Below are 72,089 nucleotides of genomic sequence, written 5' to 3'. Positions count from 1 at the left end.
CCTATTTTGTCTCACATGGGTACAAGTGGAAAATGTATACTATTTGTAAATATGTTGTAAGTGAAATTCGAAGTGTCATTAGTGGAATGTGAAAAGTCACTATGTAATGTAATGAGGTATTTGTAAAGCAGTTGAAGAGTCATGAGGGTAGTCAAAGAGTCACAAAGGGGAATGTCAAGGGTCACCCTACCCTTTGTTATAAATATAACCTCATAACTCATAAAACGGGCTTTTTGGGAGCCAGGATTTTGGCTAGGCTTACGCTTAGAGAAGGCTTGGGAGTATTGTGACGAGCCTTGGCTTCTCCACAGTGAGTATACTTATTTGGAGGAGTCGGTGTTCTTGACTGTAATGTTTCGCTATTGGGGCTAGTGGTTGTCAATGGTGTATGTATGGATGGAACTTTCACTTATAATAATAATAACAGAGCCAACACACTTTCATGCATATGTTGTTATTGTAGTTGGACTATTCTGGTTGCTTTAGCAATGTATGTTTTTTAACTTACATATTTTCTTATGAACTAATTTGTATGCAATTGTATGAATCTTGTCAAATGTGTTTTGTTGGATTAACACATCACTTTAGCTTGTGGACTATTCCACATCTTAGCTTGTGATGTCATTTTTCTCGTGTGTTCCTTTCAAGATGCATACTATTATAGGCTTCTAAAGGGTGCACTTCCTTTCCCCTCCATGTGTTAGAACCCCCCATACATCTCAGTTAACTTGCTGCAAGGTCACACACTTTCTTCCACCCAAGTTCATTGTACTTATCTTTGCACGCTATCTTGGTCAAGGCACTACATCACCACCCACTGCTGGGACTCCTACTCCAAATAGTCTGAGGTCTAGTTGGGACTTCTTACTGGGGAGATCACCTCGAATTTTGGCGGGTACAAAACCATCAACACATAGTCATATCTTCTTGGTCCTTCAAATGTTGACTTCCTTTACCATGGTTGCATAGCTTCATGATCTATTCCTTCCTTTCTTCACACATTTCTTTCCCAAGAGCTTTAGAGTTCCTCAATTATAATCAAACACCTTATAATTCCATATGAGGACATATTATGTTGATTTCATCTATTAAATATGTGATTCATGCATTATAGTGTCCTTTTGAGGGATGATATTCCTACTTTCATCATGCCTCTTCAGAGCAATGATGCATGTTGTCTGCAACCATATGACATGACTTATATAAAATCAAATGTGAACATTCATACCTCATTTTTTATTTTGGATCATCCAAACTTCCTGCAACAACTACTTGTTAGGTTGTGTTATATTCTTTCCACGACTAGCCGATCTAGTTAACCAGGGGGTTAGAGGGGGGACAACGCCCCCCCTTCGTTGCACCGATTGCACAACCGGGGGGTCACAGGGGGGTTTGAGGGGGGCAGTTATCCCCCCTCTACAGGGTCCGGGGCAGCGCCACAGGGAAATTTGTTTTGGACCCTATATTAGGTGGGGCGATCCTACCTATGGTTTTGTGTGTGGTTTTCGTACATGGTTTTGGGCGCGATGTTTTTCGGTCCATGGTATTGGATGCTTTAGCATGTATATATATGTATTGTAACATTCAAAGGAACATAATGAAAAATCAATCTGGTAGTCCCCGTTTTGGGAACTAGGGGAAATATTTGTGTATATTTGTTTTATGTGTTATGCTCTCACTATTGTTTATTTTCTATTTTTAGAATTTGTATGCAGTTAATTTTTGTACGGGGTTAAAACCTACATTTGGTATCGGAGCTGTTTTGGCTTCAAGGGGATGCCTTTGTTGCTGAGGGGTTTCGTTTGGGCCTGTGGTAAACTGTGTTCAATGGGAGATCTGTGGGATCAATTCTAGTGGTGAAAGAAGATGGCGAGCAGTGGAGAAATAGAGATCAAGAAATTTAATGGTCAGAGTTTTGAGTTTTGGAAACTCAAGATGGAGGATCTCTTGGTGGATAAAGATCAGTGGATCATGGTAGATCTGGGTACTAAACCAATGGGAGTGTCCAATGAAGAATGGAAGAAGTTTCAATCTACGACGAAGTCTTTGTGGGACAAGTTAGGGACTTTGTACCAATCTAAGTCTCTGGTGAATAAACTATTCCTTCGGAAAAAGTGGTATAACCTAAGGATGAAAGATGGAGACTCGGTGACAAAGCAATTGAATGCATTTAATACTATGGTAAGTCAGTTATTATCTGTTGATATTAAAATTTCAGATGAAGATAAGTGCATTAGTTTGTTGTGTTCTCTACTAGATTCATGGGATAGTCTGGTTATTACAATGGGTAACAATGCAACTTCCCTGCAGTTTGATGAAATAGTCTCACCCTTACTGACGAAGGAGATGAGACGGAAAAATATGGAGAGCCAGAACCGTGATGCCTTATATGTAAGAGGAAGGTCCCAGAATAGAAACAAAAATAATTCATTGAGGGGGAGATCTAAATCTCTAGGAAAACCTGTAAAGGTGTGATGGAAATGTGGAAAGGAAGGGCACTAGAAAAGGGACTGTAAATCTAAAGCTCCTGACAAAGGAAAGGGATCTGATGATGCTCCTTCTACAGAGGTGAAAACCACCTCAGATTAAGGTGGGAATGTGTACTTGGATTCTTCAAGTATAGATGTAGATCATGAGGCATGGTTGATTGACTTAGGTGCATCATTTCACTTCACTCCCCATAGAGAGTGGTTCTGCGAGTATGAGAAATATGATGGTGCTAATGTCTTCTTGGGGGATGACAAGAAGGCCAAAATAATTTTCCGCGGAAAAGTTAAGTTGAATTTGCAAGGTGGAAGGATTAGAACACTTCCAGGTGTTCTGCATATTCCTGCATTGGCTAGAAATGTGATTTATGTAAGCAAGCTGGATGATGCAGGTGTAAAAACAGTGTTCGAGAAGGATACCTACAAGCTAGTTCGGGGAGTGTTGGTACCATTTCATTGCCATCCTTTTCTTCTAGAAATCCATCATTTGTCTATCTTTTTCTCCCATAAACCCCTCATAGTCCATTGAAATTGATTAATCAAAGCATTATAGTTGTTAATTTACATTAAATTTAATTTGTGAATTTTTATGTTAAAAATTAGGAATTTTCAACAAAAATTACAGGATGTCATGACTTCCTGTAAATGGTTTATGATGTGACACGTGGCATGGCAGGAAAATCAAAACAAAGGATAGGAACGTGATCTGGAATGTACATATATGGTGAAATATCTATTCAACAACGAATCTAAAGCTCCTGGATACATGGTCAATGCTGGTCAAACCTAGCCTTTTTGGTCACAAAGGCAGCAAAAAGCCAGAGTTTCCCAAACTGATTTCGTTTTGCTTTGGAAATCAGTTAAGATTAGAAAAGACAAAAATCACTCTTTTGTAAAAGCAGAAACATCTGCATAATGTATGTACATTCGATTTAGAGGGAAAGTTAGTGAACATAGGATAGGAGACAAGCAGATAAAAGACTGTGTATTGTATTGTCCAGAACGATTATTATTCCTATGTATTGTTTCCAGAACATTGCTCTTGCATGTGATTTCGACTTCCATAACTTAATTACAGTCATCGTTTTACCCTTACAGTGCTTATGTGTTAACATTCTCATTGCTTGAAGTTTCTTAAGTGTTCCATTGAAGCATGGATGGGCCCTACGTGGAAATTGATATACTTTTATTTTAATTTCCATAGCGTTTTCAAATCTGAATAGTGTGAATAGCGTTTAATGTTATTTTCTTGCCTGTGAGTTTATTGATTTGATTAGAAGTTCTTGCAAATAATATTCGTGGTGATAGCTTGAGAATTCGATTGTTAGATCATTGAACAATATCTTGTAAAAGATTTGATCGATCATTAGATTTTGAAGTATCTCTGTGGACTCTGTTTTCATGCATTTAAAATTTCAGTGTGCTTAAAAGAGCTTTTGATTTTCATGAATGCTTAGTGTGTTAGCTGGAAAGAGATTTTGTGGATAATATCCTTGTAAGAGGGTTAAAAACTTAGTCTAGCAACACGTTGTTTCTTTAGAAAAATTAAATAAATTAGATGATCCGAGTGTTAATGTGTGAGAGGAAACATATTTCAATCTCTTGTAAAGGAGTGTTGTAGCCTGTCATAGTAAACACTTAGTTAGGTAGATGAGATCCTTTTAGGTCTATAGACTTTAGACACGTGCCTCTAAGTTTACCTACCTTGGTTGATATTAAATCTAGTCTAATCTAGCACCCTAGATTGGCCACTGCATTTTGGCGTCGTTGCCGGGGAGGCGCAGCTAGAGGATTTCCAAAAGCAAAATAAAAAAAAATAATAATAAAATAAACAAAAACAAAAACAAAAACAAGCAAAAACATAGATTTAATTTTAATTCATCATTTTAGAAGTCATGTTTACTTATGCCTAGATCTAGAGATAATAAAGGTAGATTCATAAAAACCCCCCATCCAAAAACTAACCTACCATCAGGAGCAGACCCTTTAGGAAAAGTTGAACACACAATACCAGCTGGGAAAGTTACCATACAAACATTAGAGGATAAATAGAAATCGGGGCAAAGACTCACACTCATCAAGAGGCAAATTATATTAGCACACGAATCACAGAAGAAACATTTCCCTGAATCCTCTATAAAAAGAGAAAGTAGCACGGTAACTCAACAATCTTTCCTTGAACTTCTATTTGAAACAAGTGACACTGAACAATAAATTAAATCAACAGAGGAACTTATCAAAATGGCTAAGGAAGGAGATGGATCAGCAAGAGGACTACCAAATCAAGGTCGAAGAGAGGAGGAAGAGTCAACCTTTAAATTTCCTATTCAAGAACCAGAAGAGGATGACGAAATGAAAATGAAAAACATACCTCCATCTGTGCTACCAAACTTTTATGGCATGGCTTCAGAAGACCCAGATTCATTCTTGCTTGAGTTTGACATAGTATGTCGAACAAATGGTTACACAGATGATGCCCATAGGCTTAGACTCTTCCCAGCAACATTAAAAGCATCAGCATTAATATGGTTCATGGGGCTTGGTGAACATGAAATAACTGATTGGGATGGCATGAGAAGAATATTCCTAAAGAAATACCAACCTTATTGTAGATCGAAAGATTCCAAAGATGATATCTTTAGGATGAACCAACAAGAGGATGAAAATTTAGAGGAGTACTTAGAGCGGTTTGTTTACAATTTACAAAAATCAAAACACAGAACCATGCCTCTTGATCTGATTCGAACAATATTTTTGAAGGGCATTCGAGAGGAATACTTAGATGATCTTAATTTGATGGGAAAAGGTGATATTTCCACTTTACCTTTTGAAGAAATTGTTGAGTTATGTGAAAAGTATTCTAGGAGCAAAGCCAAAATTGGAAAAAGAACCATATCATCCAAAGCCACAAAATTTGCTTCAGCAAGTGTCACAAGAGCTGAAATAGGAAACTTGTTAGAGGAATTCAAAACAGATCTATTGAGTACCTTAGGAACTCAAATTGACACTCTTAAAGCTAAGAAAAGACAAGAAGAGGAAGATCAAATGATGGCTATCTTTTGTCCAAAATGCCAGAAGAAACATGCCTTAAAAGACTGCCCATTAGAAAACATTCAAGTTTGTGCCTTTTGTACTGAAAATCATGATATATTTCATTGCTCTAAAGTCAAGATTTTGCAGAATTGTAATGTGGCAGCTAACACAGATATGGAAAATGTGTATTTCATGGGCACAAAGAGACCATTGCAGCCAAAACCTCCACCTCAAGGTATGTTCCCAAACCAGAATTTGCAATTTCCTGCACATGATCAAATGTATGCTCAAAATTCGTGGAATGTACCCATGCCATGGCAGCACCAAAATTATCCACAACAACAATGGAGACCATCTCAGCAATACTCTCAACAATATCAACCATATCCTCAACCATACCAACCATATTCACAGCCATATCAACAATATCATCAGCAATATTCGCCATATCCTCAACCATATTAGCAATATCCTTAGCAGCAAGTTGTTTACCCACATCAACCCCAACCCACTCAACAAGCATTACCTGCTCCTCCACCAATAAATCCACCACAATTACAACTTCCGTCTAACCAACAACCTCCTAGACCTACTCAAATCCCTGCTCAACCTCTACCAAATCCAAATAACAGCGCAGAGAGACCAGCTTATAATGTAGATGAGGGGCCATCATATCCCACAATACCCTTGCAAAATATCAATTTGAGGTCTGGTAAGATACTTCACAAAGAATCTCCAACAGCTGATAAACAAGAAGAAAACGAAGAAAATGAAAATGAAACTCCAATTCAAAGGAAACAAAATGATGACATCAAAAATAAACAAATGCAACCATTGCATCCACCACCTTTTCCAGACAAATTGGTCCAAACAAAACTTCCCATGTCTATACCACAGTTTGATGTTTTAGATGAGCTAAAGAATGTCTATATAAAAATTCCACTACTACAAGCCATAAAAGACATTCCCATATATACTAAAGCCATCAAAGAACTGTGCCTTAAAAATCCTACTAGGAAAAGAGTTGATCCACAAACTATTCATGCTATTGGACATTTAGCTGGCCTTATGACAAACACCATTTCAATGGAAAAGTATGTTGATCCTGGTATTCCCAGAGTCACTACAATCATTAACAACATACATATTCCAAACACCTTAATTGACCTTGGGGCTACAATAAATGTGATGACTCTTGAAACAATGAAAACATTGCAGCTCACAAACTTGCAGCACACTACAATTGTTCTAGAACTAGCTGATAGGTCTAAAGTGATTCCTGAAGGGATTTTGGAAGATATAATTGTTTCACTGGACTCTTGGGAGTATCCAGTGGACTTTTTAGTTCTTCAGCCAAAATCTAATTTAGGAGGACACCCCATCATCCTTGGTAGACCATGGTTAGCAACTGCTGATGCATTCATAGGATGTAGATCGGGTAATATGATTATTTCATGAGGAACTGAAAGAAAACAACTCACTCTTTACCCATCAGCACAATCACCAGCAGTAACACACAATTTATGGCTTGACGATAAATACAATGACAAGGAAGAAGTTCAATCTGTTTCCAGCATCAATAAAATCTATGATTTTCAAGAACATAATAATGATGATTTGGTAGAATCATTACTTTCTCAACCTGATGTTTCCAAAGAATTGAGAAATGACCAATACCATGCTGCAGATGAAATTTTGGCACAAAATTTTCAGGAAACATGCACCATTCATTCCTTGCAAACAACATTTCAGAACATTTTTCCTATCCAATCTATCACAAACACACAGAGCAAGACCATAGAGATTAGTCCAAGAAAAATGTTGAATATTGGTTCAATTATTGAGAAAATACCAGAAAGCATTTGCTTGGGACTACACCGATATGCACAGAATTCACCCTGAAACATGCACTCACCATATTTATGCGGATAGTAATATCAAACCAGTGAGGCAACCGCAGAGATGAATGAATCCCATGCTTCAGGATATTGTTAGAGAGGAATTACAAAAACTGTTGAAAGCCAATTTTATCTATCCTATCTCTGACAGCCAGTGGGTATCCCCATTGGTAGTAGTGCCCAAGAAAAATGGTAAGTGGAGGATTTGTGTTGATTACAGAAAATTGAACAAAGCAACCCTCAAAGATTATTTCCCACTACCATTTATTGACCAAGTGCTAGACACATTAGCTGGGAAATCATCATTCCCTTTTCTTGATGGTTTCAGTGGCTACAACCAGATCAGGATAGCCTTAGAGGACCAGGACAAAACCACTTTGACTTTTCCTTGGGGCACTTATGCCTATAATGTTTTACCATTTGGACTTTGCAATGCTCCAGCTACATTTCAAAGAGCTGTATTAGCTATTTTTGTTGATTTAGTTCATGATTGTGTTGAAGTTTACATGGATGATTTTTCAGTGTATGGTAATTCATTTGAGCATGCATTAGAGAATCTTGAAAAAATTTTGAAGAGATGTATTGAAGCTAATCTGTCCCTGAGCAATGAAAAGTGTTTTATGATGTTAAATGAAGGGATATTATTAGGCCACTATATTTCTTCTCAAGGCATTAAAGTTGATCCATCAAAAATCCAGATCATTGTCAATTTTCCAATTCCAAAGACTCAAAAAGAGGTAAGAAGTTTCCTTGGGTATGCAAGCTATTATAGAAGGTTTATTGAACATTTTAGTAAAATAGCTTCACCTCTGTTTAAACTTCTAGCAAAAGATACACCTTTCAACTGGAATGAGAATTGTCAGCAGGCATTTGAAACACTCAAAGAAAAGTCATCAACCACACCAGTCTTAAAAGGACCTAACTGGAACCTACCATTTCACATCTTTACAGATGCATCTGATACTGCAGTAGGTGCCTCATTAGGCCAAAAAGAGGAATCTTTTCATTATGCCATATATTTCACTAGTAAAAATCTAACACCTGCAAAATTAAACTACACAGTCACTGAAAACGAAATGCTTGCAATCATACATGTTGTGAATAAATTCCGACATTATATAACTGGTTATGAGGTTTTTGTACATACTGACCATTCTGCCATTAATTATTTAATGAAGAAACCAGTAACTAATGGCACAGTTACCAAATGGTTGTTATTATTACAGGAATTTAATATCACAGTGTTAGATAGACCAGGTAAGGAGAATCAGGTGGCAGATTTTCTTTCTAGACTGCAAAATCCAGGTGAGGTTGTTCCCGTTGAATATTATTTTCCAGATGAAAATTTATTTGCAATTTCAATAGTGAATCCTTGGTATGCTGACTTGGCCAACTATTTGTCCACAGGAAGAACACCTCCATATTTTACTCCAAAGGAAAAGAAGAGGCTAATCAAACAAAGTGCTCGATACTCATGGGTTAATGGAGATTTATTTTACACTGGTTATGATATTTTAAAATCTTGCCATGATGAGCCGTGTGGTGGGCATTTTGCAGCTAAAAGAATAGCATTCAAGTTTCTTAGTCTTGGATACTACTGGCCATCTATTTTTAAGGATTCCAAGAAGTATGTGAAGAGTTGTGATAGCTGTCAAAGAATGGGTAGGCCAACAGCTACAGATGAAATGCCACTTCAGCCTCAAGTACACTTAGAGCCATTTGAAAAATGGGCTCTCGATTTCATAGGACCCATCAATCCAACTTCCAAAGGTAAAAAGTACATCCTAGTATGTACTGATTACGTAACAAAATGGGCTGAAGCCAAAGCACTAGTCCTAGCAACTGAATAAACAGTGGTAAACTTCCTTTTTGAAGAAATTTTTGTAAGGTATGGAGTACCAAGGGAGATAGTGACAGATCAAGGTACTCAGTTTACTTCAAAGCTAGTTAAAGACATCACAGAAAAATATCAAATCAAGCACAGAAAAAGTACACCTTACCATCCACAGGCCAATGGCCAGGTGGAATCCACAAATAAAACATTGGAAGGAATTATCACTAAGACCGTAGCAATGAATAGAAAGAATTGGGAAGAGAAGCTCAAAGATGCACTCTGGGCTTATAGAATCACGTGGAAGAACACTACAATATTTACACCATATCAGTTGGTGTATGGAAAAGAGGTAATGCTTCCTATTGAATTTCAAATACACACTTATAAGATGGCTACAGATTTAGGAATTGATCTCAATGAAGCCCAACAAGAGAGGATTCAGCAATTGAACCAGCTAGATGAAATGAGGCAGCAAGCAGAGGAGACAACACTCCTAATGCAGAAACAAAGGAAGCAGTGGCATGATGCACACATCAAGAAGAAACAGTTCAAAGAAGGAGACTGGGCTTTACTCTTTGACTCTAAATTCAGAGATCATAAAGCCAAATTTACCACACATTGGATGGGCCCATATGAAATAGTTCAAGTTTATGAAAATGGATCAGTCAAGCTTATTACCATTGATGGAGAAGGCCACCCCTTTCTTGTCAATGGCCATCGGTTGAAACTCTACCATAAGCCCATCAGCAAGGAGGATTGTTATAGACATTTTTGTGCCTTACAGCATTGAGCATGAAATGTCCATAATCTAAGGGATCCAAAGTCCCTAAACATGTTGTTCCTACCCCTAGAGGAACAAGGCTAACAAACCACAGCAATTCACAGAAGTTCTCCACCAGAAACTGCTCAAAAACAAGTCAATTCAGGATCAATTCAGTGGCTCCACTAGCTTTCTGCGTTGAATGTCAAAGCCAACACTGGCTACCTGCACTGCAACGCAGGTAGAAGCACTACCAGGGTGCGCTGAGCGAGAGTTGACAAATGGCAAGTTCATTCCAAGAGGTGTCAAGACCCAGGAAGCTTCCAGAATCTTCCTCAATGACACTTGCCTCAGTGAATTCGACTAGTGATGAGTAAGAGGTTCCCAATCTCCAAGTGGAAGCAAGAACCTCCAAGTGGAATCAAGAACTGACAGAGGGAGAGGACACTAGTCAGATCTCAAGCTGACTCATCCTCTCTCCAAACATCTATATATGGATCTCTCCTCCATGAGATCTAGAGGCTGGAATTTTGTTATTGCAAAGAATTGTTGTTGGTTTGAGATTGGAATCATTGAAGATAGGAATTCCATTTGCTGGGAAGGAGATGCTGGATTGGAGCCCTCTGGGTTGTATCTCTTCCTGAACCTTGTTATTCATCAATAAAGCTATCTTGGTTTCTCCTATATACTGGTGTATCTTTGATGTATGATTGCATTAGTATGTTTGTTTTATTTCTAATCCTGAACTAGTTATGAATATGAATCTATGTCTTTGTGTAGTGTTCTCTTCTTGTGATCTTGCAGAAACCTCTTGAAGCTGGGCGAGCGAGAAGGCAAGTAGCTGGGAACTCTCAAAGAGAAGAGGAACTGGATTGAGGGACAAACGGAAGACACTGGTTAGTCCATCCATCTCTCTTCATTCTTAATTCATAAAGGAAGAATACTAGAATAGCTATCTCTGTTTGTTGCTAAGGCACTGTCACACCTTAGGTGGATAGGATCGTCCTGCATAGGCATTTTTCCCCACAAAAAATTGGCGACTCCACTGGGGAGTATCTGTTTAGTCATTTTATTTGTGTTTCCATCATTGTTTGTTTCATAGACTCAACAGCAACAATCGAACTGCATCTGCTATTCTCAGATGCAAAGTAGACAGTTGCTGCTTTGATCCAAACACTGGATTTGTCTATGATCTGAAAAATGGAATCACAAATGATTTGATGATCCTTTGTGATAGATCTTAGTACCCCCTCAAAGAATCCCTTTGATTGTACCTTGCTTGTTGCTTTGATTTGGCCTGAAACTGTAGATTAAATAGCAAACTGTGACCCAGAACCCAATGAGAAACTCTCGTTTCTCCTTCAGCGCAGACCCTGTGAAGAAGTTCTGCATTTCAACGCAGGTCCCGTGAAGGCTACCTGCGCTGAATGTCAAAACCCCTGTTTTGAGGTTGTGCTGATCCAGTTAGGCCTTGTGCAGCTGGGGTTCTCTGCTCTGTTTTTCCTTGTTTTGATCTCTGATTTTTGCAGCCTGTAACCAGCATAGGTACCAGTCTGATAACTCCTTTTCTCTGCTTAAATTCCGCCTCCTTTTGTGCAAAAAGACTGTGAGTGTTTTTATGTGTTTGTGGCGTCATTTGCAGTTTTCCTTTGCAAGAGTGAAATAGTCATCCTGTAGCCCTTGATTCAGATCTGTTGATTGTGATCTTAGGAGAGAGTTCATTGGCTGTTTGCAGTTGATTATACATTTACTTTTGCTTTTGGTTTGATTTTGTCTCTTTTAAGTGTCGAAACAAGTATTCATTTCAGAAATCGTTAAGTGTTGTAATCTCTTCTACCCTCTCTGATTTCGAAAAAGTAAACTTGTTTGTATTTTCATTTAAAAGCAAATTTAAAGTTGTACAAAAAGCTTTCTTTGTAGGCATCAATACTAAGAAAGCGGAAAACAAACACCTGCATTGTGCATTTGCATTTTGATAGTTTGCATGTTTGATTTAGGAAAGGTGCATTAGAGTGTGCTGATTGCTCTTTGAGAAAAGATGGTGTCTTTCTTTTCCCTTTGTAGCTAGGATTTTCATAAGTTGAAAAGATATAAAGCTTGCTTATCATCTTTAGACTGCATTTAGGAATTGTATCATACATCTCGTGGTGAACCTCAAAAGGCAAACTTCTAAAAAGATCAACTTAAAATAAATTGAATGAACTTAACAACGCTTTGCAACATAACGCACAACATAGAGGTCTAGGCTAGAGATGTCTTCCAGCGTCGTAAAGCCTAGTGACTGTCGATCTCGTTGATGGTGGGTGATTCCTCCTGAGGGACGATAGCGCCAGTACGGATTGTGCTCCCACGTACCGTCGCGTATATATTGGGAGACCCCTATAGGCATAAAACCTTTATCCTTAGGAAGCCGTGTCGGCCACCCTACTGATCGCAATGCACTGAACACAGCATTCAGGAAGATCGACCGCCCGTACCCTAAAAAGTATTCTGTGGTTTTACGAAAAGTTTGGCACACCCTCTACCTAGAACTCCAGAGCAGTTCCTTTTGGCCTTTTTCAAACTCTATAACGGAAAAAGTCCATCCGAGCATTTGTCACTTCGGGCTCGTTAAAACATCGAAGGAGACTAGAGTCATCTTTAGCTTTTTCTCGAATCTTTAAAAGTGAAAAAGCAAGTTGTGTCTAAAAGCGTCTAAAAATTCATTTAATTCGGAAACACATTTTCCCCTTTTGTATTTTGGTTGATCGAGTAATCTGCAATCGTGGAAGAAATTCAATTGAAACCCCGTCGTTCGCGGAGGCTTACAAGTCAACCGTCTTTGTCTCCAGAATCGAAAACAGTACGGACAAAGCGAACTCGTTTAACCGGTTCCAAATCTCCTCTTAAAGTTAGAACAAGTGTTCCGACGACATCGGAGGTTCCGGTTACTCCAAACATTTCTGGAAACCCTGCCTCTACAGAAGAAGTTCAACAGCCACAGAGGGACAGTAACACTGATCCTAGTCTGGGAGCAAAAACTTGCGTTACTGAACCAGTTCCATCTGTGACCGGTTCAGAGAGTCTTGCTCTTCAAACAACTGTTGCTGTCAATTCAACCCCTTCTTCAGCACCAGAAATATTTTATGGACCTGACGGTCTTCCCCTTCCACCTGGTTTTATTGCGATAGAGGAAATTGTAGAGGATCCGCAAGCAAGTACTCCAACATCTATTTCCTTCGACATCAGAAGTTAGTCTACCACCAGTGGAAGTTCCTGTAGAATCGCCAGGTAATCTATTGGATAGACTCAAAATGTCTGAACAATCGTCAACATCTAGGACTGTGTCGAACGACACAGCGACAGCAGAACTCCCTGCCGTCACTCCGACAATGTTTGCCGGCGTACCATCTGTCCCAACTAGCTCACAACCGCTAGAAGGAGTCCACCCAGGGACTATTTCGACAGTGTGGTCCGTTCCAGTTTGTTCCTCCGGAATAATATCCGGCAACTCTTATGTTGAGACTCGCCAGATTGATCCATTTGGAGGTCAATTTGGGCAATCCAGTCCCCAAGGACAAACAATCCCCTTGAGTTCCGGATTGCTACCGTATGGGGGGCAGTATGCCCTTTCATTACCCCCTCCGGGAGGGTATCCATACGGGAGTTCACAACAGTATTCAGGTTATACTGGAGTTACATCAAGTGGTTGGGTACCTATGCTACCTCAACAACCAAGGGTTGTGTATTCTATGCAATAATGTGTACCTATGTCGAACATCCCGACCACACTGGCTATTGTGACAGTGTCACAGGTTCAAACGTTGCCTGTTGTATGTCAACCTCAGATTTCTCAGGTTGTAATGCAACAACCCCTTGACCCTGTGACTCAACCACAATCACCTACTGGTGGGGCGACACAGGTCCAAACGGGTACAATTACCCCACACCTTGGTCCAACGGTTAGTATAGCGCAACAGAGCATGACTTCACAACCGTGGCTAGTGCAATACCAACAACCGCAATTCCAACAAGTATACCAAGGTTCTGAGCAACAGATCTTTGCGAACAGTGGACAACCGTACATTCAAAACGGTCAAAATCAACCACTTTACAGTGGTCAAGTCCACCAACCGTATCAGTCATACCAACATCAGTTGCATTATGCTGGTATGCAAAGGCCCACTGCTCAGGCAATTCCATCGTACCCTGGGTATGCTTCACCTAACCTGAATCAACAGTTACCATTCGTGGCAACTTTAGAGTTACCCGATTTACACCGGTTAACAAACGATCCAATTGCTTACGCCCCTTGGTGGCCAGCGATTCCTCACAAACTTCCTTCGGACATTCCTAAATTTAATGGAAATCTGGGCGAAGATCCATCGAATAACGTGATGACTTTTCATCTGTGGTGTTCATCAAACACCCTAAACGATGATTCGATAAGGCTTCGCCTTTTTCAAAGGACGTTAACGGGCCCAGCGGCAATATGGTATATTGAATTACCTAGAGCCTCGTTCGACAATTTCAGCTCCCTAGCCATGACTTTCTTAACCCATTTTCAATTACCGATAAGGTATGAAACGGGAACGGAAATCTTAACCAACTTCAAGCAGACAACGGCCACTCATATATCCGATCATATACATGAGTGGCGTCGTCGTCGTAGGATGGTGAAAACGTACGTTCCCGATCAGCTATTAGCTGAATGGTTTATCAAGTCGTTACTTCCTGCCATAACAGAAGATGTGGCCAAGGGGGGAGTCGTAACGGAGGAGCAAGTTATTGCTCGTGCGCAATATCTAGACTTGGTCTACACTCAGTCTGGCATGCTCTACGACAAAATACCTGACGCCCCTAGACCGGAATTCTCAATTCCTCCTCCTCCTAAATCAAACAATGACTCTCATGCCGGTGATGGCGTGATTGGCACGACAAACGCGAAATCGACAAAGGCCAACTCCAAGAAGGCCCGTAAGATTTCATATCAAAATGCAAAAGAAGAAATTCTTGCTTCGGAAGTAAATGCCGTATCAGCAGATAAGGGAAAAGAAACCAAACAACCAGGAAGCAAGAAAAAGCAAAACAAAGGGAAGAAGAAGAAACAGGGTGAGTCATCCCCCGAAAAAACTTCTTCAAACCCTCCTGGAAATAGGAAACCCCCTACCACAGGGTGTCAGATATGTGATGAGAATCACTGGACGAGGGAGTGTCCATACAAAGCTGAGCTGAAGAAATTCTTCAAAAGTTCGCAAACCTCAGCTGTGTTAACTGATCCGTTTCCAAATCCAGGACAAAATCTGGTTGATAGTGGAAATGCTTCCTCGTCGCAAGTGCTTATGTTGTCGGTCTCCAAGCAACAAAATGATGCTTTTATTTCGACAAGGAACAAAGATTACGGGAATCCGCAGCTGTCGAACGACAAAGGTAAAGATCAACCAAGTAGTTCGACAACAACTTCGACAGAAGTTGTACCACCCATCATTCCTGAATTAACAATAAAACCGCCAAAGGGAGTAGTACACAAGTCGACATTTAATCCTCGCGCCAGAGCGGCGCAGCATTATAACATAGTGGAAGATTTGGCCCAATCGCCATCCGCTATGTCGACTCTTGAAGTACTACAAAATTGTACATCCCAAAGGCAGGCTTTGTTATCAGCTATTGGTGGGGTTGATCCTAAGGATTCCAATCTTGTATCCTTCGACCACAAAGGATACGATCCTCAGTTACCAGCTCAACTAGCTTTCCTTATTCAAGTGAAAGCCCTCAACAAAACTGTTCACCGAACAATCATTGATGAGGGGACATCTACATGTATTATGTCGATGAGTTGCTGGAAAACTTTAGGATCTCCAACCTTGTCGTGATCTTCGACAACATTAAAAGCATTCGACGGAAGGACATATACCCCGTATGGTATCCTAAATAACTTGAAGGTTGAACTAGGGGGAAAAACGGTAGAAATAGATGTTGAAGTCATCGATGGGAATCTTGATTACAACATCCTACTAGGAAGACCGTGGATCTATGCCATGGCAGCTGTTGTGTCGACCTATTTTAGAAAGATCGCATTCCCTTTTCAAGGAGGGATTACGATCGTCGACCAACAAAACTTCCTCCCTAATGGTTCTCAAGTTACGGGAAGCATTCCAATGATCCATGGGAGCAACCATTCGCTTCAAGATATTGGAGTAGGCCTACTGAAAGACCCCACATTAATGGGAACTTTCGCACTTCCACCTCCAATCTATATAGGAGAAGTAGCATTGGTAGGAACCTGCAACATGATATCTTTCACGAAGATCTCAGAAGACGATATCAACATGGATCATGCAATGGTTTTGCCCCCAAGCCCTATAGAAATATTGTAGCAATCAATGTTCCGGGCATGGGAGGCGAACCCAAATCAACGCTCATCAAGCGTTTGGGTAGATAGGTCTAGAGAATATGGTACCCCATTAGATCCTTGGTAGAAAGTGCATGGGATTGACGAAGGAATCCTACAATCAATGTTGATTGAGGGGGCACCATGGAATGATTGCCACCATCGTTCCCTTCTTCCAGATTATGAAGAAGATACTCAACATGACCTTTATCACCCTTCAGTTTTTGAATTACTATCAAACACTGTAAATACGGTGGATTCCGAGCGAAACTTATCCAATATTGAAGAGACTATAGCCATAAATATCTCGACTAAAACAAATGTTGTAGAGAATATTTATGTCGGCAAAGGTTGTTCTCCTTCAGAACTGGAAATATATAACGCTCTTTTTCGCGAGTTCAGAGATGTCTTTGCTTGGTCATATGATGAAATGCCAGGCATTGACTCAAGTATCGTTGAACATGAAATTAAGATGTATCCTGATGTCAAACCAGTAAGACAACGGCTTCGGCAGGTGCACCCCAAGAAAGCCGCTGCCATTAAAGCAGAAGTTGAAAAGCCTCTCCATGCTAGTTTCATCTACCCGGTTCCTCTAACCGATTGGGTATCGAATATTGTCCCTGTTATGAAGAAACAAGGGACAATTAGAGTGTGTGTCGATTATAGGGATGTGAACCAAGCTTGTCTGAAAGACAACTACCCTACACCCTTCATCGACCAGATAATTGATGAATGCGCCGGATGTGAAATCTTTTCATTCATGGATGGATTCTCCGGGTATAATCAAATAAATATCCGCCCACAGGACCAGTCAAAGACTGCATTCATTTGTCCGTGGGGCACATTCGCTTATCGAAAATTACCCTTTCGTTTAAAGAACGCAGGGGCGACGTTTCAGAGGGCAATGAATTATGCCTTCCATGACATCAAGAACATCGTTCAACCATACCTCGACAACCTTCCGGCTCATTCGCGAAAGCGGACTGATCATCCGCAGCATTTAAGAGCGATATTTCTACGTTGCCGACACTACAAGATAAGACTCAATCTGCACAAATGTGTATTTTGCGTCGGTTCTGGTCATTTACTTGGCTTTGTAGTCTCTAAGGATGGGATTCGTCTCGACCCTTGCAAGGTTCAGGCAATCATTAATTTGCCTCCACCTTCAAATTTTCTTCAGATTCAGAAACTCCAAGGGAAAGCGAACTTTCTGAGGAGGTTCACTCCAAATTACGCAGAACTTGCTAAAGGTTATACTCGTCTTTTGAAAAAGGATGTACCTTTTGTCTGGGATCAGGTGGCGCAAGCTTCCTTTGATGCTCTGAAAGATTCTCTAGTAAAAGCATCATTAATGTATGCCCCGGACTATCAAAGAGATTTTAACCTGTATCTAGCTGCAGCGGATACGACCATTGCGATGGTTTTAGTTCAAGAAGTCGATGGAATTGAACATCCAATATATTATTTAAGTAAAAACTAGAATGATACAGAAAGAAAATATTCTTACTTTGAAAAGCTAGCACTCGCTGCTGTTCAAGCGATTCAAAGATTTCGACATTATGTCCTCTTTCGGAAAACTACCATTTTATCAGATTGCAACCCCATGACTTATATATTGTCGCGACAGTTGCTGGGGGGCAAATATTCAAAATGGATAGCGATCCTTCAAGAGTTTGATCTGGAATTTTTAAAATCCAAATCAAAGAAAGCTTTAGTTTTCGCAGAATTATTGTGCGATCTCCCATTGTCGTCCAACGATGAAACATCCGAAGAATCAATCGTGGACGAGAATTTGTTTCTGATATCTGCAAGCAATGAGTGGTATGGAGATATAATAATTTATCTCCAAACCCAAAAATTCAAGCCTAACACCTTTCACTCAAAACAGAAACGTATACGATACCAAGCAAAAGACTACATGATCGTCGGTGATACGCTTTACCATCGTGGTATCGATACAGTTCTGAGAAGGTGCCTCACCCATGAGGAGGCTGAAAAAGCCCTGAATGAATGTCATTCAGGCGCATGTGGGGGGCATCAATCTGGATATGCTACAGCACAGAAAATCTTACGAGCAGGATACTTCTGGCCAACCATGTTCAAAGATTGCATAACCGCAGTCAGAAGTTGCCATGCTTGTCAAATTTTTGATAGCAAAACCAGAATACCACCCGCACCTTTACAGCCAATAGTTGTTGTTGGGCCTTTCGCCAAATGGGGCATCGATTTCATGACATGTAACCCCACCTCGACCGGGGGGCATGGGTATATTATAGTCGCCGTTGACTATTTTACCAAATGGGCCGAGGCGATGCCTACATTAGATAACACTGGTGAAACAGCTGCCCTTTTCTTTTTCAATCATGTAGTCGCCAGGTTCGGCGTACCACAGGCTATAGTTACAGATCATGGATTGCATTTTCGCAATCACATGATGGTTGAATTAGCTGCCAAGCTAGGGCTATCTCACGACAGCTCTACCCCGTATTATCCACAAGCCAACAGACAAGTTGAAGCGATCAACAAGGTCCTGAAGCGTATGTTGCAAAGGATGATCGGAGTTCACAAAATAAGGTGGCACCTAATCCTGTAATCGGCCTTGTGGGCTTACCGAACATCGGTAAGGAATGCGACAGGGTTCACACCTTTCCAACTAGTGTATGGCCTGGAAGCAGTCTTACCAATCCAGTGTGAAATCTCGTCTCTTAAACTCGCAATTGATCTCCTCCCCGGCACTTCGGAAGAAGAGGCCCGTTTCTTTGAATTAATCCAATTGGATGAAACCCATCATGATGCCGCTTTGGCTAACGAAGCCCATAAGAAACGAGTCAAGGCGCAGTTCGACAAAAATGTCAAACCCCGTGTCTTCTCAGAAGGTGACTTGGTCTTGCTTTATGACCAAGAATCCGATAAATTGGGAGCAGGTAAATTTAATTCTTTATGGATGGGCCCCTATATTGTTAAACGAGTTTTAGCAAAAGGAGCCTACGAGTTAATGGATTATGACGGAATTCCACTGGCGCAACCCCGTAATGGGTTGTACCTCAAGCGTTACTATGCTTAAATAGTAACCTGTATGCTTTTGTTGTATTTTGTTTTCTCTAAAGTGTTTGTTTTGGTCGAGTAATCCACCTTTTTACATTTATTGCAGATGTCGAACCTTCTGGAGACATGTGTTGGATATGCCGACGGAGCGAGTCGTAGTTCGCGGAACCTGTCCTCCGCAACCTGGGCCATTTTTGATCCAAGCGGCGAGTTAGTAAGTTTCAGAGGTGTATGTATCGGGCAATCAACAAATAACATCGCTGAGTATAGCGCGTTGATAGAACTACTCTCTGATGCCATCACCCATGGTATACGCCGACTAATCGTCAGGCTAGACTCACAACTCGTAATACTACAACTCAATGGTATATATTCCGTCCGCAACCCAGCTATTTATCGCATGTTCCTAAGGGTTAAGATTTTGGAAAGACAATTTGATTTAATTCAATACCAACATATTTCCAGAAACTTAAACACATTAACCGACTCATTAGCAAACTATGTGTTAGATAGACATTTGCGACATTTATAAAAAGAGACACATCATCAATGTTGTACATATGGATCATATAACTCAACCAGAATAAACCCCGAAAATCAAAATATATATATAAGCTGTTTATCGTTTATACATAATGTTCTGTAACCAAGACAAAAATCGGTCGCATGACCCAAAAACTCAAAATGCTAGGGGGCACCCTAGCCTAGTGATGCTCATGATAGCACGTCACGGCCTGTGCAATCATGCGTAAGAGACGAGTCCATCATCTAGGCACACCAGTAGTATGCCGCTGCAACTGTAAAGGTAACTCGTCGATCCTCACATCGGGAATGCCAAGAGTAAGGCTCTCAACCTACTCCTGCACAGCTGTAAGGTTCTCGGCCACATCAAGGTCACGAAGAATAACCCTCCCAGCAGTCTCCCCTGCTGGGGCAGCAACTGGTGCTCTCGGGCGAACTGCTGGACGAACAGGACCAACATCTGCATGCACAAATGAGTTTGATTAAAGTCTTGATAGAATAAAGCACAAGGACATTATAAATAAAAACAGTAAATAGTGATATGGTCGAGGATTTTACCAATAGCGCCCCATTGTTCGTCATCCGGCAGTACCAAGTCCGGATCACCTCAGAAATCCATGCCAACATATGGATACTCGGAATAGACCATCTCCTGACGCTCGAACCACCTGAAGAAGGTATCAGTGAAAGAAATCTGAGATTGACCAGCATGCCTAGACATGTGATCAACCCATCTCTGCATGCGTGGCTCGGTAGGAGAAGGCAAGTCGAGTGCGATATACTGAGGCTGCATCAGTGGTATCTTCTCCAAGGCAAAGGCAGTCAAAATAGAACCAAATCCAAAGTTCTTCAGCTTCCCGTCCTTTACCTTGGTCAACTGACTTTTCATCTGAAGAAGTACACACTCCAAGGCGTGCTGCACATAGGATCTGTTGGCAACATGAAGAGATGCACTACCGGCCATCCTACCAATAGTATACAGAATGGACCTGAGAGACCTGTCAGCAATCTCACGGATAACGACCTTGCCGTCTCTACTCGGCTGAGATCCTTCCCTACAATACTGGCGGACATAATCTCTCACAGAGTCATTCCCTCGGGCCGAACCTGACAAAGAAATGGGGGCACCCCGCCTCGACAAGCCAGTCAAGAAGTAAATGTCTACCACGGTCAAGGGGATAGATTTGCCTCTAATCTGAAATACTTGGTTGATAGGATCCCAAGCATCAAGCATATACTGCAGTAGGGAGATCTGTGCTCTCATACTAGAGATACGGAAGAACTTCAGCAGACCACAGTTCCGCAGCGCGTTCACCGTGACAGGATCATGGAGGGCAATCATGTCCTCTTCTTCATGTTCTCGTTCTCGCCATGTAAGGGTCATTTTGCTCCAATAATCTCTGAAAAACAAACATGAGAGGAGTTAGAGAAACTGGCAAAATTTTCATCAAAAACTGTGCAACAAAACTATTTTTCTGTGCCCAACGCAACTAGCCAGTGTTCCACCTGCATTGAAGGTCAAACTGCCTTCATGTAGCTTGACATTCAACGCAGGTTTTGAGTGAACCAGCTGCGCTGATGGCAGAGCGCCCTAACAAAACCCCAGGGGCTCAAGGAAACAGGAAAACAGGCACAGAATGGAAAAAGGGAACCATGAAAAGAAAGAGCTAGGGTTTAGCTCCTACCTGGTCCAGACGGCGCCGAAAATCGTCCGCAGAATCTCCCGGAATCAACTGATGAAAATCAAGGGGGAAGAGGCACCTCCAAAGCTCCAACAAACCAGGCTCAAATGAAATGGTAAAATGAGAGGTAAAAACACTTTTTAATTGCTTTTTACGTAGTTCAAAGTGAAATATTAGGGTTTTAATCTCGTTTTCAAGCAAATGTTATTCATTTCTAACTAGTTTGATGCAGCAATTGAGGATACAGTACTATCTTTGAAAAAGGGCAAAGCTAGTTATGGTAAAAAATCAAAATTTTACCATATAAATCGAGCAGTTTTAGCACACAGTTCATGCTCGTTAAAAAATAAACGCGAGATCCGAGAAGTTTTATCGTATAGTTCATGCTCGTTAAAAGATAAACATAAAATCGAGCAAATGTTTCCACCCGCGTTTAAGCTCGTTAAAAAATGAACTATCCCGGTAAATAACCACAGTGAATGTAATATTATCATCCATTAAAGCCTTGGTCGTGTTTGCACCGTCACCTCCACTTTTCCATTGGCCGATCGTTCACCTCCATATGTTTGTTTACCCATTTTGAGGAACAGCTGCGAAGAGTGATTTCACTAGCCATCCTTGTGACACTGCCGTGATTGGAAAATTCCAACCTATACCTGGAATCAGCTGCTAACCCGTTTTATCACTCATTCCTCAAAAGACGAGTCTTCTTTAAGCTCTTTTCATCTGACTCGTAAAATATGAAAAGATTGCCGAGTCCTTGGCCTTCCAGCTCGTTAAAGGGACAGGAAGTGCTATCCCTCTAGATTTTAATCTTTTTGGACCTGAGGGATTATTGCACAAAAAGATCGAGCGCTTGTTTTATTCGGCTCGTTAAAACTATCGAAAACTCATCCCTTCTGTATTGTTTTATACTTTTTCGGACCTAAGGGATTAGATGACGAAAAAGGACTTTTGGAGTTAACTTTATGTATCTTTTCAGACTCTCTAAAAATGAAAAGAACCGAGTTATCTTTGTCGTTAGACTCGTTAAAATCATTAAATAGCGACAAACTTGTCTTTAGACGAGAACGAGTTTCACTATCGCTAGGCTCGTTAAAACATAGCGATGGGCTTGCCCGAAGGGCAGGTTATAGAACAAGCATATGTTATCCTCCTCAAGCTTGACAAAAACAAAGAGGTACTGGTCAGCAATGACTGGGGAAAAATTGGGAGAAACTCAAGAAAACTTTAATGGTAGCAAGTCGCTCTTGAACATGACACTTTTCCTCCGTACCACAATCGGGTTGGGTTGTTTCATTCACCGGTCACATCACCATGGTCTCGCCATACCATCCATATTTGGGGTAATGCTACCGATCCATCGCATCAGTGTCGCCATATGTTCAAGAGAAGTCGTTCAGAAAAGTCAACCGTGTCCCATCCACTGCCGTACATTATCCTTCATCCTTTCACGACCGCCACCCTGAATCATATGTCACAGATCGTTTTCACCTCCATCAAAATCATTAGCTCCGTTCCGTGTCATTGATATGGGATTCATTAAGGCCCTCCTTTGACGGATCGCTTCTTGTCGACATCAGCTCATTATCCAAGAAGTTGATCTAGGAACAACCCCTTCAGTACTTTGAAGCTTGCATGCCTCAATGGCAAGTTTCTCACTTCCGGCGATAGGTATACATCAATGACCTTCGACCGAAAGATTTTGCGTGGTGTTCAACGCCAAGTCCTTTATTCACACCACGTGAATTGTACTGCAGTACCTTGAGGGTCATTATCATTATCGTTGATTCCTCTCGCGCTTGTTAACGGTTTACCTCATTGACCGGTAATCAAGCGATGTCTTTCCATGTTCGACTTCAGAACATTTCTCACATGGATCGACTTGTACTTAGAGTGAAGATCGAACGAGTTTGAAGACCCCGGATCTAGTTTCATCCATCTGGGCTGTGATATATATTCAGAAAGATAAAGACATTGACATGTACATCATTGCAGCAGATAATCATCCTACCCAAAGGATGATAATTTCATCAAAATTATCAGTCTACCATCAGACGATTGTCTGTTCTATGTACAGAAAAATGAATTTATAAAGCTGAGCATGGGAATGCCCGCCTCAACTAGATCATGAAAGCAGTATGAAAAATAATGTATTGTATTGTATCTTATTACAGGTCTCCTCCCAGCATTGGATGAACTTCGGATCCTCCTGATAAAGCATTTCACCCGATAAACGGCCTCATACTTTAGGGGGCAACTGTTATAGACATTTTTGTGCCTTACAGCATTGAGCATGAAATGTCCATAATCTAAGGGATCCAAAGTCCCTAAACATGTTTTTCCTACCCCTAGAGGAACAAGGCTAACAAACCACAGCAATTCACAGAAGTTCTCCACCAGAAACTGCTCAAACACAAGTCAATTCAGGATCAATTCAGTGGCTCCACTAGCTGTCTGCGCTGAATGTCAAAGCCAACACTGGCTACCTGCACTGCAACGCAGGTAGAAGCACTACCAGGGTGCGTTGAGCGAGAGTTGACAAATGGCAAGTTCATTCCAAGAGGTGTCAAGACCCAGGAAGCTTCCAGAATCTTCCTCAATGACACTTGCCTCAGTGAATTCGACTAGTGATGAGTAAGAGGTTCCCAATCTCCAAGTGGAAGCAAGAACCTCCAAGTGGAATCAAGAACTGACAGAGGGAGAGGACACTAGTCAGATCTCAAGCTGACTCATCCTCTCTCCAAACATCTATATATGGATCTCTCCTCCATGAGATCTAGAGGCTGGAATTTTGTTATTGCAAAGAATTGCTGTTGGTTTGAGATTGGAATCATTGGGTGCTTAATTCTTTGAAGGGGGTGAAGATAGGAATTCCATTTGCTGGGAAGGAGATGCTGGATTGGAGCCCTCTGGATTGTATCTCTTCCTGAACCTTGTTATTCATCAATAAAGCTATCTTGGTTTCTCCTATATACTGGTGTATCTTTGATGTATGATTGCATTAGTATGTTTAGTTTATTTCTAATCCTGAACTAGTTATGAATATGAATCTATGTCTTTGTGTAGTGTTCTCTTCTTGTGATCTTGCAGAAACCTCTTGAAGCTGGGCGAGCGAGAAGGCAAGTAGCTGGGAACTCTCAAAGAGAAGAGGAACTGGATCGAGGGAAAAACGGAAGACACCGGTTAGTCCATCCATCTCTCTTCATTCTTAATTCATAAAGGAAGAATACTAGAATAGTTATCTCTGTTTGTTGCTAAGGCACTGTCACACCTTAGGTGGATAGGATCGTCCTGCATAGGCATTTTTCCCCACAACAAGGATTTTCTTCAAACTGTATCTCAGCAAAGGGAGGTTGAGATATTGCAGCCTTCAGCTGTGATATCTCTACCTTAGTTCATTTCATTTCAATTTAAAAAAAAATTAAAAAATTAAAAAAAATTAAAACAAATTAAATATATATATATATATATATATATATATATATAGATAGATATATAATTTAATAATGGTTTAGATGTGAAAACCAGACTCTGGCACACTCTAACCCAGAATTCTTACTTGAAAACCAATTCTTTGGTTGGTAAGAATTCCTTGTTCTATTTGTTTACTCTTTGGTTCATCGCTTCAATAATGACTTGAGGACAAGTCAAAGCTTTAGTGGGGGAGAAGTATCAGCATTTTTTTTTTCCTTATCTCATCTCCTCATTGTAAATTTTCAAAGAGTTTGTTTCAGCACTTCAGTATTTCAATAAAGAAGTTGCTTTTGTCTTTTTTCTAATCAGAGGGACCTGTTCAAGCAATATGCAGCAGGACCTGTTCAAAAGACTATGTTACCAGCACTAATATTAGAGGGACTTATTCAACAAACATTAAAGGGACCTGTTAAAGACTGCTACATCAGGCTACTTCAACAAAGTTTCAACAGAGTTTCAAAGGTTTCTTATCATCAAGGCTACATCAACACCAAAGATCAAGGAAGCTGCACACACATAGTTCTTCAGATTTCAAAGAAGCTGCACACACAACATTCTTCAGATCTCAGAGGGACCTGTTATATCCAATTTTATCTCAGAAGGGACCTGTTATGGACAGTGAAGATCAGTCCTACCTGTAGTAAAGATCAGTCCTACCTGTAATAAAGATCAGTCCTACCTATGCATGCCAACTCAACTCTTGGTCAACCAACAAAGTGTAATGTATTGTTGTAATTTTTATTTTTAACATTTAAAATTCTTGAATTATTTTATTGTTAAATATGATGATTATGATTGCTTCTGATCAATTTCAAAAACATCCCTATACCCATCACTCTTGTAACATTCCTAACTACTATCATTTCCCAACACACTCTAGCCTATCGCCATATTCCTCCTACGATTTTTAAATCTTCTCCTACACCACCCTTCAAACCTTGTCATTAACTCCTCATTCTTGAATCGGCCATCAAACCTTATCATCGATCCATCATCTTCTTAATCGGCCAAGTACCAACAAGTAATGGACAAGTGGTGAATCATTGGAGAGCCAAGTGTTAAACGATTTCATTCATTTTTCTTTTGAATCTGCCAAGTTATAAAATGATCGTTTGACCCAAGTCGAGTCATGCAACAACTATCCGTTATCATCACTCCAGCACTCCTTATATGTCTACGGCATTCTCATGATTGTACCTATGCAAACCAGTACAGCTCCTTTGTCTTTGTGATATGAATGTGCTCTGCATTATCATTATAGTAAATTGGGTAAGGTCGGTTGTTAAGTTTCATTTCATTCTCAGTTCGTAAAAACGGAATTATCATACTAGTAATTCAAACTCTGTGATTTCAAAGAAGGTCGAGAACAACAGGCGCTACAAAGGGAGAGCACAGTAATTGGGCTCACCACGATTTTCTACCTCCGCCATAATCCGAGGACATTAATCCGGTCGCTGCCCAAGTCATTGAAGAAGGAGACCCCGAGAACAGAGGGCACTACCAGGTCGGTTGAGTGGAGCGCAAAACAGAGGTAACAAATCAAGAGACCCTTGTTGAATTATTAAGCATAAAAAAAAGGGTTAGAATAGGAGTTTCTTTGTCAAAATGACCAATAGAGCAGAGCCTACGACATTTGATAGTTCCCAATATCATGACGACTATCTTATAATTTTAAGGGAAAAACAATGGTTATCCTTCCTAGAGAAGTTTAATGGGAACAATGAAGAAGTAACCAAACAGTTTGCATTTACATTTAATCGAGAGAAAGCATTGATAGGCAACTTATCTTTTAGGATTTCAGAGGAGACCATAGCACAAACCTTGGGAATCAGTCCAGAAGGAGAAAAATATTTCAAAACAAAACAATTTAAGGAAAAATCATGGACTCAATTCATGTCTAGGTCAAGGGTTTCCTCTGTCAACTGGAAGAAGGGTGTCCCTAGAAGCTGGCTGATGCACCCATGGCATGAAATGGTGTACATTATTAAGAAATTTGTTACATGTGAAGGTCGTTACAGCATAGTCTATCTATATCACATCAAACTCCTGTTGCATTTAAAATGGAAATGCACCATCAGTTTACCTTATTTCCTCTTACAGAGTTTGACTAAAACGGCCAAGACCATTCAGAAATGAAAGGGTAATGAAGATAAGAGTTTATATCATTTTGGGTTGATTAAAATTCTAATTGAATTTGAAGTGCAGAGGAGGGGAAAAACATGGAAGGAATTCTTAATTGCCAACCAAATCAAAGAAGATGAACAGGAACAGCAGCAAGAGCACTCAGAATTTATGATTGATATTGATGAGGAAATCCCTATGCGCAAGTCAAGCAATGTTCCTCCAAATAGCAGTAGTGTAAGGACAAGAAAGATGAGGCAAGAAGCTGCCCAGAAAATTAAGCAAGACAAAATTTTCACTACATATACAAGAAGATCAAGGAGAAGACAAAAGACCCAAACACAAGAAGATCAACCAGAGTCAAATGCACATGCACCGATGGACATTGAGAGCAGTGCTCATTCACAGCTAGGACCGGAAGCCGAAATGGAAGTTGAGAGTAACAATGGACAAGGGAAAGAGCCAACACCTGCAAACAAGAAACAAAGGAGGTTAGAAAAACAAATTGAAAAGTTAAAAGAAGAATTGATGGAGGCTAACATGCTAGAGAAGATCATCAAGAAGGAGAATGAAATGTTGAGAGCTCAGAGCAAGGAGACTCAGCAGAAAAATGAGAAGCTGAAGGAGCAAATTAAAGAACTCAAGGCTGAAGAAACTGACATTTGCAAGTGGGCAACCAAATGGTATACTCAAAAGAAAGCTCTCAAAGAGAAATACAAGAATTTGAAACATGAGCTCCACGTTCAGAAGAATGCCCAAGCTCAGAAGAATATAGATGCATTGTTACAAGCAGCAGAGGCACAGGCAGGAACAGAGTATAAAGGGAGCACATCAGGATTAGCATGAGGACATGCTAAATCATTGAGCTTGGGGGAGATGTTGGTACGATTTCATTGCCATCCTTTTCTTCTAGAAATCCATCACTTGTCTATATTTTTCTCCCATAAACCCCTCATAGTCCATTGAAATTGATTAATCAAAGCATTATAGTTGTTAATTTACATTAAATTTAATTTGTGAATTTTTATGTTAAAAATTAGGAATTTTCAACAAAAATTACAGGATGTCATGACTTCCTGTAAATGGTTTATGATGTGACATGTGGCATGGCAGGAAAATCAAAAAAAAGGATAGGAACGTGATCTGGAATGTACATATATGGTGAAATATCTATACAACAGCGAATCTAAAGCCACTGGATACATGGTCAATGCTGGTCAAACCCAGCCTTTTTGGTCACAAAGGCAGCAAAACGCTAGAGTTTCCCAAACTGATTTTGTTTTGATTTGGAAATCAGTTAAGATTAGAAAAGACAAAAATCACTCTTTTGTAAAAGCAGAAACATCTGCATAATGTATGTACATTCGATTTAGAGGGAAAGTTAGTGAACATAGGATAGGAGACAAGCAAATAAAAGATTGTGTATTGTATTGTCCAGAACGATTATTATTCCTGTGTATTGTTTCCAGAACATTGCTCTTGCATGTGATTTTGACTTCCAGAACTTAATTACAGTCATCATTTTACCCTTACAGTGCTTATGCGTTAACATTCTCATGGCTTGAAGTTTCTTAAGTGTGCCATTGAAGCGTGGACGGGCCCTACGTGGAAATTGGTATACTTTTATTTTCATTTCCATAGCGTTTTCAAATCTGAATAGTGTGAATAGCGTTTAATGTTATTTTCTTGCCTGTGAGTTTATTGATTTGATTAGAAGTTCTTGCAAATAATATTCATGGTGATAGCTTGAGAATTCAATTGCTAGATCATTGAACAATATCTTGTAAAAGATTTGATCGATCATTAGATTTCGAAGTATCTTTGTGGACTCTGTTTTCATGCATTTAAAACTTCAGTGTGCTTAAAAGAGCTTTTGATTTTCATGAATGCTTAGTGTGTTAGCTGTAAAGAGCTTTTGTGGATAATATCCTTGTAAGAGGGTTAAAAACTCAGTCTAGCAACACGCTGTTTCTTTAGAACAGTTAGATAAATTAGATGATCTGAGTGTTAAGGTGTGAGAGGAAACATATTTCAATCTCCTGTAAAGGAGTGTTGTAGCCTGTCACAGTAAACACTTAGTTAGGTAGATGAGATCCTTTTAGGTCTATAGACTTTAGACATGTGCCTCTAAGTTTACCTACCTTGGTTGATATTAAATATAGTCTAATCTAGCACCCTAGATTGGCCACTACAGGGAGCACTGGTATTGATGCAGGGAGTTCAGATTGGAACCCTGTACAAGCTACAAGGTATCGTTATTGTTGATGGGTGCAATAGTTCTGTGGTTCCTAAAAGTAGAGCAAAAAACCTAGTGGTCTCTGGAGAAAAGACCATGTTATGGCATCAAAGGCTTAGACATATTGGAGAGAAGGGCCTTTAAATACTTCGTGGTAAAGGTATGGTAGAAGGTATGAATAATAGCTCTCTGGATTTTGATTTATGTTAAAATTGTGTATATGGGAAGCAGAATCAAGTGAGTTTCCCCTATGGTGGTAACAGGGCGAAACAAATATTAGAGCTTGTGCACAGTGATGTGGTTGGACCTGTGAAGGTTCCATCACTAGGTAAGTTTGTGTACTATGTATCATTTATAGATGACTTCTCAAGGAATACATGGATATATTTCCTTAAGAATAAATCTGAAGTCTTTGGCAGGTTTGAAGAATTTAAGGCTCTAGTGGAAAACCAGACAGAGAAGAAGATAAAGGTGTTGAGTACAGATAATGGTGGAGAGTTTTGCAAGAAGGAATTTGAAGAATTTTGTAAGAAGTGTGGTATAGCATGGCAGAAAACTACTCCATACACACCTGAGAAAAATGGAGTTGCAGAAAGAATGAACAAGATGTTGATGGAAAGGGCAAGAAGCATGCTTAGTGGTGTCGGGTTAGGACATGAATTCTGGGCAGAGGCGGTGGAGATTGCATGTTACCTGGTCAACAGATCACCTTCATCACCATTGAAGGATAAGACTTCACGAGAGGTATGGACTGGTAAGAAACCCTCTCTTTCACATCTGAGTGTATTTGGATGTGATGCATATGTACATGTTCCAAAGGAGAAAAGAACAAAGTTGGATAGTAAATCTGAAAAGTGCATCTTTATTGGGTATAAGGATGGTTTAAAGGGTTATAAACTTTGGAACCCAGTAACAAGGAAGGTTGTGTACAACCAAGATGTGGTGTTCAGAGAGGTGAAAGATGTTATTAAACATGAATTCCAACCAAAGGAACCTGAGAAGATAGAGTTTGAGCTTAAGGAGAAAGAATCAGACTCAATAGTAGAAGAGGAATCAGAAGATGAAGAGCCACAAACTCCAGTTATGAGAAGATCAGTTCGAGAAAGAAGGCAACCAGAAAGGTATAGTCCATATGCTTTCTATTCAAATTTTTCTTTATCTATTATTGATGATGATCCCATAAATGTGAAGGAAGTAGTAGATTCAAAGGATGGAAAACCCTAGAAAGAGGTCATGATTGATGAAATGGCATCTTTGCACAAAAATAAGGCTTGGGATCTGGTGGAGTTGTCGGTTGGAAGGAAACCCATTGGTAGCAAATGGGTGTTCAAGAAGAAGACAAATTCAAAAGGAAAGATGGGGAAATACAAAGCTCTGTTGGTAGCAAAATGTTAATCCCAGGTACCGGGAATTGATTTCAGTGATATATTTTCTCCTGTTGCCAAGGTATCTTTTACTAGATTACTGTTATATGTTGTTGTTGCTTTTGATTTTTAGGTAGAACAGATGGATGTGAAGACAACATTTCTTCACACGGATCTGGAAGAAGAGATCTAAATGCAGCAACCTGAAGGTTTTGCAGTGAAGGGTAAGAAAGAAATGGTATGCAAGTTAAAGAAGTCTATGTATGGGTTAAAATAGTCACCAAGGATGTGGTATCAGAAATTTGATACATTTATACGAGGACTTGGCTTCACCAGAAGAAAAGAAAATCACTGTGTGTATTTTACTTAATTGGTGACCGTGTTATTTATCTAGTCTTGTATGTGGATGATATGTTTCTGGTTTGAAATGACAAAGAAATTATCCAGGATTTGAAGACCCAATTGCCCTCCAAATTCAACATGAAATACATTGGTGCTGCAAACTATATTTTGGGCATGGAAATTGAAAGAGATCAGGCAAAGAGGAAGCATTGGTGAAACCAGAGGAAGTATGTCGAGATAATACTACAAAGATTTAATATGCAAGATAGTAAATCGGGAAGGTTCCTATTCTTGTAGGTGTAAAGTTATTTGCTAAACAATGTCCCAAGACACAAGAAGAGGAAGAGGACATGTCCCGCGTTCCATATGAAATTGCAGTTGGTAGCCTGATATATGTGATGGTCTGTACTAGACCAGATATTGCACATGCAGTGGGAGCATTGAGCAGGTTTATGTCAAAACCAGGGAAGAAGAACTGGATAGCAGTGAAGCGGATTTTTAGGTATTTGCGTGGCACTAGTGATTATGGTTTGTGCTACCAAGGAAGACCGGGATTGGACAGAGTGTTGGATATTCATGGCTTTGTTGATGTAGACTGGGTTAGAGATCTGGATCAGAGAAGATCTACAAGTGGGTATGTGTTTAACCTGTTTGGAGGTGCAGTTAGTTGGATGAGTAAGAAACAATCTGTAGTGGCACTATCAACTACAAAGGAAGAATACATGTCAACCACTCATGCAAGAAAGGAAGTCATTTGGTTGCAAATGTTATGTTCAAGTATGGGGTTAGTATAGGGAGCTATAAGGATAGACTATGACAGCCAAAGTGCAATTTCTTGGCAAAGAACCCTGCTTATCATTCAAAGACAAAGCAAATTGATGTTCAGTATCACTTTGTGAGGGATATGATAGAAGACAAAAAGGTGTTGCTGATAAAGGTGGACACTTTGAAGAATACTACATATGCATTAACAAACTCTGTGAGCTCTTAGAGAAACAATGTGCATTGTAGGGATGGATAAATGACTAAGCTCTCCTGTGGACCTCTGTGGAAAGAAAACAACAAGTGGGAGAATGTTGGGTTGTGTTATATTCTTTCCACGACTAGCTGACCTAGTTAACCAGGGAGTTCCAGCCCCCCTTCGTTGTGCCGATTGCGCAGTGGGGGGGTCACAAAGAGTTTGATGGGGGAAATTAGTCCCCCTCTATGGGGTTCGGGGCAATGCCCCAGGGAATGAAATTTGTGGACCCTATATTAGGTGGGGCGAACCTACCTATGGTTTTGTGCATGGTTTTTGCACATGGTTTTGGGCGCGATGGTTTTCGGTCCATGGTATTGGATTCTTCGGCATGTATATATATGTATTGTAACATTGAAAGGAACATAATGAAAAATCAATCTAGTAGTCTCGGTTTTGGGATCCAGGGGAAAATCTCTGTGTATATTTTTTTTATGTGTTATTCTCTCGCTATTATTTATTTTCTGTTTTTAGAATTCATATGCAATTAATTTCTGTACAGGGTTAAAACCTACACTATCTTTGAATGAAATAAGTTCATTCCCTTTATATGCTTCATTGTCATGTTGTCATGTTGTCTTGAAGAAACACTTTATTTTCTTCTTGATCAGTGAATCTTACAATAAATATTCCATCAGAGAATTATTTTTTAGAGGATATTGCATATCCTACCCTATAGATGTTTGCTTTTTGACAAATGTATGATAACCTATTTTTCTAGATGACTTCAATAAATATCACTTGAGCTTTCAATGAGGTTTCCAAGAGCTATACGCTACATAATTTACTTCCATAGGTTTTGTTCCATACATCCTTCATATTATATATGTCGCAAGCTCTTACTGATGATGCCATTTTCTACTATAATGCATCCTATCTAATTTTCAATGCTTCTTATCTATAATTTATACAAAATAAGAGTTCCTTTTAGTGAAGGAGATTCCATCCATCCTAGTAGAGATCTTTCACTTCCCCCTTGTTAGGCTTCTTTGACTCAGGCTCGTCTATTTCTTTGGTAATATGGACTCTTCCTTATTTCTCTTTTTATTGTCCCTTTTACACTTAGGAAAACCTCTTTGATAGTGCCCATATTCTTCACATCCATAGAACTATACATTAGCCATGTTCCTCTTCTTCTTTTGAGGACCAAATTTTCCAAACTTCCTTTTCTTCTTAACATAGCAACATATGCTTGATTCTTCTCATTTAATCCTACATCGGTCTTTTCTTTCAATCTAGTTTCTTCGATCTTACATAGATACCATAGATCTTGGAATGGAGTAGCTTCTTTCTTTTCATAAATACTTGAAGTAAATCTACCCCATTCTTATGGTAGTGTAGTTAATACCATTATTGTCATTTCTATATCTGACATGACTTCTCCCAGATCTTGCAGTTTATCTCTTATCTCTAAAATCCTCATAAAGTAAGAGGCTATTCCATCTTCATTTTTCATCTTTAGCTTGTAGAGTTCCTGCCTTAATGAGATTACTTCTCTTGCAGTGCTTACAGAAAACAACTCTACCAATTTGTCATATATAGCTTTTGCAGTGTCTAATTTTGATACATATGGGATAAGAGAGTCTTTGATGGATTCTATGAGAATCCTCTGGGCCCTCACTTCCCCCTTCATGAATCTAGCATGTGCTTGAGTATCTTCTTTGGTAGGTTGGGTTATTGACCCCTTGATGTGATCCATGACCTCATTCTCAATGAGATTTAGGTTAGTTCTTTTCTTCCATGCAAGGAAGTTTGAAGCCCCAACCAATTTGTTGCTTTCTTTGCAAAAAGACATTTTGAGAGTAGAGATTAAGTCGTAAAATTACTTGAATGATTGATGCTTTCTTCCTCCTTAATCTTGAGATTTATTGAATATTACTCCTTGAATAATATATGAGAAAGGGCTTGCTTCACGATCCTTCTTGAATGTTATAGCCTTGTTTCATTAATGATCTTGGAAATGCTTCTAGGGTTTTTGTATGATGAATATTTTGATCTCTTACTTTGTGTTCTTTGACTTGCTTTTGATCCTTCTTTGAATCTCGATTCTTGTGTGCCTTCTTACTTGAATGCCCCTTCTTGACTTCAACACCTAAGCTCTGATCCCATGTTGAGAAATCTAGGGCATGGATGATTAGGAGATTTATCTTCTTGATAATTGCTTGTGATATACTTTTGCTACTTGTATTATGATATTCTCTTCGTTATATTATTAATGTGTTATTTTCATCAATAAAATTACCAAATAAACAATAGAATACAAGAGACACAATATGTAGGCTTATCATCTAGGGCTAAAAGCTCTCACTCTTTGAGAGGAAAACCCAATAAAAAATTATTCTTATAGATCTTCAATTGACAAATACCAATACCATGACAAAGACCCTTGACTCTAGTGTCCTCCCAATACTTTTGTCACTATCCCTGATGCTTTGCCTCTTCCTTTTATCGGCTTCTTCTAGAACTTGAACTGCTCTCCTTGACTTCTTCTAGAGAATCTCAGTCTCTACTCTTCCAAACTACTCTTCTTGGCTTCCCTAGAGAAGCTTGGTCTCTTAGGTTAACCCTATTTCAGAAACCCTAGAATAATCTATGCTCCTTGATTAGTCTCTTCAAGAGAGAGATACCCATTTCTCCTTGGCTTCTTCTTGTGAGATCCTATACCCAAACAAGGTCACCTTAATGCATCAAATTCTTTGACCTTCTCTCTATGCCTTCGGACCTGTTTCCTTGCACGTGGGAGAGTGTATAACCCCAAATCAGAAACCGAAGAATAATTTCTTCCTTCGCTATCCTTTATTTGTTCTTTGCTCTTATCTTCTAGTCATTTGTTCACACTTATGCTTGTAGGATCTTCTTCAATAAATTGTTTGCTTCAAGTGAGGCCGAGTGTGACTATATATAAACATTGTCTCATGTCCTTTAGGCTGACATGATCACTTGAGGGAAAGTCGACATGATATTCTAGGTTTCTTAATTCATTGTAGGTCGAATTGAAGAGGGCTATTGACAAGGTCTTGGAGGAATACTTTACATAGACAAATGTGACTCTTTACAACGTATAACATGAATTCATTACATGTCAATGACTCTTTTATTCTTTTATGACTAGATGACAAAATTCCTAAAGGCTCTCAATGGGAGCCTTGACTCAAAAATAAAATCCCTTTCTCATGAAACCCGTGATGCAAGCATTACAATAATTTTATTTTTCTTCTTCACATCTCTTTACATAAAATCACAATCACAATTACATGTCATTATGAAGCTCGAACCTAGTTACGAATTTCAACAATTTTCACTTATTTTTCCTTTCACTTTTCAACTCTATGTAGCTCATTTATATTGGAAGGGGCCCAATTTATCTTTAAATAATTCCATTATAATCAACTTTAAAAAAGTATTAACTCCCACAATCCAAGAGGGTCCCAACAATATTTTCATTTTATGGGCATGAATCTGAAATATAGAGCCTAAGTAACCAGTTTCATTATTCCAACATTTCCATTTTTATCTCTAATATTGCTTCTCTTCTTCCATGTGAAAGGTTACAGACAAATCAAGTTCCTCCTCCATTTTCAATCCCTGCAACAACTACTTTGTAGATTTATAATATGATTGCCAAGACCTATCTCAAGTCCTTATATGTAAATTAGAAATAAACCAACTCTTATTTTCCTATTTTGAGAGGATTTCACTAATTAGTTCCCTGATTTGTCTATCATAGTGGAAAATAATTTCCATGGCCATCTACTTCATGCTCCTAAGAAGGCTAAACATAATGGTATTGGCATCCACATGGGCACTAGTTTCTTTGAATTGATCTACTAAATCGTAACAATGAAGGAAGAGTTTTGTGATTATACTTTTAGGCAACAAGAAAGAGCATCACCTCTCAAGGATATTTTAAGTTTCACTCACAATTCTTCCTATATTCTTCACATTATAACATGATTGTGTGGAATCGAATAAATAGAGAGTCGCCCTATTTGTTGGAACCATAATATCTTGGGATATCAGTTGGATCCATAGTACATGTTATTCTTATTAAATATGTATGCATGTCTTCTTATAAATGATAACAAAAATAATGACATATGCTTCCGCATCCAACAATCTAGGAATGTGTTTCAACAAAGTGCACTATTTGTCAAATTCTATGAACTCTTTTTTATCCTATGGTATTTATGCCATCTATATTTATCTTTGGATATGTGTTTAGGTTAATCTATATATGATGTCTTCATGAACTAAGTTTCTTTAGAATTCTTTCTCTTATGTATCTCCTTCATTCTCAACTTCCTTTTCTATTTCCTTTGCGGTTTGTTCTATATTATAATTTCTCATGTAACTTTTCCCACTATCTTCATTTTCAACATCCTACTCTTCTCATTTCCTAAATATTTTTATTTATTAGAGTTGTTTGAGTTTTTTTCTTTCCAACTTGAGTTGTTTATGTTTTTCAAGTTTCATTTCTCTTTGGCATACATGCCCTTGCTGTCTCTATCTCTCCTCTAAATCCACTATAGTCAATGGTCTTATTTTTTTCACCAATATTCTCTAGAATATGGTCAAGGTTAGAAGGCTAAACATCCACATTCTTATTTTTGTCCTTCATACTATTCCTTTATTTGGGAGGTTATCGCTCCACTTCCCAAGTGCTCTAACCTTTTTTTATCATGTCTATTATCATCGTTCTTCTTGTTGCACGTCCTCCTCAACCACAAATGATCTTCCAAGCAAGGGGTAGTCTTAGGTAGAGTTGAATACCAACTAATTATTAGAAAGCAACCTAGGTTGATGTCCTATTGCTAGACCAAATAAACATACTTATGTATCTTTTGATACCTTGCATAATCTAGGGGGACATACGAAGCCATCTAAAAATACTCCTAATAATGGAAATTTTGAGTCACAATTTTTTTTGGAGTTTCAATGCATTTTCAAAATTTTGGGCTCAACAACTAGGGAACAAACTAAATATGCTAATTTTATTTCCAATAGGCTAAAAAATACCCAAAACAAGGCATTTAATGCAAATAATAAACCTCTCCTATTTTTTAGACAATGTGTATTCATCTAGTATGGTGTTCCTACGCAACCCTAACTTCATGCTAGGGATGGGGTTCTCTCGTATTCAGGGTTTTCTAGAAATTTTTGGCATCATTGTAAAATTTGGTTTCAAAATTCTATTAGAGTTTCTTTTCGCAAATGGACATAATAGTCACATATTATCACACATCTCCTCAAATATAAATTCTCGCCTTTCTAACCACTTTGTATGGCTATGTACATTAAAATGTTTATTATCATATGACTCATTAGAAGAATTTGGCTTGCATTGCAATAATATACTATTATTTTAGTATCTTAGATATTGTATTATTTCATTTCATTCTCAATTCAATATACTTTACGTTTTTTTTCTATGCATGTCCGTGATAAGGTCAAATTACATGGAATTGGGTTGAAAACTAATCAATATTGGTAAAGACTACCCTTGTAAAATCAAGTAGCCTCCCATGGTAGACACAATAAAAAAAACTACAAAGTAAGGTATACTATCTAGGTTTTTCTCCAACAAACCCTTAAGCATAGGAGGAACAAGTTTATGGACTATTTTTCCTATAATCTTTGATGACATTGAACAACATAGGAACCTTTGATAAGAAATGTTTTTGGAGAGATGAAACCCTTCAAGATATAAGTTAATTTTGATATCTCTCTAGTTAAATGAAAATAGATAGAAAATATGTGGAGATATCCTTAGATTTATTAAGGGATGAATTTTTTGTTCATATCTCTTAAAACAATGAAAATATTACTTTTGCGACACTTTATATTGATGGAATATTCACTATGTGCAATATTTCATAGATTTTGATTTGTATGTGATAAAACCAAGTTTATGAAATGTGATATCAGGTTATCATATCCAAGAATTTGTGGAAGCAAGCCCCAAATTCTAGGGAATGTCATAGGGGATTTTAGGAACTCCAAAAGAGAGGGAAAATGCCAAAAATACTACAAAATTTAAATTAAAATATATAATGAAAAAAGACATAAACCATTCATATGTAATACATAACAATGTGCTAATAACATATGTCATTAAATGTAGCATAATAATCATAAATAATGCACACAATAACATAACATTATAATCACAATTCACTAATATTCTATCACCATTATATATCCCATTATATTTAGATAACTCAAAAGATATACTCCCATCTTAAAATAATTCATATAAGAACAAGTCAAATGATAAATTTGCATCACCGCCCAAGGGAATGCCCCACTAGTGTCTACATCCAACCATTTCATGAAGAATAAAGAACAACCATGGGAATGCCACTATCTAACTTGAAATCGTGTGCATTCTCCAAAATAATTAATGACACACCAACCAACCCAAATTGTGCCTATTAGTCTATGACGGCCCCAACCGGGTTTCCTCATGAAAATGTAATGTATATATTTTACAAAATATATTAAAAAGGGTTGAGTAAAAAGTGACACAGATTCTAGAGCTAAGGAGGTGGCCTGCTTGGGATGTGTAAGGTTTCCTTGTGCAAGAAATATACAATATTTTCAACAGCTACTAAAGGTTGGTTGGTATATGTTTTAATGGATTGATCATGAATTTAATGGGGTTGAACTTGAAGTACACAACCCATTCTGTCTTGGAAGACATTTCAAGGAAAAAAAGACGGGGAATTCAATCCGTGTGAAGAAAATTAAAGAGCAGAGGAAAAAGAGGGGGTTTAACTTGAAGGAGGGAATTAATCACTCATTCATGCATTCAGGCATATTCATTGATTGGAGCACCATTTATCAGAGAACAAAGTTGAAGAGAAGAGAAGAGCAAGGATTTTTTGAAGAGAAGAGAAGATAGTGACAACATATCAATTGGCATGACTAACATGAATATGGTCTCTCCTTAGTGAGGAACAATTCCTCTTGAGTCCCTGCAAATACAAAGTGTGGAGATGGTCTTTCTCTAGATTCCCTTGATAGTGTGGGTGGAGGACCTTTGAAGCCTTTCTTGCTATTATTTTATAATGGGTGCTAGATTCCCCAGAGTGAGTGGAGCCATTATGTTTAGGGTGGATACTTGCTTCTCTAGACTCCCTTAACATTCTAGGGTGGAGGCAGCTGACCTCGACTCCCTGCTTGTGCTTGGGTGGAGAAGAAGCCTCTAGATTCCATGGGTGTTTTTGATTGGCTGCCATTGGGTAGCTAAAGGGTGGAGACTTGCTTCTTTGGATTCCCTTGACATTCTTGGGTGGAGGCAACTAGCCTCTGGATTCCCTGTTTGTGCTTGGGTGGAGAATAATTCTCTAGATTCCTTGTGCTTTGATTGGCTACCATTGGGCAGTTGGAGGGTGGAGGTAGTTGGCCTCTTTATTCCTTGTATATTATTAGATTGTTTAGTGGATAGTGGGTGGAGGTGGAAGTCCTCTAGAGTCCCTGTTCTAGATGGAAGTTAGTGTTTCACTCCTTTGAGCAAGCCCCTCAGTATTTGTAATCTGGCTTGGGGGTGAAAAATGCAAGTGAGCTTGGATGCACCTATCTATGGTTGGGTCGAGAATCCTTGTCCTAGAATCAGTTGCCCAAAATATTCCAAGATAAGTGTTCTTATGTATTTTCAATGTTAATGAATATGTGTTTATATTTATGGATTGAAATGGCACTTACGAATTTGATGAAAACGTGTTTGCATTTCTACATTGAAATGTTGTGTTGTGTGAAATGCTTGATTGTGTTGTTAATAGAACATAATAAATAGCATACTGTGTAAGGTGTAAAAGCATTGAAACTATCCCTGAGGATTTGAACTAAAACATGGAAACACTTGAAATAAAGATCTCTTTTATTAATGTAGAATGATTACATTGGAGACTACATGTTTGATAGGGTCTACATGTGTTTGTGTGTGTGTGTGTGTGTTGGTTGCAAGCATGTGAATTAGTTTATGTGACATTGTGCTAATGTTGAGAAATTAGTTGTTCTTTTAAATATAATAAATTGTGACTCTACATTATAGGCTTCTGTTACACAAAATATTGTCACCATGACTTTCTGCAATCAGTGTGAGTCTATCACCACTCATACTATCCTCCTTTGCAAGTCTTAAACCTCAACTCTTCATGTCAAGCCTTAAAAATGAGAGAAAGTCCTTGAAAATCTCCAAAACTCCGGTTCCGCACTTTCTCTTAGCATTACCTGCGGTCCTGCACCCCTTGGTCATGTTACCTGTGGACATGCCCGCTCTATCTCTAAAGGAATGGGTGCGGACCCCTGTAAAAGTAAAAAAGGCACAAGTTTATTATTAAAAACTCACTTTGGATTAATTCTGGACGCTTCTAGAAGGAATATTGAGGTGGCAAGTTCGCTCCTAGGTGGTTCATGCATCCCATAACTAAAGGAGCTAACCCCTTGATGAGAGGAGCTTATCCCTTTGAAGGAGGACTCTATCCCTTTGAAGGTGGACCTGGTAACTTCCCTCCACTGCACTATAAATTGAGGCATTGGGCTGGTTGCTAGGGAGGTTGAAAGCTGAATATTTTTTAGGGTAAATGCTGTTGGAAATTAGATTTCCTAATTGAGATTGAGAGGAGAGATCACATACCTTTTGGCTTCTTTTGGAAGAGAGTGAAACTTGTCAAAGTAGAGGAGATTCTTGCTGGACCCTGGGAGGAGCTTGTACAACATCAAGGCACCAATGTTGTAAAGTTCTTCTTTGTTTAAAGTAAATACAATCAAGTTCATTTTTCTCAATAAGCTGTCTTCTATGGTTTATTTCATGAATTCCTTGATCATCATGATAAATATGGTTTATTATATTGGCTATGCAGGTGTTATTTGATGTGTGCCTGTTTGTGTTTGCAGATTCTTTAAAAGGGAGCTCATTTGGACAAACAGAGCTTGGCTTCCACAAACTTGCATTGGACTTGAGGTAGGGTCTTAAACATCTCTTGGCTTTTATTTATAAATCGAAATATTTAGAGAAAGATAGAATTTGTTTGGTTTGCTTGTCACTAGATATCCATAGATACTAGGGAGATCAGTCTTGTCTGCAAGAACGATTTATCCGCCCGACAAAATGGCGACTTCGCTGGGGACTTGAATTTGGTTTTTTTCCTTTCCTTTTACTTTGACTTGAGAAACTTTTTCTTGTTTCTGGTTTTTGCTTGATGTGTTTGGGATTGGTTATTTTTTAGGATCTGGAGTATATTTTGTTTTTTCTGAAATTTTGAAGAGGACCGCACTTTCTTTTACAAGACAGTGCGAACATCCCCGCACTGTTCCTTTAGTGCACAGAGCGGTACCGCATCTGGTTCTACTGGAAGCCTGCGGACCCTGTTAAAATTTTTGAAAAATCTAAATTGCTTTTGTCTAGTTAAGTTTAGTTTTTATTTTCGGCTTTTAGTGTCTACCCAGATTTGCATGTGTTCTGTCAAAAAGCCTTGTTTATGAGTTTCTTTCAGCGAATTCTTCATCTCATCAATCTCCATTAAGTTAATTGGGTGTTTTGAGTCTCTTTTTTGAGAAATTCTTAATTTGATTTCCTTTGGTCATTACTTGGAGGTTTGTCTCAGTATGAGTGTTAATCAGCTTTGAGGTTTGGGCTAAATTGTGTATGAGTGTTAATCACCTTTGAGTGTTTTTACTTTTTGATCTTTGGAACTCTCACCCAATTTTCTTGACTTGCACTTGATTGGTTCTTAGATTACATTAGAATCATCTTGTGTTTTAGAATTCTCTTGCATAGATCACATTTGCATAATTAGAATTCTCATTTTCAAAATATGAATGAAGAATGTGCATAGATTACATTTGCATACTTTTCAAGTGAATTGTGCATAGATTACAATTGCATAGCTTACATTCTGAAAAATCAATCGTAGATTTAGATCAGTTTTCTTTTATTTGAATTTACATATTTTTATGCTTGTTTTTAACACATAAAAATAAAAATAAAAACTATTTTGGAATTGATTTGCATTAATTTTTCTTGATGAAATTAGTGCATTAGAGAATTTGTTATATTTTTTCTTAGTGATCAATTTTTTGCATTGTTGAAAGTGAATGGAAACTCTTTCCTTACTTTAGTTAGGATTCATTGAATTGAAAATATTACATTATCATATTCGATTGCATTCAGTTTTGGGTCGGGTCATAACACCATTGGTTTCATATCCATTTACCCTTTTGAGTAATAATAGCCTAAATAACACAGCACTTAATTAAAACTCATCTAGTAATTTTTACATTTTTAGGGCTCTTTCCACCAATCTAGCTTAGGCTACTGTCTTGGAATAGGTTTTAGTTAACTCTCCAAGACAGTAAAACAAACAAGTAGCTATATCTTGCAGTAGGAAATAAATTCCAATTGTTACATCTATGCTCTGGGAAGCTCCTCTTAAAGGAGTCAAGCACGAGATCATATCTGAACCAGTGAGGTAATCAATCCTTCTTCATTGGGAACGATAGCAGATATACACGTATTAAAAACGATAAACCTCAGATTAACCATTGTCGAGGAGCCTGTGGTCACTTGTTGGTAAACCTTGGATTATGTCAAGGAGCCTTCAAGGGGATTGAGCTTTGTTACTTTGCCCTTGCATGTGTATCGGATCGTAGACTGTTCCCCCAGGTATATTTGTTTCTGTTGGTAACCTTAGTGGCCATAATCTATAGGATTCTTTCCTAAGGTGACAGTGGAGGGAAGATCCCACTATACCTGGAGCAGACATCGACTAGACTCACTTGGACTCTTTGGGGGGTTATCTTCACTCGAGACGGTTTTGCTAAGAAACTTGTGCCAGTATGTTTCATTAAGCAGGTTGTCGGGGTAACTGTTCCAACCGCCCTTTCTGTATTGAATTCTGTGACGTTGGATTTCATCACCAACTAGTGTTTTTAGTACGGGAAGTTACTGTTTGTGTGTGGTTTGACTCCTAGATTTGATAGCGCGTGTTAATTTGTTTGTTTTTACTTTTAGAGACCATAGGTGTGAATTGTGAATTTTAGTTGTTAGGTGTGAATTGTTAATTTTAGTTTTAAATTGTTAATAAAATTCACTAAAGTTGAATTTAATGGCAACTGTTCCAGAATTTACCAACCAAGGAACCCCTCTTAACGAGAATCCTAGTACTTTTCCTTACTTTGGAAATGTTGGTCCTCCTTATATGGCTACTTTTTCATTACCTGGATTTACAATAGGTTTACCGATATGGTTATTTTCAACTTCGTTGGCCCCAAATACTCCAATTGTTCCACCTCAACCGAATGCTTCACCTCAACAGAGTTCACCATCTCAACATCACCAACCTTCTGTTGACCCTTTACCTTCTTCGCCTAATTTTTCTTCCTCCATTTCTTCCTCTTCGCTTGGTAAAAGCCTTGATGCTAGTAACCAGGTGGCTAAGAAGAAGAAGAAGAAGAAGCAAGGTAAGGAAGAAGTCAACCAACCAACCATGGCTGTAAGTGTTAGTTGTGTTGAGGAAACCTCCAACATGCATCGTAAACCCAAATACCCTTGCAGGCTTTGTAAGGGTGACCACTTCCTTATCAATTGTCCTGGTATTCCAAAGGTCTTGGAAGTATGATCAGAAAAATCTCATCAACTTTCCATTGATCCATCAACCAGTGATAGTCAGGTTCCTGAGAAAAATGGTAAAGTTAGGTTTCCTTGTAAGTTATGCAAAGGGAGTCATCGAACTCACATTTGCCCTCACATGGAGGAAGCCTCAAAATTGTTGGAAAACCTTTCTGTTCTAGAGCAAGAATTTCCAATTGGTTACCGTAAACTTTCTCACAACCTACCGTCAATTGACGGAGTGATTGATCTAATTTCAAGTACAGTGGATCCCACTCTTCCATTGGAAAGTGAAAGTCATATCACTCAGGTTGATGATCCATTAGTTGATCAAGTGGTCGATTCAGTTTCACATTCAATCGATCCCACTCTCCCTTTAGAGACTGAACTTCATACCGCTCAGGTTCTTCTTGTTACATCAGATTCTTCTATGTCGGGGGCATTTCACCTGTTTCTACAGAACCCCCTCCAAGTACTGAGGCCTTTTCCTTTGATTGGAATAGACTGATAGAACCTCATCTTCCTTCCTCCATCCCTTTCCAAATCATTGTCAAGGCTAGTGGTAGAGACATACATCGCACACAGGTAGATGAAGGTGCTTCTGTTAGTATTTTATCCTCAACTACTTGGAAATCTTTGGGTTCCCCTCAACTTGGGCCTATTACGCAGAATCTGAAAGCTTTTAACAGAACCATTAGTGAACCTTTAGGGATCCTTCCTAAGTTTTCTATTACCTTGGAAGGTAAAACTGTCTATATTGATCTTATGGTAGTTCGAGCTCCCTTGAATTTTAATTTACTCCTTGGGCGAGACTATGTTTATACAATGAAAGTTGTCGTATCGACACTCTTTAGCGTGATGTCTTTCCCTCACAATGGAAATATTGTGACTGTAGACCAGCTTTCGTTCCCTAGTCTTGTTTCAACTACCAATAATATGACACCCCTAAATGTTCCTGATTCTAAAGTGGTATCTACCCCGCCACGGGTTAATTATATGGCAACTGGTCCCATGTTTTCAGTTACCGATGTAAGTGAGCCTCTCATTGTTTGTTCATATTCCTTTGATTTAGATCCGATAATTGACATGGAAAACTCTATGGGATTACTTGAACGCGATGTTCTTATCCCTTTTGAGTCCCTTGACATGTGTTCCTTCCAGAGAACTATTCTTCCTTCTAATGAAGACCTCTTGGAAGCCATGATCAAGGTGTGTCCATTGACATGTCTTTCTTCCAGTTGGAAGCCATAATCAGTTGGCGAGGATAGTTTTTTCCTGTATCAACCTCGTTAAAAAATGAAACAAGTTGCCGCAAGGATAGTTCTTTTCTTGTGTCAACCTCGTTAAAAAATGAAACAGGGTGTTATGAGGACAGTTCTTTTCCTGTGTCAACCTCGTTAAAAAATGAATCAGGTATGAGGACAGTTCTTTTCCTGTGTCAACCTCGTTAAAAAATGAATCAATTGGTCCGAGGATAGTTTTTTCCTATCTCAACCTCATTAAAAAATGAAACAAGGATTCTTGAGCACAGTTCCTTGTCTTGTGTCAAGCTCGTTTTGAAAAATGAAACAAGGGTTTCGAGGAAAGTTCCTTTTACTGTGTCGACCTCGTTAAAAAATGAATCAGTGAGTATGAGGACAGTTCTTTTCCTGTGTCAACCTCGTTAAAAAATGAATCAGTTGGTCAGAGGATAGTTCCTGTTACTAAGTCAACCTCGTTAAAAAATGAATCAGGTATGAGGACAGTTCTTTTCTTGTGTCAACCTCATTAAAAAAATGAATCAGTAGGTTATATAGGTAGATTGTAGAGAGTAGACTTGAGCATAGTTCCTTGTCTTGTGTCAAGCTCGTTAAAAAATGAATCAAGGATTTTAGAGCATAGTTCCTTGTTAGGTAGATTGTAGAGAGTAGACTTGAGCATAGTTCCTTGTCTTGTGTCAAGCTCATTAAAAAAATGAATCAAGGATTTTATGAGCATAGTTCTTTGTCTTGTGTCAAGCTCATTAAAAAATGAAACAAGGAGTCATGAGCATAGTTCCTTATCCTGTGTCAATCTCGTTTAAGAAATGAAACAAGGGTTTTGAGGATACTTCTTTTCCTGTGTCAACCTCACTAAAAAATGAAACAACTCCCTCGAGTCTTTCCAAGATCTTGAAAGTAACCCTTCATTTCATCCACTTGGTTGAATGCAATGAAGCTTGGGGGGCATGTACCTCATTTTGTGTCATTATGCTGGGGGCATGTGAACTTATAACAAGCATAGTTTTTCGTTTCAAGCTTGTGTAAACATGAAACCGAATCCAAGCAAAGTTCTCTATGGTTCAAGCTTGTGTAAAAATGAACCCATACCCATTTTACATCTCGTGATTGCTATTTTTATCCGCTAAATTCTGTTAGATGAGCCTTGTTTGTTTTCATTCCATCGCCACCATCTCTTTGGCTGATCATATGTTGTCACTTGATTGTTTACCCTTCCTGAGGGACCACATCTATGAGTGGTTTTATTAGCCAGCCTCTTAACCATTACATGTTTTGAGCAGTTCCTCCATTGCTGGAACCAGTTGCTACCCTTTATACCACTCGTTCCTCTAGGACGAGTCCTCTTTAAGCTCTTTTCTGACTCGTAAAATATGAAAAGATTGCCGAGTTTTTCTTTTTAAGCTCGTTAAAATGAAATTAAAAGGACGGTCCACTTACAGCTCTTTTCTGACCGTATAAACATGAAAAGATTGCCGAATTTTTTTCGTTTCAAATTCTATATTGGTTATAAAACAACGTGTCCTTGATCACTTTTTTACTTTTTCGGATCAGAGACACTAATTATGAAAAGTACTCCTTGATTGTAATGGTCAAGCGATTCTCTCAAGTATTATTTTATACTTTTTTGGGCTTGGGAGACACAAATTTACGAAAAAAGACAACCATGGAGTTTTCTTAATTTTTTCTTCTGACTCCCTAAAATTGAAAAACACCGAGTTTCTCCTATACTGGACTTGTTAAAATTTAACATTAAAGGACCTGTTCAATTACAAACAGGAACGAACCACTCTTTCTTAGGGTTCGAATTTAAACTAAGTTGGACTCATCCGAAGGATGAGCTTATAACCAAGCAAATGTTATCCTCCTCAAGCTTGTCAAAAATAAAGAGGTACTTGCCAGAAATGGTGGGGGAAAAGAGAGAAAAATGAACCTGTTTGTTATACTTTGTGTCTCAGAAAAAAAAAAAAAAAAAAAAAAAAAAAATTTAACCACTCTTGAACACGGCACTTTTTGTTCACCTGGGTTGGGAAATCCTTTGCCTAACAGTTAATCAAACCATATTGAAAGTCTTCAGCTGGTTTCTGGGTATTAGCTTTGGGTCAATTGTCACCAAACCATCTGCATTTTCATTATGTGTTCAAGAGGTCAGTGTAAATAAACCATTCATCTGCAAAATATCTGTCATCCTTCTTGACCATCCCTGAGTCAGTCCTTGCAAACATATTTCTTCAAACTTGATCTATGATTTCGTGTTGTGGGCTTGCCTACGACGGATCGCTTTCTTTCGACTTCAGCTCATTATCTAGAAAGATGATCTATAAATCGTCAGTACCTTGGAATCTGCATGCCTCAATGGCAGGTTTCTCACCTTCGACGACAGGTTGCATCATTGACCTTCGATCAAAGGATTCCGTGACATTTTCGACATCAACACATCTATTCACATTTCATAGATTGTACTGGTTACTTTGAGAGACAGTTACATTACTGGTGGTTTCTTTCACACTTGTTAACAGATTACATCATTGACTGGTAATCAAGTGGTTTCTACCATGTTCGACTTCGACACATTCATTCACATGGATAGAATCGTACTATTTCGGGAAGTAGAAATCAAGACCCTAGATCTAGTTTCAACCATCCAGGCTACGAGGATTTTTTTTATTCATTATACAGTGGACTATTCAAAATAGATGGTTGCGCCCATACTGTGTCTACATATGTCCATACTTGTGATGTATTACAAGATCATTCCTATATCAGAACAGTTTATTTAGTTTTCTAGTCAGTTTTGATCTGAGTATGGGAATGCCTACCTCAGCAATGATATGATCTCATATATATATTTTGTATTGAATGTTTTTACAAGTTCCAACCAGGCTTTCCACAAGACGATCCTCAAAATGATAAAGTACTTCACTCTTCTTAGATGATAAATGAAATCCTCATCTATTACAGACTTTACAATTTAGAGGGCAATCTGTTACACAAAATATTGTCACCATGACTTTCTGCAATCAGTGTGAGTCTATCACCACTCATATTGTCCTCCTTTGTAAGTCTTAAACCTCAGCTCTTCATGTCAAGCCTTAAAAATGAGAGAAAGTCCTTGAAAATATCTAAAACTCTGGTTCCACACTTTCTCTTAGCATTACCTGCAGTCCTGCACCCCTTGGTCATGTTACCTGCGGGCCTGCCCGTTATGTCTCTAAATGAATGGGTGCAGACCCCTGTAAAAGTCAATAAGGCACAAGTTTATTATTAAAAACTCACTTTGTACTAATTATGGACGCTTCTAGAAGGAATCTTAAGGTGGCAAGTTTGCTCCTAGGTGGTTCATGCATCCCATAAATAAAGGAGCTAACCCCTTGATGAGAGGAGCTTATCCCTTTGAAGGAGGACTCTATCCCTTTGAAGGTGGACCTGGTAACTTCCCTCCACTGCACTTTAAATTGAGGCATTGGGCTTGTTGCTAGCGAGGTTGAAAGCAGAATATTTTTTTAGGGTAAATGTTGTTGGAATTTAGACTTCCTAATTGAGCTTAAGAGGAGAGATTACATACCTTTTGGCTTCTTTGGGAAGAGAGTGAAACTTGTCAAAGTATAGGAGATTCTTGCTGGACCCTGGGAGGAGCTTGTACAACATCAAGGCACCAAGCTTGTAAAGTTCTTCTTTGTTTAAAGTTAATACAATCAAGTTCATTTTTCTCAATAAGCTGTCTTCTATGGTTTATTTCATGAATTCCTTGATCATCATGATAAATATGGTTTATTATATTGGCTATGCAGGTGTTATTTGATGTGTGCCTGTTTGTGTTTGCATATTCTTTAAAAGGGAGCTCATTTGGACAAATGGAGCTTGGCTTCCACAAACTAGCATTGAACTTGAGGTAGGGTCTTAAACATATCTTAGCTTTTATTTCTAAATCGCAATATTTAGAGAAAGGCATAATTTGTTTGGTTTGCTTGTCACTAGATATCCATAGATACTAGGGAGATCGGTCTTGTCCGCAAGAACAATTTATCTGCCTGAAAACTTCTTAGCTTTCATTTTCAACAGTCCTGGAGGTCTTCAACAATCACCTCAATGCTACTGGCTAGGTTATTGCAAGTCTGAGGGTGCACCTTGGCATGTGGATATTTGTGGAGAGCAAGTCTTTGTATGGCCCTTTTGGTATTTTTCAACTCTCGTAGACTCTGGAAGAGCGGTTCCAACGACTTAGGAGGGGTAGCATCGGTAAGAGCTTTAATAAATTGAAGTATCCATGGTGGAATGTTGGCGTAGATTTATATGGTACCAGGTCCATTGAAATCGAACCATAAGTAAATCCATGATCAAATGGCTAAGTTCTGCACAGAGCTACTTGCGGTGAAGTTAAGCGGGGACTCAACTTATAATTTGATTGAATAAGCCTTATCCTTCAATATAAGGGAAACCTAGCCGTGGAAGTTGTGATTGATGCCCAGATCTTTCCTTACCATGATTGGGAAATGGCAGGGTGACATGTCCTAGAGGTAATATCCCAAAGGTTTGATGTTGCAACCCAAAGGAGCTATAGGGATTGTTGTCCTATGAGATGATTATAGGTTAATTAATCATGCCAAAGCATCTAAAATGTTTTGTTTTTTTTAAGCTTTTTGATGACCAATGTTATGAACAATTTGAAAACAAGTGCTTAAACTTTAACACTTGCCAAATAGAATGAAAGGGTTGTTTATTTGTCTGCAAATATTTAATTGATTTTAATTGAGTGAATATCAGAATATTAGAGAATTACAACCTACTAAATATTCAAACAAAATATTTAGTTAATTATAAGAAAGAATTGAAGTAAACAATGTTTTCCTGCTCAATAAAATGTATTTAATCTAATGCAGATGGGTGTGACAATTTATTGATATTGAAGATTTTATAACAACAAACAATTTTATAAACTAATATCTAATTATTTTTTATAACTTCACAGGGGATTTAAGATGGACTGATATTCAATTTGATCTTACCCATATTTCTCCATAAAGACTTAAATACATGAAGAAAAACATAATGAAATGAACACATAAGAAAATCTCTAAAGGAGACAAACTATTTGAGGGAAATCCAAAATCCTTTCATTAATTTGAAGCAAATATCTAGCTCAGTTACAATTCTGATTTGAAAGCTCATCCAAGGTTTCAACCCTTAATAACTCAAAGGAAGATTTATTTATACAAACTGAAAGATCTTCTAGAGATAATTTTTAACAAAAATATGAAAATAGTACAAAAATATAGGAATTCTAAAACTGCTGAGTGTTAGCACTATCTTTAAGGAATTTGTTGATTATATGGTCCCCAAAAGTGTTTCCTTTCTTCTGTCAGTTGGTGATGAAATTTACTCGATAATTTCACACAAGTGATCTCGTTTATCTTCACTTGGTATATAAAGATTAACCAATTTTCTGTAGACTTCATCAACCTCGGTATACTTTTCAAAAGTAGGCTTATTAATAAAAATATGTTTGATTTCATGTTTAATTATTAAATCAAAATTCAAAGCCTCGAAGAATTCCTTCCTTGTAAGGTGACCCTTAATACCTCCAAATTTAGCTTTATCAATTTTGATTGCATAAAGCTTTTGACAATATTCCTCCAAACTGATTAACATGTCATTTGGTGCCACTAATCCTGGTAGTCCTCTCTAGTTGAGTAAGTTAAACTTGAAATGAAACCTTTGGACAACAGTTTTCAATTTTTGGCACTTTGTCTCCAACTAAGTCATGAGATTCGTTTTCTACAAAACCTTCTTAATCTCCGAAGTAGTTTTTGTCCTCCCAACAATGTGAATCTCTTCCAACTCGGTCCTAGTTTTTGAATTGAGAACTTTAATCATGTATGTGGATTCACTTGGTTTTTCCTTAAGGAGTTCTCTGACTTCTTCAATAATTGTATGGCACTTATTAATGAGCTCTTCCCATTCAAAAATAATATGTACGGAGGGCCAAACTTCAGTTATAGCATGACTGGTTTCTGCCCAAATATTTTTCTTGGCTTGGGCCAAGGTCTGAGCCATTAATGACTCATTTCCCAACTCTTCTATCCTTCTTGCCAATCTGTGGGACTTTTGCATCTCTTCAACATAAAGAGTATCATTCTTAATCTTCTGGGTCTCTAGATTTTTGAATTTCTTATGAAGCCTTTCATTTTCCTATCTCTGGAGAGATAGCTCCTGTATGAATTTCTTTAAATCACCCGTTGTTGATTTAGGCTTTGTTGTTGCTGATGTCGATTCCCCTGTTGTCCTTGACACTGTAATAGGTATAGTTGTAATTGGAGCTATGGCTACTTGAGCAGATTCTTCCTTTTCTTTAAGTAATTTCTCAATTTTCTCTTCCATTATTTTTATTTGTACATTTTGCTCAATGATTAACTTGAGCATTTCTTCTTTGTGCTACTCACTTTCTGATATCTCCTTGGTTTGGGGATCCTCTGTAGAAGGTATTTTGAGCTGCTTTCTTAATGCTCAAATATATGCATTCTTCTTTTTAATAATGTCCTCTGCAACTTTAACATCAATGGGATCATACCCAATTTTGATCACTAATTCTTCTAATGATTTTACCTTGTTATCCTTTTCCAAAGAGGATATCTTTTCTATCTTTAATTGTGACTATACATTTGAAAGAGTTGTCCTTAATTTTGATAATGCCATAGTAGCGTTAGTCATGGTGGAGAAAAGCATCTCACCAGACTATCTGTGCATGTCCATATGGTCGATTATATGTATCTAGTTGGCATCAAAGGAAAATATGGTCTTCTTGTAGTCTGAAGAAGCCTTTTGAAAAGGCACTTGAGCTTGTAGGAATTTCATTTGCGTCCTGCCTTTTTCACTGTCAAAATTTGTCAATAACCTGTGTTGTGAAGTTGATGTCTGTTTCCAAAACTAAGCATAGACATTTTCCTTCAAAGATTCATTCTTCTGTTTAATTTCAAGGAAACTAGTGAAGATGTTTGGCTCCTCTTTCTCACTTATTCTTGTAGACTAGGCGATCTCCAACAAATTCTGTGAAACTGAAGAGGAGGATGGAGTGGTGATTACATTTTCTTTTGTCCCTGTAGAAACCTGTGAATCATCCAAATTGATGATTATAGGATCTTTCTAGATTTGTGTAGTAGTACCTTTGGAGTCAGTCCTTGGTTTCTTCTGATAAATAATGAATTCTTTTACACCTTTTGCTGAAGATGAAGATTCTTCTCTTAGTCTCTTTTCCTTCCTGCTTTAAGAAGTGGGTGTCTAGAGGGTAGAAGGAGGTCAAGCATGTTCTTCTACTTCTTGAAGTTTGTTCTCCTCCCACTATTCTTGATTTTTGTACTTTTTGATCTATCATATTGGAGTATGATTGTAAGGTGTGGTTTTGAGTTCCACCCTTAAGTTGGATATTCTACTAAATGGGTCATAAGAACAGGTGAAAATTAGTTGGAATCCCATCTGTTTAAGGATTAAATCTACTTCAATACATGTTGATTTGGTATTGCAAATAAATGATCCTACTTGTGACTTGATTTTGAAATGACATTTTCTCTTCCCTGAAATAAAATGTAGCTCATCCATATCGATCATTTGCCTAATATATTCCAGAGATAAAATTCTCATTGGAACATATTTTGGCAATTTGTATGGGGCTAGTTCACAGCCATGCACCCTAAGTTCTGTGTAATTATGGTAAAGATATCAGACCTTTGTCTTGGCTTGGTCACTCAAGTGAAGGATCTTTTAATTTCCAGACTGGTCCTAGGGTCGCTCTGGCTAAAGAGAATCTGTGCAACTGGATGAATAAAACAATCAATGAAATCTGAAAATTTGAACTCAGTTGAGTTCCTCCTTATCAATGAAGTCCATTGTGTGACTGATTGAATTACTTGTTGATCATCCTTCTTGTGCAAAGTTATAGGAAACATGTCTCCTTGTTGAAAAAGGATCATAGGCATTAGTACATAATAATATTTAAATACCCCTTTAGTAGTTATTTTCATTAATTGTTCATGCATACTTTCAGCCAAAAATTGACTGTAATTATACATGAAAGCTGGTTTGTGTTCTTTGGAGAAGATGGATAGATAACCTAGAATAGATTCATCTACCCATTGATCTATTTGGTAACCTAACAAGAAAGAAACTAAGGAAATGATATGTTTAGCTCTCTCAGGAAACATGGACGCTGGATAAGGAGGGTTCTTTTTAGAAAGTTCATCATCTTCTAGAAGAAAGATCTCAAAAATTTGAGCTCTTTGGGGGAAAGTGAGCTTATGGTATAAATCCATTAGGATAGTAGTGTAGAAAAAGTTAAGGGAATCATCTTATTGATAGTCTCAGGGGTGATAGATATCAGGATGTCTCCATTTTGAGCTACCACAATTCTCTGCAAGGTATTGTACTTAGCTTAATACCACATGACTAAGTTAGGAAAAGGATGGGTCTGAGGAAACATGAACATGGGAAATAAATATTCCCATAAGTTGATTATCTTCAGAGTCCTCATAAGTCTGCATTAACTAATGGTGCAATTCGAACATATCAAGTTCGCACTCTATTTTTGTAATTTTAAAAAATTGGTCAACTAAGGGGATGTGGTCAAGGTCTAGGGTGTCAGTAACTTTGGGATTTTCCCGTGATGAGGTTTGACTACGAGGGTGCCATTATTTGCATAAATGGGAGGAATAAATAACAAAAGGCTTAGGAAAAAAATACCTAACAAAGAGGAGGTTTCTTTCTGATGGTAAATTTTCTTATGTCGTAGAGTAGAAGCAAGGAGTAGTCGAACTTGGGAAACCTGTGAATCTAAAATAAAAAGCAAAGGCAAGGAAATCACACAAAGGGGATGTGGGGTTTATTTATAATGGAGAATGTATTTCCGTTAAAGGGAAACTATTACTAAACATGAGGATATTCATTTATGGCCTACAGGAGGATGGTAATGGCTGGAAGAAACGGATAGGTAGATAGGAATGCAATGGATATGGAAACATGGAGTGAAATGGTTAGGGGATGGAAGGCATGGGAAAAGGGAATGACCATTGGGGGGAAGACGTATGAGATAAGGAAGGTAAGCGGATTTCAGAGGGGGGGTGGGGGGGTGCAAAGCAAGGAGGGAGTGACACGTTGCGATGGGCTCGCCTTGAGGGAAACCACTTTTCGAATTTCCCTGCCCCCCCACCCTTGTCGTTATCACATAATGGTGGAAGGGGGTGTGGGTGTGAAATGGCATCCCCGTCATTGATTTGGGTGGGGAAGAGGATCACCACCTAAATGTGTCAGCTCATTAGCTCTTCACGACAAACTTCTTTATCGTTTTATGAATTTGGTTAAAATATAATAAAGTTTAATTTATACAAAAGTTAATCACCCTTAAGAGGTAATTAAGTCCTAATCAAATCATTCTTAATCTAAATTTTGTGCATTTGGACTAGAAACCAATTATTTGCCTATTTTTTTTGTAACCCTAATCTAATACATCCTTTGGCCAAATTTTGAGAATGTTAGGCCATTATTTATTCTATTTATCCTATCTAATAATGTTCTAACAAGATTAAACAATTTGGTGAACTTATCCACTAATATAAAACATAAATTTAAATGATTTGATCATGATTAAACTATATGGTCCAAATCAAAACAAAATGTTGTGGCATTTAAACAAGTTGCACACAAAACCTTAATTTATTATAATGTAATTTATTCCTTTGAAGTGGAATTTAAATTGACTCACTTGTAAAAATTTTGATTCTCTTTTGATGGGGTTTCATTTCATCTCTTTTTTTATTTTCCATTTTTCATTTTCATTTTTTTTATTATTTACTTTTTTATACCCTCTTTTATAAATAAAAACTAACTTATCAAAAATAAAGGATGTTACAATACGGATGATTGGGCATCAGGCCAGATGAGCTCACAACTCAGAGACAAGGTGTGCTCCCATTGACCAGGATGGAGCCCACAAGACAACTCATACCTGAGGCAATATCCCATAAGTGAACAAGGATGTGGTTCAAAGGAGCACTAGGGAGTTGGGACTGAGATGATGTGTCCCGATGGTCCCCACCCCGGAGACATGAAAGGGGAATAGCCTTGCGAAATTTTGGGATAATGCGGCAAGGTGAGATGGTGCGGGATGACGCAACACTATAACCAGTGGGCCAATTAGAAGCAAGGGTCATGCAAAGATATGGCCCACTGACCACGTCTCCTGAAGGGTCTCCCTTGGAAGCCCAAGAGATGCATGATAGAGGAGCGCGCCATGATGGTATGCATCACGATGATGTGGCATCACAACAAAATGGGCCAATAAAAAGCGATGGTATGTAGAAGGGAATGACCCACAGTCTCCACGTGGCCCGAGGATTCCATCCTTGAGGTGCACGTAAGAGCGGAAAAGCAAGTCGTTGGGATGGTAGCTTGGAGGTCCCATCCTGAAGGTATAAGGAGAGAACGAATGGGAGAGATTGGATAAGTCACAACAGGATGATGTGGCAGGCCAGTACCTTGGGAGGGGCTGGAAAGGTAGGTCCCCAACTTAATGTCATGTGCACATAAGTAAGTTGTGGTGGTTTCAAAGTAACTCATAATCTACTTCCAAGGGGTGCCTTGGTAGGTTTTGAAAATGGGATTGACTCTGTCGGAGTGAACATAAGCCATTAATTTGGTGATGGGCAGGTTTGGAAAGCCACCTTTTTCTGACACCCCAACCCTTATTAACCTACATGAATGTTGACCTAGCGGAATGCATCTATCAAGTCTGGGAGCATCATGGATCATCAAATTAGATGGGTGTTGGTGGAACCACAAGTGCGGGAGTCATGGAAATTTATTATTGACCATAGGATCTATATATGGTGGGACCCTTTAGAGGGAGGGGCGCAACATATATTATGTCTGTGCAAGTTATGAAGCCACATATGTGTGTGTGTGTGTGTTGTGGTTAAGAGCCCTGGTTATGGGGTTCTAGGAGAAAGGGGAGAATTAAATTAATAATATGAACCCCTTAGGTAGGATAAGAGATAAGAAAAATGAACCTAAGGAAACAAAACAAAACATTATCCCATTCCTTTAACTTTACTTGAGGGGTTGGGTAAGTAGGTAGCCACTCCACTAGTAAGAAAGTGGGTTGGTGTTATTACAGGTGGTATCAAAGCATCCAGGTTCAACACTTCAACTGGATGGGCTCTATCATGAGCAAGTGATGAATTTCAAAAATTAACTAAACAAGTTTTTTAGGTATTGAAGAGAGATTCCATACAAGCTGGTAGAGTTATGGGCATATTATGGGCATATTTTATTTATTTATTTACTAATTATGCTCTAATAATGGAATTGCTTGTTGTATGATGGATGCATATGATTGGCATACTGACAATGTTATTTTTTCATAGGAGAGATAGTAATGGTAGCACCATGATTGCAAGGTTCAAGGTCATTATTGTATTTATTTGTTTATCACATGAAAACCTAACAGTGTGTGTGATGAACATCACATCACAAGTAACCTAAAACAAAGATAACTCAATAATGAGGATTTGTAGGGTACAATACAGTTTTGATCAATCACAACATGGAAGTGATGACATTAGGGCCAACGAAGAAAAAATATTAGTTGACCAAGGGGGATGGAATCACTCTCCATGTTGGATGGATAGTTTGAGAGTCCTAAGGGATGAAGTTAGAAGCTTCAAGGTAGTTAACGAGAGGTCGGTAAGAGCTCAAGAGAGACAAGTTGAGATAAATACAACCATCCTAGAAAGTATCTCATATTTGCAAAGGAAAAGGCAACCTGGGTTGAGGGTTAGTCATAGGGTCAAAAAGATCTCTCAAGAGTTAGAACAGAATATAAATGGGGTAGATGGTAGAAGGTCTAGGAAGAGGCACGGGTAGGAAAGTGAAGACATTGTGTTGGTCATTTCACCATTAATGACCCCAAGGAGAGGAACCAACACTTAAATGCATCATTTTGGTAGACCATCTAGTTCTTCTAACAAAAGGAAATGACATCACTCTTATCATCACCATGACCGTCATCAGGAAGGAAAGGAAAAAGATTACATGCCAGAGGAGTTTAAGAGAGCCAAGCCACCCACATTTGATGGGGATATGACTAAATTAGAAGAGATAGAAGCTTGGTTGCTGGGCATGATGAAAGTTTTTAGAATCCATGAATATTCTAAAAATATGAAAGAAATGATTTCCATCTTCATCTTGAAGGGAAAAGCAAACATGTCGTGGGAAGACTTGAAAAATATTATAGGAACTGCTGAGTAGTTGACTTTCGATCAATTTCAAAATATGTTCAGAGAGAAACAATTGTTTGAATGCTACTATGATGGCAAGGAAAAAGGGATTTATGAACTCAAGATGGGGAAATTAACATATGAATACGTCATCAAGTTCCTATAATTGTTGAGGTTTGTGCTATATATGAAAGACGAGAAGGAAAAGATTCAAATATTTATTAGTGGGTTGCCTAGATAAAAGTGAGTTGTTGGAACCTCAAACTCTGTAAGATGCTATTAAAAATCTAAAGCACTACTATGAGCAAGTGAAATGCAAGCCAAAAATAAAAGGTGACTAGAGGGCAAAGAACAATGGCAAAACTAAGAATAATTGGCCTAAAAAAAGGTCAACAAAGAGGGAAGGAAAGCATCCAGCTCATACAAAGCAATTTCAGCAGAAAGCCAATGTTGTTGTTAAGATAAATATGCAAGAGCCAGTGTCAGGGAAACTCACGCTTGCAGCCTAAGAGCCATTAAAATGTTGGTCATGTGGAAAAAACCACAGCAAAAGAGATTGTCTGCGTTAGCAGGATGCGAGACCAAAGATTTACAATGCCCAAGAAGCTTGCACAGTGGGTGATGTAGCTCGAGATTTACTCAGAATTTATGTAGTTGTAGATAACTGCCAGGAAGACCACCTGGCAGCCATCATTGAGATGGAAGGTAAGTTGTGTGATCAAATTGTTTTTGTTTTAATTGATCTATGTTTTAATTGATCTATGTTTTAATTACAACTATATCAGCCTAGAGCTCATTAAAAAATGAAATTTGGTTAAAGAATTTCATGAAGAACCATGGTTAGTTCAATTGGAAACCGAAAGAAAAAGAAATATTAATCATTGGGTGAGATCATGTACATTTGAGCTTAGTGGCATGCCTACAAAAGTTCATCTTAATGTATTTCTATTGGGTGCATACAATATATTATTGGGTATGGATTGGTTGTACTTGCATAGAACTAAAGTGGACTACTTTGAAAAGGAAATTGAATGCTTGGATAAGCAAAGAGAAATCCAAGTTTTGTAGGGTAGGAAAAATCCTAATTTAGTGAGGTTGATCATAGACATGCAAGCCAAGTGTAGCAGAAGAAAAGGATGCATGTTGTTTGCAATGAAAAATATCAAGTGATGAGAAGGCTGGAAATGACGTTGATAATGAGGAAAATGAAATAATGAAAAGGTACCTGATTCTACAATAGTATGCAAATGTGTTTCCAGTGGAAGTTATGGGATTACCTCCTCACCGAGAGATGGATTTTTCTATTGAGTTGGTACCTAGAGTGACATGAGAATCCAAAGCACCATATAAGATTAGTACCCCTAAGTTGGTGGAGCTAAAATTGCAACTAAAGGAGATGTTGGACAAGGGCTAGATAAGGATGAGTGTGTCTCCATGGGGAGAACATGTATTTTTTGTAAAGAAGAAGGATATAACCCTTAAATTATGCATTGACTACAAGCAATTAAACAACGTGACCATAAAGAATAAGTACCCATTGCCAAGGATTGATGATCTCTTTGATAAACTGAGGGAAGCAAAAGTGTTCTCCAAGATTGACTTGAGGTTAAGATATCAACAATCAAGGATCAAGGAGGGGGACATTCACAACATATATTTTAGGAAAAGATATGGGTACTATGAGTTTGTAGTGCTACATTTTAGGCTTACTAATTCCCCTGCCACATTTGTGGGCTTAATTAATAGTGTTTTGTGTCCTTACTTGGACAAGTTTGTCATTGTGTTTGTTGATGACATATTCATATACTAAAAGACAAAGGAAGAGCATGAAAAGCATCTAAATACACTATTACAGTTGCTGAGGGAGCACAATATCTATGCAAATCTCAAGAAACATGACTTTTTCCAGACACAAATACATTATTTGGGGCATATTATTTCCAAATAAGGGATATTAGTCAATCTTAAAAATATCAAAGCCATAATGGAGTGGCCAACACCAAAGAATGTGAATGAGGTTAGATCATTCATTGGATTGGTAGGTTATCATAGGAGATGTATCAAAAATTTCTCCAAGATAGGCCATCCTATCACATCCTTGCAAAGAAAAGGAAAGAAATTTGAATGGGAAGCTCAGTGTGCAGCAAGTTTGAGTAGCTAAATAAATTGATCATAAATGCACCAGTATTGAGGATTGTAGATCTTGACAAGAATTTTGTGGTGTGCATAGATGCCTACAAGGAATGGCTTAGTGGAGTCTTGATGTAGGAAGGACGGGTAATATGTTATGGGTCAAGAAAATTAAATGAACATGAGGTGAATTATGTGACCCATGATATAGAGTTAGTTGTCATCCGTCATGCATTGAATATGTGGAGGCATTACCTCCTTGGCAAAAAATTTACACTTATGACAGACCATAGTGGGCTCAAGTATTTGTTTGAGCAACCCAAGTTGAATGTAAGATAGACTAGATGGTTGGCCATACTTAGTGAGTTTGACTCTGAGATTAACTGCATCAAGGGCAAAGAAAATAGGGTCATTAATTCTCTTAGTAGGAGGATTCAAATGAATCATTTGGTAGTTGTAAGCTCTTACAAAACAGACCTGGTAGAAATGGTCAAGAATGTAGGAACGCAAGATGAAAAATATCATAAAATGAGAGAAAGGTTGTTACAAGGTGGTGAGGATGAGGAATATCACCTCACTAATGACAACCTAATTAGGTTCAAAAACAAAATTCATGTGCCAAATAGTGATGGATGAAAGAGTTCCATGTCAAGCCTTATTTAGGCCATCCACGGCACTAGAAGACCCTCACATCCATCAAAAAGTTATATTATTGGCCAAGTTTAAAGAAATAAGTGGATGATTTTGTGGCTAAATGCATAAAATGTCAGTAAAGGCTGAATTCAGGCATCCACCAGGATTATTACAACCCATTTCATTTCCAGAATGGAAATGGGAGGTAATTTCTATGACTTTTATCACAGTTTTTCCTAAAACATCCAGGAAACATGATGCACTCATGGTATTTATTGACAGATTGAGTAAGGTATCTCACTTTGTGGAAGTAAAATCCACTAACTTTGCTAGTAAGGTAGCACAAATATTCATAAAGGATATTGTGAGACTGCATGGAATTCCTGAGAAAATTATTTCAGACAAATATGCTAAGTTCACTTCAAAATTTTGGAAGGAACTCTTTGCAGGTTTGGGGACAGAATTAGAATTCTGTATAACATATCATCCACAAACGGATGGGAAAATAGAGAGGAAAAATAGGATCCTCAAGGACATGTTGAGGATGTATGTGATGCATGAACCCAAGAATTGGGAGGAGTACCTGCCACTTGTAGAGTTTGCATACAACAATGGATACCAAGAATCCATAAAGGTGAGACCATTTGAGGCATTGTATGGGAGAAGTTGCAATACTCCTATTAGATGGAGTGATTTAGTAAACAGGGTCCTTATTGGGCCTGATATGCTAAAGGAAATGGAGCAGCAAATTCATATCATCAAGTAGAATTTGAAAGTGGCACAGGATAGGAAGAAAATCTATGCATAGTAGCATAGGGTGCATAAATACTTCCATGTAGGGAAACATGGGTATTTAAGGATCAAGCCTAAGTAGATTTATTTAAATATTGGGACATGTGCCAAGTTGGTACCATAGTATTGTGGGCATTTTGAGATCCTTCAAAGGATTGGACCAATGGCCTATAGGTTGGCCTTACCTCCATCAGTTAAAGTTCATGATGTTTTCCATGTTTATTTGCTTAAAATATATGTGCAGGATTCTAATCATGTGAGTGATTGGTCTATGCTATATGTGGAACCAAAGGGAGAGTTCTAACCAGATCCATTGTGTATTCTAAACTAGAGGAGTCATATGCTCTAGAATCAAGCCATAGAGAAAGTCAAAGTGCATTGGAGGCATTTTGGGCTAGAGGAAACCACCTGGGAAATGGTTGACTCCATGGGAGTGACATATCATTTTTTGGTTGAAGAAGATGTATGTATGGTTGTAAATATTGTATAGATTTATCTGTATAAAGATCCATAAAACAATATGTGTATATACTTTGTTTCTTGTGTTGCATATGAGAATAAGAACACTGAGAGTGGTGTTACCTCAAGGGGGAGGGGTTTGTGATAGCCCTAACCCAGGTTTCCTCATGAAAATGAAATGTAAAAACTTTGTAAAATATATTAAAAGGGTTGAGTCAAAAGGGACATCGATTCCAGAGCTAAGGAAGTGACTTTCTTGGAATGTATAAGGTTTCCTTGTGTAAGAAATCTGAATTATTTTCAACAGCTACTAAAGGTTGGTTGGTATATGTTTTAATGAATTGAATCCGAATTTAATGGGGCTGAATTTGAAGCATGCATCCCATGTTGTCTTGGAAGATATTGCAATACATAAAGGATAGGTAAGTCAATCCTTGTGTAGAAAAGTAAACAATAGAGGAAAAAGAGGGGGTTTGACCTCAAGGAGAGAATTATTCATTCATTCATTCAACTAGGAAAATTCATCCATTGGAGCATCATTCAATAGAGAAAAAAGTTGAAGAGAAGATAAGAGCAAGGATTTTTTGAAGAGAAGAGAAGGTAGTGACAACATATCATTTGGCATGACTGGGATGAAGATAGTCTCTCCTTGGTGAGGAACATTGCCTCTCGAGTCCCTATAAATCTAGAGGGCATAGATTGTCTTTCTCTAGATTCCATTGATGGCGTGGGTAGATGATTGTGACCTTGGATTCCTACATGGAGGACATTTGAAGTCTTTCTTGCTATGATTTTATAGTGGACTCTAGATTCCCAAGAGTGGGTGGAACCACTGTGTTTAGGGTGGATAATTTCTTCCCTGGACTCCCTTGACATTCTAGGGTGGAGGAAGTTGGCCTCTAGATTCCTTGCTTGTGCCTGGGTGAAGAAGAAGCCTTTAGATCCCCTATGTGTTTTTGATTGGATGCCATTGGGTAGTTGAAGGGTGGAGACTTGCTTATCTGGATTCCCTTGACATTCTTGGGTGGAGGAAATTGGCCTTTGGATTCCCTGTTTTTTCTTGGGTGGAGAAGAAGTACTTGGATTCCCTGTGATTTGATTGGATAACATTGGGTGGTTGGAGGGTGGTGGTAGATAACCCATGGATTCCCTATATATTATTGAAATGCTGAGTGGTTGGTGCGTGGAGGTGGAGGTCCTTTGGATTCCCTATTTCAGTTAGCAGTTGGTGTTTCACTCCTTTGAGCAAGCCCCTCAGACTCTGGAATCTAGCTCGAGGGTGACAGATGCAAGTGAGCTTGGCTGAAGATGTTTATGGTTGGGTGGATATTCCTTGTCCCAAACTTAGTTTCCCAAAATATTCCAAGATAAGTGTTCTTATGCGTTTGCAATGTTGACGAATATGTGTTTATATTTATGGATTGAAATGGTACTTATGAATGTGATGAACATGTGTTTTCATTTCTCGATTGAAATGTTGTGCTGTGTGAAATGCTTGACTGTGTCATTAATAGCACATAATAAATAACATATTGTGTAAGGTGTAAAAGTATTGAAAATATCCATGAGGATTTGAACTAAAACATGGCAACACTTGACACAAAGAACTCTTTTATTAATGTAGAATGATAACATTGGACACTGCATGTTTGAAAAGGACTGTGTGTGTGTGTGTGTGTGTGTGTGTGTGTGTGTGTGTGTGTGTGTGTGTGTATTGGTTACAAGCTTGTGAATTATTTTATGTGATGTTGTGTTAACAATGAAGAATCACTCCCTCTTTTAAATATAATAACTTATGAATCTACAATAGAGGCTTCTTATCCTTTCATTTTCACTAGTCCTAGAGGTCTTCAACAAGCACCTCGATGTTGTTGGCTAGGTCACTTCAAGTCTGAGGTGAGCCTTGGCATGCAGATCTTTGCGGATCGCAAAACTCTGTATGACCCTTTTAGTATTTTGTAACTCTCGTGGACTAGGGAAGAGTCGTTCTAGCATAATATTAGGAGGTTTAGTGTTAGTAAGCACTTTTAATAAGCCAAAGTATCCACGGTGGAACACTAGCATAGATCCATATGGTAGCAGGGCCATTTCCACTAGGCCATAAGTAAATCCATGATCCAATGGCTAACTTATGCACATAGTTGTGTGCAACAAATCTGAGCAGGGACTCAACTTATAATTTGATTGAATAAGCCTAGTCCTCCAATCTGAGGAAAAACTAGTTGTGGAAGTCCCTCATTGGATGCCCATATAATTCCTTACTGTGATTGGGCAATGGCGGGGTGACATGGCCTAGAGGCAATATCCTAGAAGCTTATTTTTGTAGCGCAAAGGAGTAACAGGGATGATTGCAACACCCTCCTCCCACATCTACCCAAGCAACCCTCCAACCAGGGTAAACATGCGACGAGAGGACACTAAGATATGATTCAACCTCCTAAGTCAGATTAAGGAAGTGGAACTGATGAAAACACACTCTACAGACATCCAATATCATCAACAGAACCCTCAGAAGACAAGTCATCCACTCAAACAACTTGTCCCTATGTCCCATTGTTGTTTTAGGTCTCTTGGACCATAGTCATTCTCATGCTATGGGCAAGAGAGAAACTAACAACCTAAATTCGCTTTAACAGACCTACCTACCAGTGACTGTGGACCAAAATTGTTAGTTTTGTGCTAGTGACCCTAAGATCTAAGCCACTTTCTCAAGCTCAGAGCCCAGGATACTGCCAGAACTGATCCATCTCTTCAAATCAGTAAAGTAACATGGAAATGAAATTACTAAAGCAAATACTTGTTCAAGACCTTGACTGGATCCCTACTAGCCATGACAGTCATTTCATCAAACATATCATTGACATGTAATCTATAGGTGTAAACAACATAATTAAGGGTAGGGATCTCATACTTATCTGAGAATTGCTGTGAACCATTGTTCCCTCATGTCATTTTCTACATTATCATATATTAGGTCAAAGGCACATTATCCATTCATATACAAGTAAAAACATGTTGAGAGCCATACATAGATGTTATCATAAAATGTCCATATAACCAACATAATAGGAACAGAAATACAATAAACACATCATCTATCAAATCCATAAATACATCAGTACATTTTCACATGAAAATCAAGGGAATGGATTTCTCATTAATGAATGCAATGAACTAACCAGAGATGGGACTACCATGTTCCACCCTGTTAACGGGAAAAGTGTCTACTCAGAACGCCCCTATCCCACTAAGCGTGACAGTACCTTAGAAACAAACAGAGAAAACTACTTTTGTATTCTTCTTTATGAAATATAAACGAAGAGGAATAGGATGAACCAACCTGTGTCTTGCACTAGTCCTTTGATCCAATCTCTCTCCTCTTTGACAGCTTCCAGCTACCTGCTCCCTTACTTGTCCAGCTTCACCAAGTTCCTGCAAGATCACAAAAGAAGAAAACTACACAAAGACATGGATTTATATTCATAAATAGCTTAGGATCATATTTAAGCTAAACATGCAAATATAGCAAACATCATTGATACACAAGCATGTAGGAGAAACTCAAATAGTTTTATTGATATAACAAGAAGGTCCAGGATGAGTTACAACCGATGATTCCTGATCCAGCATCAACCCCCCAGCAAAGGAATCCCCTCTTCACCTCCAACAAAGCATAAATCACCCAATACTCTGATCTCTATCTCAAAACCAACAACAATTCTCTACAATGTACAAAATTCCATCCCCTGGATCTCTAGGATGAGGGATCCATATATAGATGTATGCAAAGAGGATGAGTCAGCTTATGATTTGACTTGTGGCTTCTCTCTGTCAGTTCTTGCTTCCACTTGGAGACTGAGAGCCTCTTACTCATCCTTGGTTGAACTCAGTGAGGCAAGTGTCATTGGGGAAGATTCTGGAAGCTTCCATTGTCTATCCACCTCGCGGAATGACACTGTCATTTGTCATTTCCCGCTCAGCGCACCCTGGTAGTGCATTTAGGTGCGTTGCAACACACCTAGCTAGTGTACTTGGGTGCTATGCAACGCAGCTAGCTAGTGGAGCAGCTGAAATGATCCTTATTTGACTGATTCTGAGCAGTTTCTGGTGGAGAACTTCTGGGAGAAGCTGTAATTTGTTGACCTTGTTCCTTTAGGGGTCGGAACAACACCTTTAGGGACTTAGGATCCCTTGGTTTATGGACATTTCATGCTTAGAGCTGTAAGGCACAAAAATGTCTATAACAGTTGCCCCCTAAAGTATGAGGCCGTTTATCAGGTGAACTGCTTTATTAGGAGGATCCGAAGTTCTTTCAATGCTGGGAGGAGACCTGTAATAAGATACAATACAATACATTATCTTCATACTATTTTCAAGATCTAGCTGAGGCGGGCATTCCCATGCTTAGCTTTATAAATTCATTTTTGTGTACATAGGACAGACAATCGTCTGATGGTAGACTGATGATTCTGATAGAGCCATCATCCTTCTGGTAGGATGATTATCTGTTCTGCAATGCTGTACATTTCAATGCCTTTATTTTCCTGAATATATATCGCAGCCCGGATGGATGAAACTAGATCCGGGGTCTTCAATCTCGTCTGATCTTTACTCGAAGTACAAGTCGATCCATGTGAGAAATGTTTTGAAGTCGAACATGGAAAGACATCACTTAATTACCAATCAATGATGTAAACTGTTAACAAGCGCGAGAGGAATCACTGATAATGATGATGACCCTCAAGGTACTGCAGTACAATTCACGTGGTGTGAATAAAGGACTTGGCGTCGAACACCACGCAAAATCTTTCGGTCGAAGGTCATTGATGTATACCTGTCACTGGAAGTGAGAAACTTGCCATTGAGGCATGCAAGCTTCAAAGTACTGAAGGGGGTGTTCCTAGATCAACTTCTTGGATAATGAGCTGGAGTCGACAAGAAGCGATCCGTCAAAGGAGGGCCTTAATGAATCCCACATCAATGACACGGAACGAAGCAAATGATTTTGATGGAGGTGAAAACGATCTGACAATATATGGTTCAGGATGGCGGTCATGAAAGAATGAAGTGTAATGTATGGTAGTGGATGGGACACGGATGACTTCTCTTGAACATGTCGGCAACACTTATCTGATGGATTGGTAGCATTTACCCCAAATGTGGATGGTATGGCGTGACCATGGTGATGTGACCAGTGAATGAAACAACCCAACCCGACTCAGGTACGGAGTGGAAGTGTCATGTTCAAGAGCGACTTGCTACCAATAAAGATTCTTTGAGTTTCTTCCCAATTTTTCCCCAGTCATTGCTGACCAGTACCTCTTTATTTTTGTCAAGCTTGAGGAGGATAACATATGCTTGTTCTATAATTTTCCCTTCGGGCAAACCCATCGCTAGGTTTTAACGAGCCTAGCGATAGTGAAACTCGTTCTCGTCTAAAGACAAGTTTGTCGCTATTAATCTTTTTAACGAGTTTAACGACAAAGATAACTCGGTCCTTTTCATTTTGAGAGAGTCTGAAAAGGTACGTAAAGGTAACTCCGAAATTCCTTTTTCATCATCTAATCCCTTAAGTCCGAAAAAGTATAAAACAATACAGAAGGGATGAATTTTCGATAGTTTTAACGAGCCGAACAAAACAAGCGCTTGATCTTTTTGTGCAATAATCCCTCAGGTCCAAAAAGATTAAAATCTAGAGGAGGGATAGCACTTCCGGTCGCTTTAACGAGCTGGAAGGCCAAAACTCGGCAATCTTTTCATATTTTACGAGTCAGTTGAAAAGAGCTTAAAGAAGACTCGTCTTTTGAGGAACGAGTGATAAAATGGGTAGCAGCTGATTCCAGGTAAGGGTTGGAATTTTCCAATCACGGCAGTGTCTCAAGGATGGCTAGTGAAATCACTCTTCGCAGTTGTTCCTCAAAATGGGTAAACAATCAAATGGAGGTGAATGATCGGCCAATGGAAAAGTGGAGGTGACGGTGCAAACACGACCAAGGCTTTAATGGCTGAAATGCTTCATTCACAGTGGTTAGTTACCGGGGAATAGTTCATTTTTTAACGAGCTTAAACGTGGGTGGAAACATTTGCTCATGTCTTATGTTTATTTTTTAACGAGCTTGAACTATGTGCTAAAACTGCTCGATGCGGGTTTATTTTTTAACAAGCTTGAACCCTGCAGTAACTCTACTCGTGATAAGTTTGTATGCCCCCAGCATAATAACGCAAATCGAGGTGCATGCCCCCCAAGCTTCATTGCATTCAACTTGGTGGTTGGAATGAAGGTTTACCTTTGAGATTTGGAAAGGGGATTGTTTCATTTTTTAATGAGGTTGACACAGTAAAAGAACTATCCTCATGACTCCTTGTTTCATTTTTTAACGAGGTTGACACGAGATAAGAACCGTCCTCAGAGTCCAAATCCATTAGATATAGAAGGTTTCATATTCCACTATGGCCACTTCCGCCAGATTACTCGGAGGCGGTAGGGAAAAAGTACCCATTAAGGCATGGTCTTTTAGGAGACCTACTCCGATATTTTGAAGTGAATGATTGCTTCCATGGATCATTGGAATGCTTCCCGTAACTTGTGAACTGTTGGGGAGGAAGTTTTGCTGATCGACGATTGTAATCCCTCCTTGAAAGGGAAATGCAATCTTTCTGAAATAGGTCAACACAACAGCTGCCATGGCATATATCCATGGTCTTCCTAGTAGGATGTTGTAATCAAGATTTCTGTCGATTACTTCAACATCAATTTCTACTGTTTTGCCCCCCAGTTCAACTTGCAAGTTACTTAAAATCCCATATGGAGTGTATGATCGTCCATCAAATGCTTTTAACGTCGTTGACGATCTCGACAAGGGTGGTGAGCCTAAATTTTTCCAGCAACTCATCGACATAATACATGTAGATGCCCCCTCATCAATAATTGTTTGATGAACAGCTTTGTTGAGGGCTTTCACTTGAATAAGGAAAGCTAGTTGAGCTGGTAACTGAGGGTCATATCCTTTATGATTAAAGGCCACAAGATTGGAATCCATTGGGTCAATCCCACCTATTGTTGATAATAAAGCTTGCTCTTGGGAGAGGCAATTTTGTGGTACCTCAAGTGTCGACATAGCGGACGGCGATTGGGCCAGGTCCTCTATTATATTATAATTCTGTGCTATTTTCGCACGAGGATTAAATGTCGATTTGTGCACTACTCCCTTTGGCGACTTTATCATTTGTTCAGGAATGATGGGTGGCACAACTTTGGTCAAAGTTGTTGTCGAACTACTAGGTTGTTCATTAGCCTTGTTATTCGACACCTGTGGATTCCCGTAATCTTTATTCCTTGCCAAAGCATCATTTTGCTGCTTTGAGATAGACAACATAAGCACTTGGGATCGGGAAGCATTTTGATTAGCAACCAGTTTGGTTCCCGGGCTTGGAAACGGATCAGTCAATACTGCTGAGGTTTTTGAACTCTTAAAGAGTTTCTTAACTTCAGCTTTATGTGGACAATCTCTCGTCCGATGATCCTCATCGCATATATGACACCCCGCAGGGGGTTTCCTTTGCCCAGAAGGGTTTGTAGAAGGCTTTTCAGGAGATGACTCATCCTGCTTCCTTTTTCTCCCTTTCTTTTTCTTCTTTCCCCCTGGTTGCTTCAGTTGTTTGCCCTTGTCAGTCGACACGGCATTTACTTCCGAGGCAAGAAGTTCCTCATTTGCATTTTGACTAGAAATCTTATAGGCCTTTTTAGATGTAGCCTTTGTCGATTTCGTGTCTGTCGTGCCAATCACGCCATCGATGGCATGAGAGTCATTGTTTGATTTAGGAGGAGGAGGAACTGAGAATTCTGGTCTAGGGGCGTCAGGTATTTTATCGTAGAGCGTGCCGGACTGAGTGTAAATCAAGTCCAAATATTGCGCACGAGCGATAACTTGCTCTCCTGTGACGACTCCCCCTTTTGCCACATCTTCCGTGATGGAAGGCTGTAATGACTTAATAAACCATTCAGCCAAAAGCTGATCGGGAACATACGTTTTCACCATTCTACGACGACGTCACCATTCATGTATATGATCAGATATGTGAGTGGCCGTCATTTGTTTGAAGTTGGTAAGAAGTTCGGTTCCCGTTTCGTACCTTATCGGTAACTGAAAATGGGTTAAAAAGGTTGTGGCTAGGGTACTGAAGTTGTCGAATGAAGCTCTAGGCAATTCGATATACCATTTTGCTGCCGGACCAGTTAACGTCCTCTGAAAAAGGCGAAGCCTAATCGAATCATCGTTTAGGGTGTTTGATGAACACCACAGATGAAATGTCATCACATGATTCGATGGATCTTCACCCGGATTTCCATTAAATTTAGGAATATCTGACGGAAGTTTATGCGGAATCGCTGGCCACCAAGGGGCATAAGCAATTGGATCATTCGTCAGCCGGTTTAGATCTGGTAATTCTAGAGTTGCTACAAAGGGAAACTGTTGATTCAGGTTAGGCGAAGCATACCCAGGATAAGATGGAATCGCCTGAGCAATGACTCTTTGCATACCAGCATAATGTATTTGATGCTGGCAACTTTGACAAGGTTGATGGGCATAACCATTATAGTATGGTTGTTGAAAACCGCTTTGGAAATGCAGTTGCCCATTACTTACAAAGACTTGTTGCTCAGGTCCTTGATATGATTGCTGGAATTGCGGTTGTTGAGATTGAACCAGCCCTGGTTGTTGGACCATTTGTTGTTGTCCAATACTGGATGATTGACCAAGATGAGGAGTCATAGTACTTTTTTGAGCTTGAGTCGCTCCAGATAAGGAGGCACTAACCTGAGGTTGTGATTGAGTTGTTGAGACAAGAGGTTGTTGTATTGCAACCTGAGAAACTTGGGGTTGACATACAACAGGTAACGCTTGTACTTGCGATGCAGTCACCATAGCAGGTATAGTGGGAATATTCGACACAGGGTGGACTGGTTGCATTGAATATACAACCCTTGGTTGCTGAGCTAGTATTGGTTCCCAACCGCTGGATGTAATTCTAGTTTGACCTGAACTTTGTTGTAAACTCCCATATGGTTGTTCTTCGGGAGGGAACAATGAAAAGGCATACTGCCCTCCATATGGTGGAAATCCAGTACTTAAAGGGTAGATTGGCCTTTGAACACACATTGGATCAACTTGTTGAGTTTCAACATAAGAAATACCAGATGATAATCCGGATGAAGAAATAGGAACTGACCATGTCGTCGAAACAGTCCCCGATTGGACTCCGGCTTGTTGTTGATAACTTGCCGGGACAGTTGGTATACCATCGAACATCGTTGGAGTAGCAGCAGGAGGTTCTGCCACTGCTGCATCGGATGACACAATCCTTGATGTTGATGGTTGTTCAGACATATCTAATCCAAAAGATTTCCCAGCGATTCTACAAGAACTTGTGATGAACGGAGACTAACTTCGAAGATCAACGAGGGAAAGGTGATGATTATTCCGTTTAAAATAAATTTTAGACGCTTTGACACAACTTGTTTTTTCAATTTTAAAGAGTCGAGAAAAAACAAAAGATGACTCTAGTCTCCTTCGATTTTTAATGAGCCTGAAGTGACAAGTGCTCAGATGGACCTTTTCCGTTAAGGAGTCTGAAAAGGAACGAAAGGGACTGCTCTGGAGATCTAGGTAGAGGGAGTACCAAACCAATCGCAAAACTGCATAATACTTTTTACGGTATGGCAGTCAATCTTCCTGAATGTTGTGTTCGGTGCATTGCGATCAGTAGGGCGGCCGACACGGCTTCCTATGGATAAAAGGTTTTAAGCCTATAGGGGTCTCCCAATGTATACTCGATGGTACGTGGGAGCACAAGTCCGTACTGGCACTTATCGTCTCAAAGTGGAGGAATCACCCAACCATCAGTGAGGACAACAATTACCAGGCTTTACGACGCCGGAATACGTCTCTAGCCTAGACCTCTAAATGTTGTGTGTTAAGTTCCAATGCGTTGTTAGATTCATTCAATTTATTTTAAGTTGATCTTTCTTAGAAGTTTGCCTTTTGGGATCACCACGAGATGTAGATGTAATTCCTAAAATGCAATCTAAAGATGATAAGCAAACTTTTATCTCTTTTCAGAAATGAAAATCCTAGCTACAAGGGGAAAAGAAAGACACAATCTTTTCTCAAAGAGAAAAGAGCACACTGTAGATGCACTTTTCCTAAATCAAGCCAAACAGACTATCAATATGCAAATGCACATATGCATGTATTTGTTTTCACTTTCTTAATATTGATGCCTAAAAAGAAAGTTGATGTACAAATCTGAATTTGCTTTCAAGTGACAAACACAAACAAGCTTCTTTTCGAAATCGAAAGGTAGAGATGATTACGACACTTTATGATTTTGAAATAAACACTCGTTTCGATACTAGAAAGTCTCAAATTCAAACCAAAGGAAAAAGTAAAAGCATAATCGACTATCAACAGCAAATAAACTTTCTCCTAAGATCAAAATCGACACTTACGACAGATCTAAATCCAAGGACGACAGTATGACTATTCTACTCTTTCAATGGAAAACTGTAAATGATGTAACAAACACACAAAGAACATCTACAGTCTTTGTGTACAAAGGAGGTGGAATTAAGGCAAAAGAAAAGGGGTTTTTAAACAGACACACATTGATCACAGGCTGCAAATTCAGAGACAAAACTGAAAAAATGAAGCAAAGAACCTCAGCTGCACAGGGCTAGGCTGATCAACGCACCTGTTACA

The sequence above is a fragment of the Pinus tabuliformis genome, chromosome 4_2 (genome assembly GCF_031772625.1).
Source record: "Pinus tabuliformis cultivar Carrire ecotype Pingquan chromosome 4_2, CPIR1, whole genome shotgun sequence".
In the NCBI taxonomy this organism is placed as follows: Eukaryota; Viridiplantae; Streptophyta; class Pinopsida; order Pinales; family Pinaceae; genus Pinus; species Pinus tabuliformis.
The sequence above is the reverse complement of the archived record's forward strand: the minus strand, read 5'-3'. Positions refer to the sequence as shown.